Raw genomic sequence first — 72,089 nt, 5'->3', positions numbered from 1 at the left:
GATAAATATAATTCCAAAGGAAGTTTTGGTTATTCATGTCTTTTCCAAGAATAAAATTCTGCCCTTTGTTTTCAGTGTGGGGAATGTCAGGAGTATTCAGAAATGTAAATGTCTTATTGGAAGAAACGGATGAGATATTCGTTATTCAACCGATAAAGATTTCACATTTTTAGAGTTTTATGAGTTTCTGAAAGAAAAGTTCCATAATTATGTTTTTACTAATTTTTTTTAAAAATATAAAATTGATTTTTTTTCTATTTTTCTAACGGCTAGATAAAACAGCAACGTGTGTGTCTTTTCCAGCAGTAAAAACACAGTATGAAGAATGCTTAGACGGGATTTATATTAATTTCATATTTATATGTATAAAATTTGAAGTTGAAAGATTTATTTTCAACGAAGTTTTATAAGATTAATTCTATTTATATATTTGTGTTTGTGTGTTTCCTAACACTCTGATAGATTATGTTTCAATGTTTGTGTTTTATTGAATAGATTATTGTAAGCAATGTCAAAATTCGTAAAACTCTCAAACTTCACTATTAATAAAAACTAACAGTATTTGTCTATGCGTGAAATTGCGTAGGATCCGTAGGATAATCACCTACTTCAGAAAAATTTGGCATGTGAGTACGTAGGAAGGTAAAAATGTCCATGTCGAAACTTTGCTAAATTGAGATATAAACTAAATAAAAAAATCAAGAAAAGAATACTGTCATCTCTTTAACAATATTATGCACTATACAATACATAAATTACCATACGTTAAATAAATACAGTTAATACAAATATAATATTTGACAGTTCTTAAGATTTAAAAAAAACATATATTTTCAAGGATATCAACTTCGTATTATTCTTTGTAAGTGACTATTTTCGTATTTTTGTTTGCATTTGTTGCCTCAGTTATTATATTATATTTATATATATATATATATATATATATATGGTGTTACAGCTTACAAATGGTGTTAAATATTTTTTTTTAAATATCCCATGAACTAATGTTCTTTTTTATCATTTCTAAAGTTGGAGACGATGTCTTCACTTTTCACGATAAGAAGGTAAATTGGGTCCTTGCAGCCATATAATTATACATATATTTATAAAAGATATATATTTATAAATATATTTATAAAATAACTTTTAAGCGGAAATAATTGGTTGCCATAACTTTTGGATATCAGATTAAATAATAAATTGTATTTATAATTTCATAAATTGCAAAAGCAAAAAAGAAAAAAATGTATATTAGAAATAATCTTTCAAACGAAAATTAGTTTTGAGATATAAAATCATTTTTTTATTTTCCCGGCTTTAACATATATTTTATTTTGGAAAATTTTTACTACATTCATATCAACCATTGTTTGTTCTTAAAAAGAAAGAACCATCTCATTCTCTAAATTATCCATTGTTATTTCGAGAAAACCAGCTTCGATCTCATAATGAAGATTTAATTCGATCCCCGCGGATAACAGTTGCAGAAGAATCCTAACACTTTTGCCGAGAAATGTCAATTCTTTAGTACAAAGTCTTGTGGAGCTCACACTGAGAGCAGAAAAGAATTGGCTAGGAAGAGAACTCTCGCATCCTCTCCACTCTGTCCAAATTCATCTCCGACATTTTCGCCCGAGAGGCTTCCCTAAACGCATTAAGTGGGGAATGATGCATCACCCCTGATGAAGAGAATTCATCAGAAATTCTCTTTGTTTGGCGTGGATTACGTGTCGGAAGATTTTAATAGAATCAAGGAGTAATCCACCGGGGAAGTTCCCTGCCAAAAACAAATCAGAAATAAATAAAGATTCCCGCAATGATGCCTGTGGATGCGTATTTGAAAAGAGGGGGGGGGGTGATTTTAAAGTTCGTCTTGGCCTTCAATACTGGATACAGAATTAATAAATTTGTATCGAGGCATTCTTAATCTCTGTGATTATATTTCATTTGATATATTTTGGTTATTATTTTGTCTCTAGCTCTTGAATGCATTTATAGAGTTTAATAATTGGGAAATTCATATTCGAATGCCTTCATGTTAGATCTCTATTTTTATTTAAAAATTAATAAAGGAGGTACCAAGAGAATTTTGATTACATATAACTCTGTTATATTAAATAAAAATATTTTTCCATTTTTTAATAAAAAATTTTCGATATTTAAGAATTTCGATTTTTTTTTTTTTGTTTTTTTTTTTTTTTTTCCTTTTCTCACTTTTTTTCAATTTAAAATGTTATTTTCCTACCACCAAAAAGGTGTATTTACACATGTAGTAAAATATTCAAATTGGTATCCAAAACATATACAATGGCTCAAGTTTCATCTTTTAGGCCTATTAAGAAACTACCATTATAATAAATTACCATGTAACTATGAAATGTCTGTTTAAATTTTGACATAAAACAATATTCATCTAATACGTTTTTCATAGCTATAATTATAATTAATGACGAATACTGGATTTTAAAATCTTTTCATAAGAACGAAGCTTTGTGCTTCAATAAAATATTTTCTTATGCCAATCACATTTCAAAAATAATTTTCAAAAAACGTGACTTTTTTGGAGAAATTCAATGAAAACGTTTTATTTTTATATATCTGGTCTGATAAAATGAAAAGATTTTATATTGTCCGGCATTTAAAAATTTCGAAATGCAAATAAGGATTATTTATTCAAATGAAGTACAAGAACCCTGTTATGTGAAGTTTGTAAGGGCAACGCATATTATTTTATAGGAAATAAATCAGTATTTTCTGTTTACTCCCTTTACAATCTACGAGATAGGATAAAATTTAAAATACGCTTTCCGCTAATAATTTTGCTTTTATATGCTATTCATTCGATTTTGTTTTGCACGGTTCAAACCAGAAAAAAAAAAGAAGAATGAGAGCTTCCTTTCTAAAAGATCAAAGTTCATACTGAAATGAGATTTTGCCATGCCTGGATCTTTTATAAATCTTTTTATAAGAAATAAAGATTTTAAAATACGAGCGGATTATTACTTAAAATGTTTAAAATTTATATTATCAATATTATTTTTTCCTTAATTTATAATATGATAAATTTTAACAAAAATACCCAAGGCCAAGTAAAATAAAATTTTAAATTTAAATATTAAAGTTTTAGTTTAATTATATATTGCATTTATATACTCTTAATTTATTTGATTTCTTATTTAATTGATAATAATCAAATATTCTAAAATTTTTACAGAACCTAATGCAAGAATTCTATCCTTCCGAACATTCAAGGGATCTTTTTGAACACATCCTTTCTCCTTCGGACATAAATTCTAGGAATTTATAAAAACTTGCAAAAGTTACTTTCTTTGCCTTCATTGAGAATATAGAAGAAGAAGATAATAGTGCTACAACAAAACAGTAAAGTAACTCATTTTTCAATCCAATCTGCCCACTGTTTCAAATTCATTTAACATTAGGACTATACCAACGTACAAACACGACTAACAGAGAGTTGGAGATTTCGTGTTTCGACCGGTAGTGACGATGATAGTTATATTTGCCTGATTTTGAAGAAAACTTTGAAAATTGATCATGACATGGAATAGGAACAACTAGTAGATTTTTCAAGAATTCATTAGCTTCACTTGAAAATCTAGTCGAAAGTCCATCTCATCTTGTGAAAAGGGTCGCAAACACTTATATGAAATGCATTCTCTTAAAAGATGCAAAAACTTCCCTAAAAGTCATGTTAAAAATTCATGTATTTGTAAATGTGTGTTTTGAGTATGTGATAAAAATTAAAGCCAACAATTATGAATTCTCAAATTTCAATTTTTAAAATTCTTTTCCAAGAAATTTCAAATGCCAAAAAGTAAATGGACATTTTAGAAAAGATGCGTTTATTCTAATGATAGAAAACTGAAGCATGCGTTATTTTTTTACATAACTCACTGGACTTCACGCAAGTTTTTTGATTCCGTCGGGAAAAAGTTTTTTGTTTGTATCTGTAACAAATTTTGCCCCACATCAATGGATTCTTCATCAGTTGCAAATCTTTTTCCCCTGAGCGCTTTCTGCAATGGTCCAAACATATGAAAATGGCTTTAATCCAGGTCAGGATTGTATGAAGTTTGTTCCAGCACTTCAAATCCAAACTCCTTAACCGTTTCGGCCGTCCCTTAGGCAGTTGTTCCTAAGGGAGTTGTGCCAGAGTGTTATAATGCTGCAGGATGACACCGTTCCGCAGTTTTTCGATGACGTTCAGATCTGGTTGCATTTGCAGTCGAAGATTAATTTCCGCAGGTTTAACACTTTCTAGAAACAAAAAGCGAGTTGCTGCTCTCATTTCCTCCTTGGTGTAGATTGACATCGGAGCTGCCACATTTAATGGTCTTCTGCACTGAACGCGGGAATAAGAGTGACACGTTGCATAGAAGTGTTGTCGACTACACTAATTCAACAATGGTACTGGCAGTTAGTTTTACCAAAGCCTGGAAAGAGAAATTGAAATGTTCCTTTACATTTTTATTTACCCCGTTTTTTGTGAAACATCGATTTTCTTATAAAACCTATAATTTTACGCAAAAAAAGCTACTTCTTTGAAAAATAAGTTTTTTTTTTTGCTTTTTTTTTAATAGAAAGAAATGAATCAGAAAATAAATGAAAGAAATGTGGCATGTTCAATTTTCATTTTTCTTATTAACAATTACATTTTTATATTAAATGGAACATATTTGAATGAAAAATATTCTCATTAAATGGCCATATTTTATTTTTATATAAATAAACAATAAAATAAAAAATAAGGGAATTCTGAGGAAAATGATCCAGCTCTTGCTATAATGTTCCATAAACGGGTCCGTGAGCTCAACAGATTAAAAACTTGTAACGCAAATCAGATAATAACAAAATAAAATAAAAGTAGCAAATATGGCATAAAACATGAATTAAAGTAAAGTAATGTCTAAGTTAAATGAATTCCAAATTAAAAGAAAGTCAAACACATATTCTCCACTTTGGACGAGCAGAAACCATAGAAGATCTTAATAATCTGCTTAATGAACTACTGAATTATGTACTTTCATTGAAATATTCTATCATCACAGAGAAAACTTCTAAAAAATACGGTACTGCTTTTGCTAGCGGCTCCAAACTTGAAATCATGTTCATTCAAGCGTTGACATTTAAAGGAAACTAAACAACAATTACTAATTTTTACTTCGAAAATCTCTGTAATTTATACAGCTGAAAAATGCAATTTTAAATACATGAAGACACATACATCCTTTAGTTTTTAGAGAATAAAATTATATCTTAAACTCTGGATTGTTATTTTGGCATTTTATTCTGTTGGATTGCTGGATAATTTGGTTTTCCTGAAATGACCAAACTGACACTAGAGCAGCAACAGCTACATGTATCATCGAAACATTTGTTCCTTTTCGAGACATAGACAGTGTTCTATGACTCAAATTGACCCCTTATATAGCTCTGTGCATGGGATTCACAATTAAACAATAAACTGAACTTCCAACCGCCGGTTACTGAATTTAAAGCTCACTCGTTCAACCGTCAGTTGAGCATCATACGTATTTTACCCAAAAACATCAATTTCATTCGAAAACAACTCCAAGATGTTCAAAATTTGATGCAATCCTTTCAACCCGACACAGTTTCTGTGAATGCCCTAAACACCCATTCTTAAGAAAGATTAATTTCCGAATGGCTTATACTAAATTAAGAGGAGCTCTAGGCACTGTAAAGAAATTTCTTCATTTGCCCGTGATATTGGTTTCATCCATCGCATTTGATTTCTCATTACATACTTTGTTGTATTGTTCTGTTATATCAATATGTTTAAAGTTTTTAAAAAGATTTGTACTTTAATACGCATTTTGTACAGCTTGGCCAATGCTATACATGTTCCATAAAATATCAATCCTTATATCAGAACTGTGACATGAATTTTGTTAAATGCATTGAAAGAAAAATTCTTTGTTTGTGGAGTAAAAACATAATCCTTCACAAAAATTATATTCCATTCCCTATATGATTCCAGTACTGTTTTCCCTGTTTCAATGAATAAATTTGCCATTAAGAGCAATCAATGAAGAAATTATTGACTCAAATAATGCACAATTCACATTTATTGCAGTTGTCTGTAAATGTAGCATAAATATTTTGTAGTTCCATATAACTTTTGGATTGTTTCTAATTCAGCTTTTATATTAGGTTTCTGCAGGTCTTCAGCTTCTTTATCTAGCTCGAAAGTTTGCATATATTGTACTGAAAGAATTTACGTAATAGTAGTCTTATGTAGATATTTTTAATTATAAATTCATCCAATATATTTAAATTTGCAAGTCTGAAATGGAAGCATTTCTATGATAAATAACATAAAAGCAGAGAATTAAGAATAATTCAACAAAATTTAATATTGAATTCACTCTACCCTTTCACATTCTTTAGGCATATCAGGAAGGGAGATCTTACATCTGGTTCGTTTTTGGCTGCCAATTTCTTCCCAAATTCCATTTAAATCTTCCAGCAAGAAATCTGCGTCAAACAAAAAGAAAGGCTGAGGAATTATCAAATCCTGCTGACCAAGTGTGCTGCATCATTCTCCGATAAATCATTTAGAGAAATTCCATGTCGGAGGTTGTGTGTGAGGCAAGACTTTAACCCTTTATTTACCGAATTATTTTACCATCAATTTTTCAAATTAATTTATTGACCATTAGTTAAGTTTTGGTACAGAATAAACTTAGGAAAAAACACTTTTTTAATTAGTTAAAATAATTCAATTAATAAAATTAATAATGAAAGATTTTAAATTGATATCTACTACTTTCTATTGAAAATACGTTCTATGTGTTCTTTCAAATGCAGTAAAAAAATAATCATATTTTAAAGATATCACCAATTTTTTTTTTAAGTCAACATTTTTTTTGTTTTTTTGAATTTATTATATTATAGTAATTAGCTCAAAAGAGAACAAGATTTTTGGGCGAAAGTATTTGATGAAACGTACAATCGCTATCCGTTACACATTACTGAATTGAAGTTTCATTAAATGGTCTGCAAAATTTTTCCTGAACATTAATTATTGAAGAAAATAAGGATGAGAATGGTTCCATTCCATTATGAGCTCAACAATATTGCATAAAATACTTCAATAACTTTTTGAATGTTTTTTTTTCTCCCGTAATTATGAATTCGGCTGTTCTATAAATCAATGTTTGGGTAATGTTAAATCGTGGTCCAAATATTTATGGCCATAATTTATCGTTTTAATATTTTTTTTCCTTTTTCTTTAAATTCAAATGAGAAGTTAAGCATTGTCAAATATTGATAAAATATTCTAAATATAGATTGAGATTTAGATGAAACATATTTTAAAGAAACGGATATTTTGCAGATAAAAAAATAAAATTAAAACAGGAAATGAATGATTTTTTAAAGCATTATATTTAAAACAAATTTCTAAAAAGACTTTTATCACATATTAGAGTAGTCCTTTTAGAAAAATATTCCACATGGAGTAAGCCTCAATGAGAAAATTTTCTAGTAAATGATCCGTTTTAATTTTTTTTTTTAATTTCAATACCAGACTTGTACTTAAAAGGGAATTAAGATATTGAAATTCGTAACATAAAACTAATTACCATACACAAGTTTGAATGCATCTGGTTAAGACTAGCGTTTAAATATAATTATTTTTAACTTTTATATAAAAGCAACTTTGGGAATTACATGTCAATATATGCTTGGAATTAAAAGCGAATTTTCAGTTTTTGTTATATGTATATATTTTTAGTACTTCTGGTTCTCAATTCATTTTTTGTGCACGAGTTGGTACAAATGTTGAACCAGAAAAGCTCCCTATTCTTGTGGAAACTCATCTGCTTACTCTCTCGTGTCATTCTGTGGAGAGTTTTTTTTTTTTCATGATATCGGATTGCATCATTCTAAGTGCAATCGTAATGCATTTGACAGGTAAGGAAAGGGAATATTAAGCATGTATGTGGGTGGTGAAAGATAACAGAATAAAAATGATTTAAGAAAGGGCAAAAAAAATACTAGCTGTAAAATGTAAATTTAATATTTCAATTCTTCTTTGTCTAAAAATGAAACGTTCATTTCTTCAACTGAACTCTGACAACTGTTTCCTCTTTTATTAAGATTTCAAAAATTAAGTTCATTTAGATGCATATGCTATTAAAATGCCAATGCCCTAAAGGTCATTTGCAATTTTATGATAAGATGAGATTGATATTATATTATTAATGCATAGTATATTTTTAATAATAAGGATGGAGTTATTTCAGCCCTGTCAAACAGTCTGAAGTGTTCTGAATGATTGACCCGAATGGCGGGAACTAAGTTTGAAACATTAAGGGCAACAAATGTAACCCAGCAATTTTATTTGACCACACCTTTCCAGTAGGAGATACGCCCTTTGATTGGAAGTCATTCGCCTCTTCAACATCGTTACATCCACCAGGGAAACTGGAACCAGCTCAGTGTTTCGGTGATGCCTCATTCACGCAGTCGTCGTCTCAAGCTTTCGCTCTTTTTATAACAATCACGAAAAAATAAATTTTAAGTAAGACGATTAAGATATTATTATGATAGATAACATCATTCTCGGTAAAAAGTATTTATATTGTTCGGATCTAAACAAATAGGGGGATAAGAAAATATTTCCAATAAAAATGATACATTCATTAATAGAACTTATTAACATGTATACCACATCTTTATTATATGTATTTTAAAACTGTGTTCGTTTTATTGGAAATGCGTTTCAACTTTGCAGTGAAATGATAAATGGTGTCTTCCACTACAAAAATATCTTTCATTGCAAAATCTTGTCTTGGAATCTCTTTCGTATAAGCAAGGAAACGGACCGAAGAAAGTAAAAGTGCGAATATTTTCATAAATCGGGACACGAATATATTTTATCCCATTGAAATAGAAAAATATGTCATAGCATTTACATTGATAAAAATGTTTATATATGAAAATAATAAATTTTGAAATATTAAATTTAAAAAGGGTAAATATTAAATGGTTTTTTTATTAAAAATTTAAAAATCATTCGTTATGCAACTTCGGGAAAACAACAATATTTTAAAATTGGAATTTGTGTTAGGACAAAAATAATACACTTTTAAATGATTACAAATGTCTAGTACTCAACTCCTTTCATAAAGTTTTAAAAGGGGCAATGAATGTTGAAAATGTATTAATATTTTATTTTATTTATTTATTTATTTTAGAATGGCAACGTTATTTAAGAAATATTTTTTGCTGTCTCATTTCGTAGATGGTAACTTGTAGATTAATCCCAAGATGGAATAAAGCAAGTTTGAATTTTTTACCGGTGGGATATCGTTTTTCTATTTTAATATAAAAAGCGAAAGAAAACGGTGTTTTTCTTAGGCAGCTTTAACCCTCCAAGCGGCAACCCCGGAAAAAGACGGAATCTTTTCTGCCTTCAAAACGGCGGACCCGTCTATAGACGGAAACAAAAACTCCCTTAAAACTGTCACTGCCCGTATTTTTACGGGTTCCAGTTTTTCCCTACCCCCAATCTCAAGCTGTGAGATAATGAGAAGGGAATGTGAGATAAGGAAAAGTGAATCGTTATCAGTGGACGATATGATTGATGTCTTCCTGCTCGCGCCGTTTTAAGCATTTTAAAACCTCGCTTACGTTCTGAGGCATTACTTTTGAGATTTTGATAATAATTACGTATCCAAAATGAAATTTAAATAACGAGAATAAAATTGAACGTATGAAAATATATACCTGGAATGAATACATACATAAACGTATTATTATTAATAATTTGAAACATAAGATTTTAAAGCTTTCTAGCATAAGAAAATAGTTAATGTAAAAAATAAATAAAAAATATAAAATTAAAATTTGACAAGTTTCTTTTTTATAACGTGCTTTCATTTAAGGATTTTAGAATTGACATTGCTTATGCAACTTATTTTTGAAAATAAGACACTAAACTTATTTACAGAATTTACTTAACGAACGAAACTTTTTAACTTTTAATGAATTATTTTTTTTTAGTATTCATTAATAAGTGTATTTCAAAACGGGGATATATATAGAACCAATATATTAAAGTGCGATTTTTCGGAAAAATTAGTATTTGTTACATTAAATCCTTTTTTTTATAACGTAATAAACTATATATGAAAATTGAATATTTGTTTCATTCTTTAAACCTTATAGAATTTCACACTCTTTGACGAATTCGAACAAAAATGTAAGCATTGTAGAGATATAAGTTTCATTGTTTTTATATTTTTCCTCTGGTTTTTAATAATATTTTCAAAGTTAATATAAGCTCAGTTTTTAAAGGTTCTATTTTTTGTATCGAAATATTAATCTTATTTCACTGTACAATCTTATATATACATCGCACGATTCTGTTTATATGAAACTGGTTTATATTGATATTTTTACTCTTAATGCTGAGTAATTTAATCCACGAATTTTAATTCACTTGAAAGTGAGTGAATGTGTGAGTTAAATGTGAGAATTAATAATTTTAAAATTGTTGCCATTATTTTAACTCCTTGATCTAATTTTATCTCATATGTTAGCATTTAAAAATTTTTTAATGCGTACAACTGGCATTTAGACTATTTTCTTCTCCTGTTTGGTCAGTTCGAGTTCACTGGATGTGATTTTTAACAAACAAGACGGGATATGATCTTTGTTTTATTTTATTTTTGATCACGAGAGTAAAAAAAATTCGGAAACTCCCACTTCCATGTAATTTGAAATTCTTTATTCTTAATAACCTTTAGCCTCACATTTTCATTTTTTAAAAACAGAACTAGTTTGAACAAGGGTGTCAGACATGAAGGTCGCTTGCGAATATTTCTATTAAAGTAGCGAATATCTCTAATAATGAATATGAATGTTCGTATTGGCGATCTCCAGATCAAACTGTTTGACTTAGAGAGAACACACTTCGCCATTAAATAATTAGAAAACTGTTAATGTTCACTTCGAGAGGAAATTTTCAAAATTTTAATTAAAACTTCTGTTAATTAAAAATTATTTAAAAGTTTACCATTTATCAGCAATAAAATACGAAATTATTCTAATATAATTTATACAATGTGTCATTTATACATTTGAATGTATCACCAAGAAAATTCATTCTTTGAGGTAAAATTAAGATCTTGAACTTTTAGTGTCTTATTTATCGAGATGCTAATTAAGGAGCATTCTCTTCATCCACATGGTTTATTTGTATTTCAGTAAAGAAATTTTTACCCCTTTGCTTTTAGCTAGGATCTTTTTAACATTTTAACTAAATCATCATCAATGGGTAAAAAGCCGGAATGAAATATAAGGATAACAATGAAAACGGTAAGTTTCAATTCAAAAATAAAATATATTTTTAAAATATGCTAAAATATTTTTAATTAAATTAAAAGTGGAAAAAAAATTTGAATTCACAATTAATGTACAAATTATTTTTCTACTGTGATATTTTCGAATGAACTTTAAAATTTTAATAATTTTTATTAACCCTTTAAAGGGCCTTTTTTTCCTAGTCATGTTGGAGTAAAATGTTTTTAAAATTAAGATTGGCCTAGGAAAAGTAATTCATTCAACTTATTAGATTAATTTAATCTGATTTATTAATTAATTTTTCCAATTAATAACTAAGAAATAAATCAAGACACTTCATTTTATTTGAGATAAACAATTGAAACCTCTAACCTACAATTGAAACCTTATTGAAAAATTCGTAAGAATTTATGCCAACTTACATAACTTTATTCAAAAATTGTTGAATTTGGTGAAGAGCATACTTCCCTTGTCCCTTGAAAGGGTTAATTAAAATTTTAAAGAAATGATTCCCACTGTCCAAAGGTGCATGTAGGTGCAGATTTTGGTAATTCTATTTCAAATTGTCTGGTCTGAAAAGTACCAATACAACCAGACAAATAATGACACACACACTTGTCCATCTTTATTATTAACTTAGACGAATGTTTGTGCGTGGCGTCTATTAGAGCTTCCATATATATCTTAGTGGAATATGCATCTTAGAAAATGAAAATGTGTAAAATGTGTTTTTTTTTCTGAAAATTTTTAAAAATTATGAATTAAAAATAAAATGAGATTTTGAAGTGTATTCCATCATAACTTTCAAAATTATTACAGAATAAGAAGGAATTTTTGGAAATTTTTATTGAATAAGAGATATGAGAAATCATCTGAGTCATTTCAAAAATTAAAAAGAAATATTCAGTATATACATAAAACTTTATTGCTGAATGATTCTATTCCCTGTATTTAGAAATTTAATAAGCCTGATTGGTTTCAACAAAACAGGTTTTGCATTAATTGAAGTTTATTCACTCCCGTTTTAAATTAAGGAATTACTGTCAAGGAGCTGACAGAAAATTCAAAAAATCTGCAATACAGAATGGTACAATGAGTCTGCAATAGTATGAATTATATGACTATCAAAATTTGAAATTTCAAGATGTTTTGCTCAAGAAAACATTTAATTAAAAATTTTATATTGTCTAGTAACCTCGATGTAACGCATGTGCTGATCACCGAAAGCAATAAATAATGTAAAAGTAATAAGTGAAAAAGATCAATGTAATTGTATTTGCAAAGCTTTTAAATTCAAATTTTTCTTTTTAATGATTCGTTTACCCCACGGTTTGTCGTTATCCGATTGCAAAATAGTAAGAGCTTTGATTCTAACCCGAAAAACTTAAAACTGAGATTTTTCAAAAATTGTAATTTATTTTAAAACAGTACTTAATATTCTGTAGGAACTTGATTTGAAGGTATTCAAAAAATTCCATTTGCAAATGGTTAATTATGAGTCTAAATAATCTGTATTATTTGAGTCATTTTTCCAGGCCAAATTTGTATCATGAATATTACAAAGAAATATTTTGACAATTATTTTTATTTGTTACAGTCATAAGGCGCATCGACCAGTTATTTAGCATTACTGAATAACTGGCCAATTAGCTTTGCCAATTAAATATTGTAAAGTATATTTAATTATAAAATTTTAATAATGCAGATAAATACTGAAAATCGATATAAGTTATAACGTAGTGTTACTTATCGCAATTAATGTTTTAAACATGCATTTTAAAATATTAAAATAAATTGGCAATGCGCTGAAAGGGTTTTTTTTTTGAAATTAAATCACTTGCAGGTAATGTCGAGAAATAATTTCACAGTACTACAGAATAAAATAATTTTCGAAACATATTGCAATGAAAAAAATATTAGACGAGGACTTTAAATTTATAAAAACTAGACTAGTATCAAAATAAACATGATAATAACTTATTCCTAACATAAATTTTATGTATTGTTTTATAAAATAATCTAAAAACCTCTAAAAAAACCAATCACATTTTTGCATTTTCAATCGATGTTATTGTCAATCTCTTCCTAAGCACTGAAAGAAAAATGCTACGATAAGAAACACCTGCTACTCACAGCATGAAATTTGCTAATCACTTCCCACCTGCAGCGCTGAACTGACCGCAAAAGGGGAAAGCAATCCTTTTGACCAAACCGCGACATTTTTAAGGTTGAACCTGTTATTCCGGCGTGCCGCTTTCAGTAAGGATAGCAATCTGAAAGCCGCCGCCAGGAGGGTTAACATTTTTTGTCGTCTGCGACAGGATTTTCTCGAAACAAAATAAATCAAGATGTTTCAAGCGATAAAAGGTTTTTAAATAGAAGATCTGAAATACGTTGCGTCTGAAATTGGAGAAGACGTATCAGAAAATATTACGATAGTTGGATTAAAAGATCTTATTTTAAATAGTTGTGAATACAAGAATGATCCAGAATTCGTCCAAGAACTTTTAAGGAATGTTATTTCGGAAAGGAAATTAAAAGAAGAAACCGAAAAGGAAGATAGAAGATTGCAGCTTGAAGTTGAAAAAGAAATAGAATTGGCAAGAATACAATCTCAAAATAGAGGTGAGTCATTTTCTGCTAATTCTACTGCTGATTTAATAATTCTAAGAGAAAGTTTACACTGCCTAGATTAGAATTTAGACAATTTGGCGACGATATTAAAGATTGGCTCCCATTTTGGAGTGAATTTGAGCAAATACATAAAGATGAGGATATCGCACCAGAAGACAAATTTCAGTACCTAGTTCAAGCAACAATTTCTGGTTCTCGTGCTAGAGAGGTTGTTGAAAGTTTTCCGCCAACTGGCGCCAACTATCAAAAGGCTATTGAGGATTTAAAATCGCCTTTTGGTAGAGAAGATATTTTAGTGGAAGTATTTGTGGGAGAATTATTAAAATTAATTATTTCTGTGCAAACAAAAGAAACATTTTCATTAACTTCTTTGTATGATAAGCTTGAATCATATTTACGTGCATTAGAAACATTAGGTGTAACCACAGATAAATGTGCATCCATTTTGTATCCTATGGTTGAATCTTGTTTCCCAGCTGATTTTTTAAAGGCTTGGAATCGTAGTAATATTTCCAGTATTAACTCTGACGCGAAAGGAAGATTGGATAATTTGATGCAATTTTTGAAAACGGAAGTTGAAGGAGAAGAAAGAATATTTTTGGCTGTAGCCGGTTTCGGTTTAGGAAAGGGCCAAGAATATAAACCTTTGAAAAAGAAACAATATAGCTCGGAAAATTTGAAAAATAAAGTACCTACAGCTATAGGTTTGTTAACGACTGCTGCAAATAAAGATGTTTTGAATTTCAAAACATTATGGGTTACTCCAACCATGATTGGAATGAAGAAGAGATTAGAAAGGAAAATTCTAAGACGACTTATATATTATCAAATAATGAAGCCTGTGGTGTTGCAAACTGGTACTACAGATATTTTTTGAACTATGATAGAATAGTTCGTCTTATTGCATGGATCCTCCGCTTCAAGAGCAACTGAGAAGAAGCATGGTGAATTAACAGCTACAGAATTTCAGGAAGCAGAAATGAAGGTTTTATTTATGATGCAGAATGAATCATTTCTCCCAGAAGAGGAAAAGAGATTAAAAACCCTACAAGTATTTAAAGACGATCTTGGCATCATCCGTTTGAAAACTAAAATTATTTATCGCAAGCACAGTGAAGATTTTCTTAAACCTATTGTTTTTCCTCCGAAGCATGAAGTGGTAAAGCGGTTAATCTATAATGCTGACGTTAAGAACTGTCATGCTGGAGTCCAGATACTATTGAATGCACTTAGAGAAAAGTACTGGATCCTATATGGAAGAAAAGAGGTGAAACATGTGGTGGCCAATTGCATTACGTGTAAAAGATATAGCTCAAAGAACATAGAAGTTATAAGTTCCCCCCTTCCAGAAAATAGAGTAAAGGATGCTGCGGTGTTTCAGATAACTGGCGTTGATATGGCTGGACCTTTATTCCTTAAAGAAGACAAGAAAAGCTGGGTTCTAATTTTTACTTGTGCAGTGTACAGAGCAGTTCATTTCGAGCTTGTTACTGCTGCATCGACCGATGTTTTTTTAATGGCCTTTAGGAGATTTGTTTCTTGCAGAGGAAGATGCACAACAATATACTACGACAATGGCTCCAATTTTGTTGGAGCAGCCAACTATTTAAAACAACTGGTGCTCGTGGGTAATCAAATAAAAGGTACCTGATCTGTCTTTTTTCCATTTATTATACATAAAGCAGCTACTGACGAAGACATCTAAAGCACATTAACATAACATCACAAAAACACGCGCACACACAGCAACATCCGTTACATCTCTAATTAGGTATTACAAAAATTTTGAATCACAAAGTAATAAAAAAGAAGCGTATCAAAGTTCAACAGAAACTGCGCATACGCCGGTTTCCTGATGACTACAGGTTTCCTGATGACTACAGGATCTGTGTCACCAGCGTAGTAAGCTCTTCAAAAGTCAACACTGTTGATTTAGTCACCTTCAACAAGATCCGTTTCATAGCTCCAATATTTGCCTCCCATAATCCACCGAAGTGAGGAGATGCTGGAGGTATGAAGTTCCACACTATACCTTCCTTGGCACAAAATCTTTGCACGGAATCCGATTTGCATGCTTTTAGCAGAGAATCCAAAATATTTTTTGCGCCCTTAAAATTAGTGGCATTATCACTCCATATGATTGAGGGTTTTGACCGCCTAGCTATGAATCTCCTAAGAGAAGCTAAAAAACTCTCAGTAGTCAAATCAGACACTACTTCAAAATGGGTAGCTCTTGTACTAAAACATATGAAAATTGCAATGTATGATTTTAAAGTCACCCTAGATCTTTTTAGATTAGGTTTAGTAATTATGGGGTCAGCGAAATCGAGTCCCACCTTTTCAAATGGTCGAGATGGGATGACTCGATCTCTTGGTAAATCGCCCATCATCTGTTGAATAGTTTTATTTTTTACTCTAAAACAGGTTAAGCATCTTTTGATTACACTTTTTACTTTGGCTTGACCAGCTGGTATCCAGTATTGCTGTCTAATTAAATACAGAGTAGTTTGAACACCGGAGTGGAGTGCTTTTTTATGAAAGTATTCTATAAGTATATCTGTGAAATGGTGTTTCTTTGGTAAGAGTAGAGGAAATTTTTGTGAATCTGGAAGATCAGAAAATTTTAATCTTCCGCCTACTCTTAAAAGTTCATCATTATCTAAGAATACATTTAAGTTCAGAAGGGGATTATTCTTTGGAAGAACTTTATTCCTTTTTAGACAATTTATTTCAAATTCAAACTCTCTCATTTGCATAATTTTTATTAAAGATTTTGTGGCATTTTGTAATTCTGTTACATTTAAATGATCTTTCTTTCTGTTTTGCAGAGCTGATTTACAATTATGTAAGAATCTTAAACACCATGCAGTTACTCTTATTAATTTGCTGAAAGAAGAATATCTTGTAATCAAATCATCATTTAATGGATTTACTTTTGCTGTTGTAGAACTTATTAGAACATTCTTTTTCAATTCTAAATTGTCTGTGTCTTCTTTGATATTTGTCTCATTATTTATTTTAGCTAATTTAGGCCATTTACATTCATTTTTTAACAACCAATTTGGCCCATGCCACCAGAAGTTAGAGTTTCTCAGTTCATGTACCGTTAACCCTCTTGATATTAGATCAGTCGGATTATCAGTTCCAGGAGTGTGATTCCATTCAGTGGGATTGGTTAGGTTTTGGATTTCTTTAATTCTGTTTTTTACGAACACTTTAAATCTTTCAGGGTCACCCTTCATCCAATAGTAAACAATTGAAGAGTCAGTTCAGAAGAATCGTGTAACAGGAAAGTTAATGCACTTAACTATTTTACAGCTTAGTCTTGCTGTTAAAAGAGCACCCATTAGCTCTAATCTTGGGATCGAAAGTGTCTTTAGAGGGGCTACTCTACTTTTTGAAGCGACCAAATTTGATTTGATTTCCCCGTTTTTCAATAAGACTCTAATGTACACTACAGTTCCATATGCCCTCTTAGAGGCGTCGGAGAAACAATGTAGTTGAGCTTCAACTATCTCATTTTTTTTCGCTTCGGCGAAAAAATATCTAGGTATTTTAATAAGATTCACATTTTTTATTTCTTCGCACCATTCATTTATTTTAGTGGTCAGTGTTTTCGGGAGAGGGTCATCCCAGTCTAATCAGAAGCACCAAATGTCCTGTATTAGACATTTTATCTTGATGGTAAAAGGTCCTAAAAACTCAACTGGATCAAAAATGCGTCCAGCTACTTGAAGAACATATCGTTTGGAATTTATCTTTTTAGACAGGAATTTCTCTAAGCTTCGAGTGTCAAAGTGGAATATATCTAAATCGGAATCCCAGGCCAATCCTAGAACTTTACAAGGAGTTAAAGCAGAGTTATCATTAATTGAATATTTTTCTTCATCTATTTCTAAACCCGCCTCTCTCCATTTATCACGAAGCTCAATTGAGTTAGTTTTCCATTTCCTTAATTCCATGCTCGCTTCTTTAAAGATGTTATAACATTCTAGGCTTATTTTAAAAGCTGAATCAAAGTCTCTTTGGCTACAGATTGAATCGTCGACATACAATGATTTTTCTAGCATTTGACAGGTATTAGAAAATTGTTCTACATAACTCTTTAGATGGTATTGGATTGTAGCTGCAAGGAGGAAGGGGCTTGATTTGACACCGAAAAGAACTCGAGTCATCTTGAAAATTTCTTCTTCTTCCTTTTCCGGATCTTCCGTCCAGAAGAAACTAGTATAATTCTGATCTTCTTCGGCAATCTGTATTTGCAGAAAGGCCTTCTTTATGTCGGCAGTTATGGCAACAGCCTGTTCTCTAAAACCTATTAAAATCTCAAAAAGATCCGGAATGAGATTGATACCCGTATGTAAACAATCATTTAACGACAACTGTCCTTTCGCATGAGAACTCGCGTCAAATACCACTCTCAAACGAGTGGTAGTTTTATCTTCCCTTATTACCGCCCTGTGAGGCAAATAAAATGAAGGTTTTTCTTCTTTACATGTTATAACTCTCTTAATGATACCTTCTTTTAAATGATCTTCAATAACAGCTTTATAATCTAAAAACAGCTAATTATCTTTAATAAATTTTGATTTTAAATGCGAAAACCTCCTTTTAGCCACTTCAAAGTTATTAACTAAATATTCTTTCATATTTGTTTTCCAAGGAAACTTTACAGTATATCTTTTATTCTGATAAACAATATTTTCTTCAAATTGTTTCATAATTTCTTTATCTACAGTATGTTTTTAGAAATCATCCTCTTCAACCCCTTCTACCCCTAAATTCTCAAGATCCCAAAATTGTTTAAGTTGGTCCGAAATATCCTTTTCATCTACTACAATCTTCATGGTCATTAAATCATTTGATAAACCCACGTGACCTTGCAAGCACCATTCAACAATTGTTTCAGTCGCTACCAGTTTGTTGTTTAATCTTTTTATTCTGCCTGAAACGATTTCATAATAATAATCTACACCAATTAATATTGAGATATTCTTGCCTCTATTATCAATATTATCAGCTAGCTGTAAATGCTTCAATTTATTGTTCGTTTTAGTAATATTGTTGTTAAGTACAGGAAGAGTAGTGGCTGAAATGTTTTCTGTAACCAAAGCTTCTACTTCAATACGTAAAGAGGGATCTTCACGGTTTTTTAATTCTACTCTCACTATATTGTAAGAATGTTCCTTTGCTTGTTTAGCGCCAAAAGAGTATACCGATAAAGATTCTTTTCTTATTACTTTTAACTTTAATTTTTCTGAAACTTCACGTGTTATAAATGTTCTCATACTTCCATTATCTAACATCAGTCGTACTGTTTCAAATTCGTTTGTTTCATCATTGCGTACTAGGGCTGCACATGTTTGAAGAAATATATTACCGCGAGAAAAGTTTGTTTTGTTTTTATCGTAATTTGAAATTGCGGTAATTACGTTCTTATTATCTTTATTCAAATCGGGTGTATTAGATTCTGCTTGAGAGCAAATAGATTTATTATGCTTCTTTCCACATATTTCACATGTCAAATATCTTCTCTGGCGGCATTCATTAACTCGATGTTTTGGCTTCCAGCATAAAAAACATCTGCCATCTTGTTTTAAAACACCGAGTTTCGTTTCTAAGTCGGTTTGAGAACATAACTCCGATCGATGCTCGCCTTTACAATATAAACAATTTTCGTTTAATGCTGACGCAGATAAACATTGAAGATCTTTCGGTTTTGCGCTTGACCTTGGACTTCGCAATATATCATGCGAGCTAGCTGTGTTTCGACTGAAGTTGTTGAAAGGATTCTGTTTCGCTTTCGGGAGCGAATTTTCTTTGCGTTTATCGCCTTTTGCTGTATGCATAAACGCAGAGGATTCTCTACATTCAATTTCAATTCTTAAAAAATTTAGTAATTCAGTTACATTAAATTCCAACTTCACCGAATTATCAACTTTTTTTCTATTAAATTCAAGGACAAGATCTTCGGGAATCAATTTAATTAAAATGAGATAGAGCCCATACATCTTTGAAGTAACTTTTAATGATTCTAAACTTCTTAGGTTTATCTCTACGGTATCATATAACCTTCTAAGACCATAAATATTATTTGAATCAGTTACTGGTACAAGATTTAGTAATTTTGACATGTGTGCGTTAATAACTAGTTCTTCTCTGCCAAATCTTTGTTTCAACAATTTTAAAGCCTGATCATAATTCTCGTCTGAGAGCGCAAAGCCATTAACCGCAATCGCGGCCGCACCCCTTAATAGTGACTTTAAATATGAGAATTTATCTATTTTTGATAGAGATTTGTTAATATCAATAGAATTTTGAAACCAGCAACAGGGGCCTCCATAATATTTTTCAATTGTAAGTTTAGGCAATTTTATGGTCTTAAAATTATATTCGTTTACAGGTACGATGGCTGAACTTTCCTGAGTATTGTTTATTGCATCGAAATTAGAATTTCCTGTAGCGCCTAATAAAGAAACATTTGGTGTTATTGATTGGCGCTCTGATTTATCTTGTAAACATTTTAATTGCGCTGATAATTTGGACAAACAAACAATAATTTTTTCATTGTATTCGAATGCCGACTCAATTTTGGTTTCGAATTCTCTGTCATCTTTGATTAGACTTTGTATAAGTTTATCATAGTCTTTTAACTGTGTAGACGATATATTCAAATAATTTAAGGCTTCTTGCAAATCTTTGGTGGTAAGAGAATCTATTTTCTCTTCCAAATCATTATTAATCTTGTTAATGTACTTTGTAACTGAAGATCTATGCAAACCTCTGGTTTTTCTCAATTTAGAAAGTTCATCCATCGTTCTTATATTTAATATTCAAAAACTCCAAATTAAAATTGTATTTCTAATACCTCAAATTTCAATATCAATTTTAGATTTATTCATGCATTATCAATCAATATTTCAATAGTATTCTATCAGTAACCAATACTTTTAAAGCGAATATAGTATCAAAATGTAACAAAAATTCAACTTCAAATATAAAAATCAAATTTCACTATATTGTTACATTCATTACTTTTAACTTCGGACATTTCAATCCATGAAATTAAATTATTTTAAATGCCCTAGTTTCTCTTAAATAAAGGAAAATATTCGCTCACCTTTCTGGTTACTGATTCCTTTCGATCTTCATAGCTGCTTTTCTATTAGATCAGGCCCCACGTTGGGCGCCAAAATGCTCGTGGGTAATCAAATAAAAGGTACCTGATCTGTCTTTTTTCCATTTATTATACATAAAGCAGCTACTGACGAAGACATCTAAAGCACATTAACATAACATCACAAAAGCACGCGCACACACAGCAACAGGAGACACATCCGTTACATCTCTAATTAGGTATTACAAAAATTCTGAATCACAAAGTAATAAAAAAGAAGCGTATCAAAGTTCAACAGAAACTGCGCATGCGCCGGTTTCCTGATGACTACAGCTGGAATAGGGGAAAGGCGTCTCTAAGACGGAACAACTGGATTGGAACCGTATACAAAAATATGAAGCGATAAACTCTATTGACTGGAAGTTTAATCCTCCAACTGATGCCTGGTGGGACGGATGGTGGGAGAGATTAATTAGAATTTTAAAAGATCTTTTGAAGAAAGTTTTAGGACAGGCACGTCTCAATTATGAGGAGATGATAACGGTTTTGGCAGACTGCGAGTGTGTAATCAATTCAAGACCTCTAACTTACATTTGCGAAGAGGAAGCTATAAAACCAATTTCTCCATCGATGTTCATACAGGATGTGCATGAATGCAATCTTCCTGATATAGATGCTGTAGAGCAAAATTCTGTGAGCAATAGATTCAAATACAGACAAGCAGTGCTTAAAGACTTAAGAAATCGTTTCAGATCTGAGTATTTGGGTGCTCTCATACAGCGGAGAAATAAAAAATCAAGAAAATGTATAGCTACTGTTGGTGACATTGTTATGGTGGGAGCAGGTAATAAAAAGAGACTTGTCTGGCCTTTAGGTCGCATCACTGAAATCATACCAGGTAAAGATGGACATGTACGACTTGTTCGAGTGCAAACTTCACAGCAGAATTTCCTGCGACCAATTCAAAGAATATATCCATTAGAGATAACATCCTCTGATGACTTCTCCACTTCGATGACACCAGATGATTTGAATAAGTCAAATGGCATCACCAAAACTTCCGACAGTACTTCTGGCAACGAGATGAAATTTAGTAGAGCCGGAAGAAGAATTAAATTGCCAGAGAGATTGAACTTGTGATTTATTTTGTTTTGATTGGACATTTTCACATTTTTTTTTCATTTTTATATTTAAATATTAATTGAAAATTTGTAAAACGTTGCCATTAATTGAATCTCTTAACTGTGTTTAACTAATAGTATTATATTTTGATTATTATTTATAATCAAAAGGTGGGAGGATGTTGAAAATGTATTAATATTTTATTTTATTTATTTATTTATTTTAGAATGGCAACGTTATTTAAGAAATATTTTTTGCTGTCTCATTTTGTAGATGGCAACTTGTAGATTAATCCCAAGATGGAATAAAGCAAGTTTGAATATTTTACGGGTGGGATATCGTTTTTCTATTTTAATATAAAAAGCGAAAGAAAACGGTGTTTTTCTTAGGCAGCTTTAACAATTAACAATTCTGCTGAAACCGCTAACAGTTAAGACACTTCTTAATGTTCGTTTTTTCCTCGTTTTATTTATTTTTTGTTCAGTGTTTTCTTCGAACTTCCATGCCAATTCGAAATGAATGTTTGTCTATTATGTGATACTATAACTTTGAGTATACTCTCCCAGGAGAAAGTACTTAACTGTATCTTGTCAGTTGCTTTATTACTAAAACTAGTAAATGATACACTGATCAACTAGACATAAAATGTACTTATGCCCTTTTGAACTATGTGGATACATTGAACTAATGAAATCCACACTGATCGTCAGAAACTGCAATTTAAGTCTCAACATTTTTATAACTGATACTCTATTGCTTGTCTCCATTGCTAAAATAAGTTAGCAATAACACGATTCACAAAATCACTTAATATTTGTTTTTAAACCTTTCCATAAAAATTAATATTTAATCTTCAAAGTTTTCTGGGCATAACTGCCAATGCTTGGAGGTATCGCTAAAAGTAAATAGATAGTTGTAAAGCTTTATCTACAATTTGTCTCTATCAGTTGTTTACTATTATTTTAAATATTTTATTCTTATGAAAGTAATAAACATCCTCCGCATAATTATTGTCCTTGCTCTTTAGAATGCTTCCAAGCAGTCACTCACTAGGCATAGCTCTCCTACTCTGAGCGAAATGCACAATATGATACCAAGCAGATTACAAAAAGAAAAAAAGAAAATGGATGTGTTAAAAATCTATCATAGAAAATTCTGGTCTCATACAATCTAAGACGAATTTTAGTGGACCATTTATCCTCAGGAATACGTTTTGTATTCTCCCAGAAAGAGAAGAAATTATTCCGATGCCCAAAGACCGAAATGTGCACCTCTTTCAGAAGTTGATCCCCAAAGAAGAAAAATAAAGAAATGTTCCAAGAAATCGTTATATCTGAATACTCTCCTGCTAGGAGCGAAATACACAATATGATGTCAAATGTTAAAATAGATATCATTATCAAAATAATAAAATACCAAAGAAATGTTCCTTTCACTCAAATAATTTTTGCCTTCTATCCTACTGCTGCTCCAAATTCCTTATTTCCTTTTCTTTCCATTTGTACTAGCGAATGAATTGTGACCGACGACGAAAAAAATAACTCCAGTCTTGATATTTTTAAATTACACTAGTCGCTACTGGCGACTAGTTGGTTCCCCAAGAATATTGGTTATATTTCATTTCAGTTAAATCGTACAGATATCATTGTATGCTCCTCATTCCGCAAAATTGCAAGATAATATTTCAATCGCCGTAGTTGTTTCTGTGTTTTTGCGTATTTGAATAATAATGCAGACCAGCATCTGAACACAGATCGGCTAAAATCATAAATGTTTTGTCCACAAATTTCCTAAATATTACTATATTGCAATTTTTCTTCGGTATTATTTTGTAAACTACACATATATTAAACAGATTCATACATTTTTAGCTTTCAATAAGAAGGAAAATCATGGGAATCAATATTTATGAAATAATGAAAATGGTTTGAATTTCACGGTAACAATGAAATCTATTTTTCAAAACTTTTAACTGTCAAAATTCAGGGAAAATTTTATTTCATGTCATTAAATAGGCATTTATTTAAATTTTGAAACTGTCTAAAATTCATTTTTGCTCAATAATATTTTGGAAAGTTACCGAACAAAATCTCACCATTCAGCTTCATTACAATTAATTAAATTCTAACTAGAATTTGAAAAAAAGAGTCGAACCGCGAGGATTTCCAGCACTAAAGCATTAGACAACAGTCATGATCCATCTTGACTTATACAAAGTTTAATGTTTGCCCAATAGAGAATACTATTTCAACTACAATAATACAATAATATCCCTGCTGGTTGGTAGTTTCATTGTTATATTTATTTTCCTATCAGTGTAGACAAATATTAAACATTTTTTGAATGAATAGTGTCGCTAACAAAATTATTGTCAATTTTTCGAAAAAAAATTTTTTTTTTTATTTTTTTATTTTTATGAAAAATTTTAATCACCTTTTCTTTTTAATATTCTGAGTTTTAAAGAGATTTCGAATATTTTTCCATGAAATTTGAAAAATAAATCTGTTTTAGTGAGACTGAAAAAATAAGTTTCCCATTCTAAACACTATTCAATCGAAGCCATTCACAAATAAGGAAGCAAAATTTTGTGTTTCTTTCCAAAATCGGTTTGATGGCAAAAACAGACTTTTTGCGCATATTAGGAATTGGGTTGTTAAGAAGTGAAAGCATTTAGACAACTATGAATATTCCCACCAGATTTCCGTTTGCGACATTGCACCGCATTTTTTTTTCATTCTTGTTTCATTCCATATCAATCTTTTTTTCTCAATTCTTATCCAAAACTGAAGAAAACAGCGCCTTTTCAGCAAACAGCATATATATATAGGATATGTTTTCATATATATTAGTACTTCATTCTTATCAAATACGACACATTTATACTACACATATCCAAGAGATGCAATCTGTAAGGCTCCAAATCTGCTATGTTATTCTAGATAAATATCACCCCCCCCCTCAAAAAAAAAAAAAAAAGAAACTGAATTTAAAAAATGGTAAGTAAAGTTAACTTTCAGAAATTTAGAAGTTCTAAATCAGGACAGAAAAGCTAATTATAAAAATGTGTTCTAGTCACAATAGTCTATGTTTTAATATATTGATTAAAGGACTTAAAAGGAAATGTTTCATCCTGATTTAACTATAACATTTAAAAGGACATAATTCGACCTATTTTATTCTATACTCACTGCTTTTTGTGACCAATATACTCTCTGGGGATATAATTCATATTTCATTTCAGTAAAAGCATATGAATAATAATTATAGAGCATATAATAATTATTATTCGCTTAGAAATTTTTTTTAAAGAAATAATTATTTTCATATTCTTACATTTGCCCTTTGTGTTGTGTAAACGAATCTTTCTATTAGAGTAAATTCCCATTAAATTGCTACGCAATTAAAAATGGGAATATCGTTTCTAATTTTTAAGTCTTTTCTGGTACTGTCAATTCTTTTTTTTAAAATCATGATACAATTACACATACGTTAAATAAAGACATTCTTCCATTGCCTAACCACTGGAAGAAATTGCCTAGGAAATATTAGTTGAAATAGTGAAGAAGTTTTGAGTTTCATTGCAATAATGAATTATATATTTGAAATTTCTGGAGAAAAATACATATTGAATATTTTACAAAATAAAGGGGGAAATAACCAGGCAATTTAATTGTCATTACTAAAAACGCTAGTTTTTAATATGTAAAAGATACGAAATTTTTTCATACTTATACTATTTCTTGATTTTTTTTTCCAAAAAAACTTTCAAATATTGTTTAGTTATTAATTAATAAAAATTCAAAAAGAAATCGATAAAAGCTACACATTACCACTCTCCATTCTAAGCCAAATTTAGCAGGCTCGATACAACTGTTTCTCCTGTAGTAGGCTAATATACATACAGAGAGGCACAAATAAACACGTTCCAGCTTATTAGTAATAAGATTTTTCCTTTCTCTATAGTTTGCAATAACGATCACCAAATTCATAAGATTCCTAATGTTTTCTTACCTTCCAACAGTGTCAATATTTTCCTGTGAGGGAACGTGGACTGTACAAGTATTAATATGCTTTGGAGAAACTGGAAATAATTTGAAGACTGAAGACAAATAAACAATTATTAATTTGGTATTTCTTCCGAAGTAGCTTTCCTGTGTAAAGATTTGTCATTGCATATGCAAAGATGTAAAAACATATTGCAAGTTGTTTCCTTTTGCCACATTCTACATTCCACTACCTTCGCATCAGCTGCCTTCTTCTTTGGAAGTCGATGATTACATCAGCCTGCAACAATTTCTTGTTTTAAAAGTAATAGTTGTTTTTTATGTATTTTCGCATGCTTATTTCAAAAATAATATCAGTTTTTACGTATCACGTACAGTTTTTTTGAAAAGTAAATTTTTTAAATAAGTAAAAATACACAGATTTTTAGAGATTTGGATAGGATAAATTAATAAAGTATGTATGTTTATTTGTTTAAATAAATTCCGAAAACCTCTTACTTCATTGAAATTAAATAATACATTTATATTGAATAAATACTTATAATTGTATTTAAAAAAAACCTTTTATTTTAAAATTCAAAACATAGATGCCAGTTGGATTTCACAGTGAAAAATGAAGTACCTGAAAAATTTAATAAAGTCGTATTAAATGACTTAATTCGTGATTTAGGTTTAACTAAAGAAAATGCAGAATTATTAGGCTCTCGGTTAAAAGAGAAAAATTTATTAACGACACATACGTCGTTTAGTTGGTACAGGAATCGAGAAAAGCAATTTTTATCATTTTTCAAATCTGATTTCTTGGTTTATTGTGCTGATATACCTGGTTTGTTACATGAATTATATATAATATTCCTTATAATCCGAATGATTGGTGACTATTTATAGATTCCACAAGGAGGAGTCTAAAAGCAGTTTTATTGCATAACGAATCTAAACTTGCATCAGTTCCAGTTGCACATTCCGTTTTCATGAAAGAAACATATGAAAGTATGGAGATGCTTCTCACTAAAATAAAATACACTGAACACAAGTGGGCAATATGTGGTGACTTAAAGGTTATAGGTCTGCTTCTCGGGCAACAACGTGGATTTACTAAATTTCCGTGCTTTATTTGTGAATGGGATAGCAGGGACAGAGAAAGTCATTGGATAAAAAAGATATGGCCGAGGAGACAAGAATGGATTTCTGGTAAGAAGAATATTTTAAATGAATATTTAATAGATCCACAAAATATTTTATTGCCCCCACTTCACATAAAATTGGGACTCATAAAGCAGTTTGTGAAAGCTTTGGAAAAAGGTGGAAAATGTTTTGAGTATCTTATATCGAAGTTCCCAAAATTGTCTAGCGCTAAAATTAAAGAAGGTGTATTTGATGGAACACAAATAAAGAAATTAGTTAAAGATTCCAATTTTGAACAATGTATGACAAATAGAGAGAAACAGGCTTGGGTTGCATTTAAAGATGTTGTAGAAGGTTTTTGGGGAAATGAGAGAAAAGAAAATTACAAAGAACTTGTAACTGAGATATAACGTACTTATCATCTTTTGGGGTGCAATATGAGCATTAAAATTCACTTCCTTCACTCACATTTGGAATACTTCCCAGACAATTTAGGAAAAATGAGTGACGAGCAAGGTGAAAGATTCCACCAGGATATAAAGGAGATGGAACGCAGATATCAAGGACGGTGGGATGTTAAACATGATGACCGATTACTGTTGGTCTTTAAAAAGAGACAGTGATGTGGACCATAAACGAAAAACCCGAAAAAGAAGCTTCTTGACTTCAAGAAAAACACAAAAGTTATCATAATATTGTAAATGAACAGCATTATTGTGTTTAGTTAATAGTAACTACAGTTGCAACTGTATGCATTATACTGCATTTTGTTAATTTTTTCATCGTCATTTGTAAAAAATCATTACGTTTTACATACAATTTAGTTTGCATTTTGGAATGACATCATCATTGCTGATATAAATCAATTAAAATTTTACAAACAATTTTTTTTTTGCAGGTTGGTGTTATCTTCTATTCAGCAGATTAGTTATATAAGAAAAAGGGAAATATCGTATGAGCCAAATAGAAGTCAATAAGATGAATGTGAAAATATTGGAATGTGATGTTTTAAAAAATTATTCGGTACTCAGAGTTATCTATGATCTGATGCAATATCGCGATGGAACATTTAGAACCTGGTCTTCAAAATATGGGTTGCTTGCATCTCATCAAATCAAACAGATGCATAACGCAATAAAGTATGCAATCTTGGCAACAATTTTTTCGAGATGATTTTCATAATTTTTTTGGCAATGACAATTTCTTTATTCGTCGCTCATCAAGAAGCTTTCATCGCCTTCAGCACTCTGCAATTCTTGAGATTCATTGCCACTCATTAACTCCAAAGATACTAATTATTGCTTTATCATAAACTGAATTTATAATAATAATGTTTAAAGTTCCAGCAGAAATGTTTCTATGTCCGCAAGAAATTCAGCACTCACACACTGTTCAAAGTTTGGCATCTTCTCCCCATCACGGAAGTCATGGATTCCTGTCATCAAGGGCCACATGTTTGCCCTGTGCATGTTTGAATCGAGCGTGAATAAAATTTATTATTGGACCGCTCGGTGTGTTTTGCTTATTTAAGGGGGAACGACATGTTTTAGCTCAATTTGTAGCATTTCTGAAAAGTTTGAGGATATTTCGAAAATAGCAGTGTTATAGTTGGACTTCTGAATCTTCAAAGCAATTTTGTTAATGATTTTCTTCTTCAAATTCTTTACAAACATAAAACCATATTTTCCAAGAAATTTAAAATTAAATATCAGCATTTATAGTCTAAAATCTTTCTTTTACGTAAATTACGATATATGGTTTTTTTTACAATATTTTTTCATGTGCTGACGGACATTTTTATACAAAGATTCATATGATCAATGCCTTAAAGTCGCAAAATATCATTTTACATCATACATTTGAAAATTAATACACTATTTCAAATGAAATTCAAAAACAGACGTAAAGACACTTTCTATTCTAAAGGGAATTCTGCTGCAACCAAATAGATTGCGTCATACCACAAAACTCTGCATATCGCTTCTTCATCCGTAATCGCATTAACTCCGTTGTGAAAGCAAGAAAAGGTTCGAATTAGAAAAAGCGTTCAGTCTCGACGGCTTACTTTAAAGATATGTTTATTATTACAAACCATAATTCCTTTTGTTATCGCTTTATATGGAAGATTTCTTTTTTATATAATTTGTTGGTAACACCGAGGAAATCGAAACGGATTTACCTAGACTTTTCGGAAGTTATAACTACCATTTAGGGGAGGGGGAGGAAGAGGTCGCATTTTATTTAACTGTCATCTATATTTTTGTTTTGTTGCTCCATAAGTGCAACTGCAATTCTTTCGTCGATAGATTTCGAATTTGACCTTATTGAAATTATAAAGAAAGCCTTTCCTTTTCACCTTTGTATATTCATCATCATTCTATATATTGACCGTTAAGGCCAATCTGATGTTTCCCCAGATACGGTAGGTCAACATTTCCCACCAAATTCACTTGCGTCGGCATCTTAGTACATTGTCATTGACTCAAACATTAATAAACTCTCAAACTTCAGTAACATTATAATATTTAAAAAAGCGATATCGTTTTAAAAGGAGCTTTAATCTCCTCTCTCTAGCTGCATTCCAAAGTAAAATGTTTCAAAATGACATTAATGATTCAAAACTGAGGCACGTGCTTTTATATTAAAGCAAATCATGGGATATAAAAAAAGCATGATGTAAATGCGTTTTCTTCAAATCTGATGAATTCAAAAGGAATGAATTATTATTAATCCCAGTTTCCGAATTGAAAAATACAATTACAGAAAAATTATTCAAATATAAATACTATCATTATGCAAATACGAAATGGATTCTTTGTATCATTTTATTTGAAATAAATAGGATTTATTTCCTGCTCTGTAACTATGTTTAGGATGGAACAAGTTTTGAGACATACTTTATCCCAGTAGGTCGATTTACGAGCATTTGTTTCATTTGAATTCATTCGGATCCATTTTAGTTAAATTCTATGTCCAGTTATCAATGAAATTAATTACTTAATATTTATTGATTAAAATGAATTTATTTTCTTGATTTGTATTATGAAATATTAAATAAATGTTCCCAAAACTTGTTTATGGGATTTTTTATAGTTGAGTATCCTTGAACAAACTTTGAACAGTTTAAAAGTTTAAAAAAATGCACAACACAGATTAAAGTTATTATATATCAAATCGGTTGTTGCTGCTATTTCAATCTATTTTAATGGCTCATGTGATATTAAAATCCAGCCTCAAACTTCAACCCTATTTCAAAGATTCAGGCAAAAGTTTGTTTTATAAAAATTATTAGAATAAACAAAATTTTACACTTTAGTTACATTTTTTCTTAACTAAAACGTCAACAATCTGTTACGCTAAAGAATTTTTAAATATTAAAAGTTTTTAAAAATAACAATTTATGTTCACTAAAATATGTTTTACCTTTAATACTAATAATTAATAAAAATTACTTATTAAATTTTTAACTATAGCTGAGATATGATTTTACAGCACATATGAAACTAACGATTTTAAGCAGTGAATTCAAATATTCGTAGATCAATGAAAGAGATCAGCAAAGTTATAATTTTATGTTCAGGAAAATAGTTTCCCAAAAGAAATTTCAATTTTAAAAAGATGTTTTACATTACCAAAAAGGCGAAAATCGCACCTTCTCTAAATATTTCTCTTTCCCTCATCTTCATTCATTCATTCATTTTCAATACATTTTATTAAACAGTTCTTGGTTGCAGTTATATTTACTTGAGTGTTACATCGTATGCACACTGTTTTGATTTATGCTTGTAATGCAATTTTAATTTATATACTAGTGCTTCATAACAATAGTGAAAGAATTTTGAAGAATTTCTACTGAAAAGATGAAATTTCTATCGTGAACAAAAATTTAGTCTTTTTGGTTATATTTATATAAATATATTCTCAAGTTATATTATTTAGATTAAAACTAAAGTAGAAGGATATTAAAATTCACCATGTCTAAATATTTAGAATAGCAAATCGTAAATTTAAATAAGAGCAAAACTGTTTTAGTTAAAATAAACTCCGCTGATTTTTTTACACTTATTACAGTAATTTAATATTTATTCCTGTTTCATTCAATTTAATGAATTGTCCCCAAAGTAAGTGTCGAAGTTGTTTGAACCTCCCAATAGAGGAGAAGCATTATGGGATGCATCTGCACCATAATTTTAGCTGAAATACATTTTAATGTTTTTAAAATGTTCTCGATAGCATTTTCCCTTACATAAAATATTAATTTGTTACTCTCAAAGTTGAAATTATGGAATAATTTATATATATATATATATTTGCATTTATAATTCTTAATAAATATCATTACTCATATTGCATGGAATAAGATAAATTATTATACATTTTAAATCAAGTAATTAAATGTAATGAATCATAAATAACAATAATTAACTCTTGATATTAATGCCATTTATAAAAAATGGATAACAGCCTTTATATAAATAAATATCCATTTATAAGACAATAAAATGCAATTTGGCTTCAAATAATCATATCCATCATTCTTATCAATAAAATTCATCATTCTTATCATAAAATAATATTTCCACACTCTCACACTCTTTTCATTATCTTGCAGATAAACCAATAAAGTAAGAAAAATATTTCAAACTGATTACATTTTGATTTCAAAACTTCGGAAACATGGGCATGAACAGGTTAAAAATTGTTATGAGAAAAAAAAAGCTACTGCCTTCTTAAAAGAAGTCCCCCCCCCCTGAAAAAGAAGAAATGAGATAAGTTAGATTTAGTCACCAAAATCAAATATAATTGTGTATAGGGCACTGGCCATTTATGGGTTGATTTTACTGCAGCAGCGCAAAAATAAAATATCTAACAAATCCAAGTCAAACAAAATCAAAGGAATGACAAACAATTCCCACAAAGCATTTTAATATCTTATCTAGTCTTGAATGCATGCACAATATCATCAATATAGTTTCCCTGCCTTTCTTAATATTCCTAGGACGGACAGAGGGAAATTTCTATTTCATTTTGCTCGTTTTTGAAGCGAAATGTCCTCTTCAATTTCTTCCTGATTCTATTAAATTCCTCAGACACGTAATCTGCGCCAAACAAAAGGAATTTCTGCTGGAGTAGCGAATTTCGGTTGTCGTAGATGAGGCATCTTTCTCCGCCAAATGCATTTAATGTAGCCTCATGGGCCTGAATATCAAATGCAATGTGAGAGACAGGGGTTTAAGGAACCAAATGTACTCTCTCTCTTCCCGCAACTTCTTTTCTTCTGTTAATTGTGTGGTTTCGCAGGGTTGCAAAGGAATGGAGCGTTTCAGGTGAAATTTTAGAGGAGCCCTATTGCTGATATACACTGGGCTAGAAATTTTTGTGAATGAGCCCAAGCTTCATACCCCTTATTTAAAAGTAAATAAAACGTTAGGTGAAAGAACCCATGAATTTCCAAATAAAAACTCGCAATGAAATTCAAAAAGATATCATTCGGAATATAAATACAGAAAATTTTACATTAAAGAAGCAAAAATATACTTTTTTTTTGTAATCAGGGTTTATGTTTTATCCAATGCCAAGGCGGGAGACTCATCTCCAAACCATTGCATTCCCTGCTGCGGTATTGGAGTCTGGTATTTGGGGTCTAAACAAGTGCCTTGGGGACGTCGAAGCCACTGTATCTCATCCGTTATATTTATTTTCTTCACTCCAATGGAATGTTTCGAATCTTTTTGAATCCAGATGCCATGCACCTTCCATGTGCTCCATCTTGGAGATCACAATTATCTTGAGAAGGCATCTTCCATTCAATCAAAGTGTTTGAAGCTTACACTTGATAGACATCTTATTGAGTTACGGAAATCACAAAGCGTGCGCTCAGTATCTACGACTGTCAGGTGGGGATTGACACGTAAATGACATTTGACGTTCCTGTCGAAAGGACAAAGCGCAGAACGAGGACTTTCGGACTTCGGTCACTCCTCCTTGATCAAATAGTCTTTTCAAGAACTTTGGTATTTCAAATACGAAATACTGAATTGTTTTCCAAGTTCGAGAAGAGTCGGTCTTTGAGCATGTGCATCAGCTATAATTTGATGTTGGTAAATAAATTACGTATGCCAGGGTGAAGTTCTATTAAAAATGAAGGAAGTTTGAGTGAGCAAAGCGCTTACAAAAATCTTCAAATAAAATAAGAGATTAAAAAGGCATCACTCCAAATGTGATAAAAGTTCAAAATTTGGCTAATTATTATTTAAATGTAACTATGTTTACATTATTTCCATAAACGCGGAATTGTCGTATGGAAACGCGGAATTTAAATTAGATTCAGAAGTTTATAATAGACAGTAAATTTTAATAATTTAAAATAGACTGTAAATAGACAGTAGACTTAAAATAATAATAGACTTAATAGACTGTAAATAGACTTAAAATAGACTCTGTTTCAGACAAAGTTGTCAGAAACATTCTGACAACTGTGGAATATATTATTTTCTAAAGCCTTAAACATGATCTTTTTTTTGACTAATACTGCATAAATGATCTCAATTTGAACGTGAAAGAGGAATCCGAATTTCAAAACTTGAAATTAAATTTGAATTAACGAAAATTTAATGTAATAATATTGAATACGGCTTTTAGACTTTATCAAATATCACCTCCAGAAATTAAAAACTGTAATTTGTTCTTGTGAAAGGCTGATTTTCGAATAAATACTGATTTCTTGTGATCCGAAAATCCTATGAAATTGAGAGGTCCAGGAAAAAAATTGCAAACATTCAATAAAAAAATTAAAAATTATTAAAAACAGATAGTAAATATAAATAAATTCATATTAAGAAAAAAATAATCCTCACTTAAAGATATCTGCTTATACAATGAATGAACTAAAGAGATATACATTTGTATTACCCCTAATTAAAACGTGCATAGAAAGTTTGTTAAAAGTTGAAAAACCTTTGTTATGAAGCAAATCTATAGTTGAAAACTGTTGTGAATATTTTCACTTTGACCAACGAAAGCTCGTCCTTAGCACGGAATCCTATCTGATATCATCCTGCCAATTGTTGAGTACAAAGAACAATCCTTGAATTCGAACTGGTTCAAATCAGGCGTTTAACAAAGCAGATATTTCAAATTTCCATATGAATTCAAAAAGGAATTAATTTATACAGGGTGATCGGTAATGATCTTTTAAGCCCTTTAAATTCAAAATGGCATCTCGAATAGTCAGGAAAATAATGCTTAACTATAATAAAGTGAAAATGCTGTATTTATTGAGGCAGGTTATAGCGTCCCTAGCAACAAAAAAGGAAATTTAAAAAAAAACAAAAAAAAAACGGAAAATTCCAATTAGAATAATGTGCACATGAAAACGTTTCGCAGAATTCTTCAAAATTGACAGATATATTTGAGTTTCAAAATATAAACTTTTCGTAGAATTCTTCATCCAAAGATTTGAAACTTTATCCTCGATTGCTTAAATTTAAATTCAGCATTGCTTAAATCATAAAAAACTGTATACTACTTGAATAAAAAAAATTCTATTTCAGACAAATACTTTTTCAAGTCACGAATTGCTCATAATTTTAATCGCAATTGTTTTTGCCTATTTTACTGAAAACTGCACGGAATTTTCCCTTGTCTTTTTTATTAGTAGTATTTTTTCTTTCACTTTTTTGGTCGATCACCTTTATTATTTGGGTTATTTTTTAATTTTTTTTTTATTTCGGCACTAAGTGGGCCTTAACCTATCTCAGTAAATTCTGAATGGCTCCTTTACTATGGGTAAACATTATATCCTTGGCTATATGAAATGCCGTTTTAAACATAAAGGGCTTAAATGGATTTTACCAATCATCCTGTATGTATAAATCTTTCATAAAAATAAATGAAATATTAATTTCTTAAATTTCTGCTTTTTTTTCGTATTAATCCATTCCATTTCTTTCTCATTATTAAATAAAATTGTATCTTTGTTTAAAACATAAATACGTCCCTCGGGACGAATTCGTAATTGAAAAGAAGACCAAAATAACAGATTAAAGTTTGTATTGTTAGGAAAAAAAATATTCTTCTATGCAAAGATTATATTGTTCTCTGAGATCTTATCGATTTGTAAACAGAGCAAGTATTTTTCTAAAGCTGTGATTTTAACGACACTGCATCTTAATGACGGACTGAAATTAGACCAGAAGCTCTTCTTTTACTTTAATTTAAATGGTTAGAAAACAACTACTTTTGAGAAAATGGATAAATTGAATTAATTCTATTTAGAATTTGATTTTGGAAATTTTAATCAAATGTCTTTGTAGTATCTTCTTGCATATTAATAGAATAATCTTGATACATTCGTTGTCTTGGATTTTATAAAAGCTTTTGTTAATTAAAAACTTTGTAAAATGTGTTGTAGTTGCTAATCTCCATGGCCTGGCTTAGTCAAGACAATTCCAAATATTCGTTGACAAGAAGAAAGTCAAAAACGAGGAAAGGAGCGGAATAAATTTATCCCCAAAGAAGTGCTAAACAGTCTAGAATATGTTCAGCACAAGCCCGATGTTGGCAGCATTTCGGGCAAAGAGGGTAAGATTTTTCACTCTGAGAAAAGAAAAGACATTTAAGGTGGCTACATAAAGGCGACAGGCAAGTGTTGGTTTTTCTATCACAAGGAAGATTTAAGGACTGGTCAGGTTTATTGGCCCTATACCAATCATGAGTAGGGTGTACCATCCAATTCTTATTTAGGGATTTCGCCTGAGAGAAGAATTCTAAATATGTAAGCTCAGCAGAAGATGAAGTCACTAAGCTGCTTCCTTTCTTTGCAAGTCTGTCTGCTATTTCGTTACCACGTAGATCCACATGAAATGGGATCCACTGGAATGTATATCATGTTGGAGTGAAATCAGTTTCAATAGTGTTGGATTTAGCAATGTACCCTGGGGGACACCTTGGTTAAGATGAAAAATGTTTGAAAGTGCCTTTTTCTCTGTAGATAATCTGAGATCCATGTCAAAGTATTGTCTCGGATGTTGAAGCTATTATGCATCTTAATGATTAATTTGTGTTTCTAGACTCGATTGAAGGCTTTTGTAAGATATAAAAAAGCAGCCATGGTATGATGCGTTGACTTGCGGTTATGAGCATCTCTGATTGTCTGTGCAAAATAAAGAACTTGGTCAATGGTACTGTGATCCCTTCGAAAGCCATATTGCTCACAAAGCATAAGATTGTTTTGGTTTAGGAAGAATTGTAGTCGAATTAGGATACTTTTCTTCATTACCTTTCTAGTTGTACATGTAAGTGCTGGTGGTCTAAAATCCTTATAGGAGCAAGAATGTTGAGCTTTTTAATTGGAATAATGATGGCTTTTTCCATTCCTGTGGTAAGCGTCCGTTTTTCCATGATAAGTTGAAAAAGTCAATAAGCCTTTGTTTTCCCATAATCGAAAGGTATTCAAGCAAACTGCCAGAAAGTCCATCTGGGCCATGATACTAGTTGAGATCAATGCGATAAGTAATTATCTCATAGAAAATTGTTTTGTTAGAGTAGGGTCACCCAAATTAGTGCTACGACAGCCGTGAACGATATTTCTTTTAAGGAGCGATTTTCTTTTAAGGAACGATTTTCTTTTAAGGCTTTACTTAAAAGGAGTTTGTCTTCGTTTACAAAATGAAGCTGCCAGTCAATCGATAGTGAGGCAAGGCTATTGGCCGCTGATTTGTAGGAAAGATTTGTCCATCGGTGTTCCTGACTGAAATGCATTCTTCATTTTGAATCTCTTCCTGACAGATACCCTTGATGATTTTCGAAAGTTTAGTGTTTGGAGTTCTAGGATCAATTTTACTGCACAATTCATTTCATCTGGATCTTTCAAGGTGAGCATAAGTTAGTTAGATCTCTGCATTAATTTTATTGATAGCAGTTCTTATGTTATTTTCTATAGGCCCAGAGGCCTCAAGTAGGCTTTTTCTTTTTTCCAAGAGACTCTTCCAAGAGTTCGGTGGTATTTTTGGAGTAACAAAAAACATAGCGCTTCACATTACCTCTAGAAATGTATGCCTTCTCATATTTAAGGATAATATTCTTGAAATTGTTCCAATCATTATTAAGATTCCCCGTCATGGGTACTGCTGAAATTTCCTTATCTACGGAATCGCTAAAAGCCTTGTTGAAGACCAGAAGGTTTCTTTGGAATGAAAGGTCTTTTGCTTTTTTTTTAGTTCTATAAGTATTGGTAAGTGGTCACATCCAATGTTATCTAGCACACACCAGGAACACTGGGGAACTAATTCTGCACTGGTCATGGCAATATTCAAGGCCTAAGAGGTATTATAACTGATGGAAGAATGTGTATGAGTACCATCTTTGAGGATTATAAATTCATCGTCATCCATCATTTGAATGACATCAATGCCTCTGTCGGTATCACTACTACAGCCCCAAATAGTATGTTTTGCATTAAGGTTCCCGATAATGATAGATTTCTTATCCATAAAGTTGGAAACATTTTCAGCCAAGTTTTTATGATTAGGAGGGTGATAGACGTTAAAGATGTTTAGAGGCTTACCTCACCACAAGATTTCAATACCCGGAATTTCAAGATTTAAATCAATTTTAGAGAACAATTTTATTTATTTCAAAAAGTAAATACAAAAATGAAAGATACGCTCACATTCTCTCTTGAAAGACAAAGTTCATACTGAAAAATACATAAGGATTAAAGCAAAAGCTTAAATTTTGATAAAATATATCAAATAGTTTCATAAAGCTTCTAAAACCATTTAAAACGAATTTTTTTAAAAAAAATTGCTGTACATATATTGTTTTAGTGTAAAATAAAATTAATTGCATAAAAAAAAAATAAAAAAATAGCGTAAATGCATCTACTTTCGGAATTCCTACGTATAGAACAAGAAATAAGTTCAGAAGTTTTATTTATTCCAAATGTGGCGTTTAACCGCTTTTAGAACAACCGCATCAACTGTTTAGGAATGTGCGACTATTTTTTGATTTCGGGATCGAGCGATAGGAACTTTGTGTTCAGAATCCTCCTCATCTTAAAAATTGTTGGCAGAAATCTATTCCCACAATAATCCATTTTCCCTTCCCATATTATTTATCTATTTCTTATCCTCACTGTGTCTACAGTTTCAATCCCATCTAGTTCTTTTGAAGAATTATGGAAAAACTTTATTCATATGACATTAACTACACCTCTTGTTTGACATCGAGTAACTGCTTTGTGCTCACTATCGTATGTTACAAATAATAGTTTACGAATAATTTTGTAGGGAGCAGAATTTGTTTGATATTTATTATTAGCATTCTGCTTGAAACATCTCCTGGTGCATAAAGTACTGACTCGATGTTTGCAACCCCTATTCCATTCATTTTCCCTCTATCTTTCTCTTCTTTGTCAATGATGAGAGTTGCCAAGCAATTGAGTGATTTGTTAGGCTTACCCTGCGCAAGAAAATAGATGGGCTGCGTACTTACTCAGTCTCTCATCGTGATTCAGATGAAAAAGTGTCGTATCCTGAGCTTTTTCTGTTTTGTAAACATTGGAGGAATGCAATGGCGCAGTTTCTTGTTATGCAATATTACACGCAAACATGACAAATGTTAAAATAGGGACAATAACTATTAGTTCCTATCGTCGATATATCATATTGAATATCGTCGATATATCATATTGAATATCATCGATATATCATATTGAAACAGTCTTATTTTATTGAATCTTTCAGTATAGCAATTTTTTGAAAATGATATAATTCTTTGATATACATCATACGACAATAAAAGTTGAACTGCCGGTTTCGAGAGAAATGCATATCATAACTTTTGGACGTTACTTTGGAATCATTGGTTACTTTGGATGTCATCATTTTGGAACGTTCAACAATATTTCTTCAAGAGGAAATGTTACTGCTTTAGAGGCCTTTGAGTTAGAAAGATTTTTTTTGACAGCATGTTCCAAAGACTTGGCAAACCATGAATGACCCTCTGCTGAAGCATCTCAAAAATGCTATGGAATTTCTTTCCGCAAAATTGTGGGATTAACTGTTAACAGTTGTCACCCCGCTCTGGACAACAAAATTTACAAATACTCTGTCATATTTCACAATATACAACATTCGCAAGCTGTATTATCCTACCTGACGTTATTTCTTTCATATGACTTATTGAGATATTTAACCTATTCTTATGGATAAATAATTAGAATCGATATATACCTTTCAACGTTTTGTCAACAGATGCATAGAAAGAAAATTAGTAGTCTTGTATTTGCTTCCAGATATATATTATTGTGATGACAATATGTTTTTACAGTCTCAACATCTTATGAAACTGTCAAAGCCTATCAGAATCCGTGATAAGAAACCGTATTACAGACAGATTACTTATATGCATCTTTAGACCGTATAACCAAAATGAAGAATGGTGATCGTCAACAAATATGGAGCTTGAACGGTAATGTAGAAAATTTATTAAGTGGTAAAACCAAAGGCAGATATCCTTGCTCTGCGGTCTATTATGCCCTTTCTGCCTTGTTGAACGTCCAAGAAACATATGCAATTGTAATATTTTTACTATATGAATTTTAATTACTATATGAATTAATTTACTATATGAATTTACGAAGAGTAAATTCATATAGCATACAAACAAATTCTGTAGTTCTTTGGCAGCATTCTCATAAAAAAGAAACACAAAATGTCTCATTAGATGAAGCAGTTTCTACAGCTTCGAAACGTTGATGTTGTTCACCAATCCATTGAATTTTGCAGCTTTTTTTAGTAGTTTTAGTAAAGAACATGCGTTGGTGCAAAATTCTTTGGTAGTTAATTGTAAATGTGAACATATTCCGAGAAAACATTTTATGCAGGCAGACATAATTCCAAAAATGTGTAGCTTTAGCTCAGAGAATTCTGAAACATTTAGATCAGTCAAAATCTCAAAGAAGAAATGTTTCGCAGTTGCAGTATTGTTTCTTTGTATACTTCTTAGATGCAAAAGTAAGAATGAAAAATAATTGGTAAAAGGACGATACAAGTTTTCTAACACGTCATAGAAATGTGAAACTGTTTCGGCTGAGAAGAAATGAAGAATTAAATTTGCACCCTATTTAAAAAAAAAAAAAGAAAAAAAAACGGATTTTCTAAGGACATATTAAATTGTCCTTGATAATGAAATTGGACTAATCTAAAAAACTAATTGAATTAAAACAAATCGAAGAACATATTCTCTCATCTAGCCATAAAAGTGTTTAAGAATTTTAAGAGAAATGTCAGAATATATTTTTACATGGTTATGATTACCACATATTCTCTTCTTTTCTCCATTAAGAATTTGAAATTTCCAATTACAGTTAAGAGACTTCACTGAAGAACATCTTTTACTACTTCAAAGTGAGATTTTAAACGAACAACATTGATTTTCACAATACACATGCAAAGAAGTATAGAGTATATTCCCTGCTCATCTATTCACTTCAGTCTTTTTAATTTCTACTTACTTTAGCATCGTTACGAAAGCAGATTTTGAAGAGTAGAGGAGGGAAAAAAGTTTAACCTCGAGGGCATATCTTTAAGACTGTTCCCTATATTAGGTCTTTTTTTTTTTTCTCAATATCTGGGAAGAAATTTTCAGAGTCCTTCAGGTAGCTCTAGTGGAAAACCAATTTACTGAGTCTTTTCCAAAGTTTCAACTTATACTTCAGATTGTTTCCACATTTTTATTTTTCATAATCTATCTTTATTTGCTTTTAAATTTAGTTCCATAAGTAACAGTATGCTTTGCACTTCGGTGCGTATAAGGAGTTTTGAATTGCTCAGAATGAAGTCTTTTTACCCTTGTTTTCACTGGAAAAAAAAGAAATTCAGAAATACATTGATTCTATTTACCTGAGTATTGAAGTGTTACTGAGGTATTTAGATGGGAAAATAATCCGGTATTGAAATCTTTTATCTTAAATTTAGAAAACACACTTTATATGAGCTTCATACCATATTTTTGCAACTTTTTATCTCTTATTAATTTTATCTGGATAAATAGATAATTTTTATATATATTTGTTAATTTTAACTTATTTTACATCTCCCCCATTTTTTTTGTGATTTCAAATGAAGGAATCTGAAGTAATATGATTTTAAAGTCACATTAAAAAATTGCATAGTAAAAGATATCTACCACAAGCTTACTTTTTATCAAACATAGTTTGAACAGAGGCAGACAGAATCATATTCCAAGCAAAAAATTTTCACATACTTGTATGGTTTCATTGGCTTAGTCTTTTCGCTGGAATACAAATATATCGATTAAATCTATAGACTGAGCTGACCATCACTCTTGTCTTTTTCTCCTATCGTCCTCCGCCCTTTTGGAAAAAAATGATTTCAAATTTTGTAATAATTTTTGCTGTTTTTCAATAAAATAAAGGTTACCAGTTTTTAAAATAATCTTTTGGAAGTAAAAATCATTACTTTCTTTCATTTCCAAAATGTTTCGTTTCCGTTTTTAATGCCGAAAATCAAAAGGCGATCATATTCTCCACAAAGGAATGAATAGCATGTTGTTTCTTCCAACAAGATATTAATCAAAATATATCCGAAAAATAATCCGATGGCTGTTTCCACCCTGAAGTAAAATTATTTTCATTTCATATTTTGCTGGTTGTAATAATCTTATTATTTTTCTATTTTACGAGAGAACCACACTGTAAGCGATAAAAACTCGAGTTTGAAATTCCTTAATAATATCTACAGCTGTGATCTTTAATAAGGCATTACATTGTGCCTTTAACTTTCTGAAATTGATACAGGTGGGTTTTTTTCCTTTATCGAGGAAAACCAGAACTATTAAAAGGTACAGGATAAATTCCAATTCCAATAAAAGGTGTATTTATCTTATACTTTCTTCTCAAGTTTGATATCACCAGGAAGAGAAAAATGTTACATTTCTTTAGATAAATTTGTTACAAAAATAGGCCAGAAATTTTGGAGGTTATTAATACTTTTCCAGAGATTCTATTTGCGCCTGCAGAATTCCAACGAATTTTTCCCAGAATTCTTATCGATCACCTTAAAGTCCATTGCTTCAAGGTCTAATGGTCGTATTGAAAATTTGGCACATAATTTTTAGTTGCTTATAATTTTGAAGAGAATTTCTCAGTTGATTGAAATCTTTTCCAAGATTTTGTCCGCCAATATTATTGTTTAACTATTGTCATACATTTAAATGTTATGGTATACAAAAAATTTTTGGCCGCCTGATATTTTTAAAAAGGAGGCTATTTTATGAGAACCATATAAACTTCTTTTCAAATTTCTAGTTATGAAAAGCATTTTTCTTCTTACATCAAAGGTTGTTCATGTGTATCAAAATAAATTTTATTAAAAATCTTCAAATCTTTCGGATTTTCTTTGGATCTTTCCAGTTAAAAAGCAAAATTAGCAAAATTCTGGGAACGATTATCCAAAGGGGTGAAGTCGGAAAGCTTAAAATTGTTATTAAAGACTGAAAAATGGGTATTAGGATCCCTAAAATCTGAAAATGAAATGGTGATTCAATGAAATATTTTACCGGAAGTAAAAACACAAATTTAAAACCTCACTGTCTTAAAACTCATTATCTTTTTGAATTTAGAAGCTCGGATATTAAGGGCGTTTTCTCCATAATTTGCAATACTTGAAAAAATAGAAGCAAATATTAAATATATGGAAAAAAAATAATGTGGGATTTTTTTTTCTTTAGATCACAATATTGGGAATGTATAAGATATGTCTATGATTGCATTCATATTCCATTGGATTGAAAATTGTATTAAAATTAGTTTTTAGATATTATTCGAGAAACTCGTATAAATGTTGCTTCTTGATGAATTTGTAAATGAAAGGTTTCATAACAGAGTTTAGAAAGTAGCAGCTCAGGTTGTCCTGTAAGCATCAGCGATAGAGAGAAAGAATAATATTTGAATGAACTCCAACCTTCATTAGAGTTGGAGTTCTTTATTATATCTCCAAACACCTTCTTCGTGACTTAAAGTTCCTTGAATAATGTTTTGTTGAGTAATCTTCTGATATTTTTATTGGTACCACATGTTTATCCTGCTATTCTACTACATTGTTGATAATGTTCCAGTGTTTTTGTAGCCTGCTATTCTAGAGCATTGTTGTTATTTAGACAATGTTATTTTCCCTTGCTCTAAAACATGTGTAGCCAACTTAGTTTATTATCTGTTATAACTCATAAATACTTCAATTGATATTTTCCAACTGATGATTGGTAGCCCTATTTAATAGTTGGTCCTCACTTCAATATATCGAGGATAACACAGGTTAAATTTAATTTCTATTACATTTCAGTTTTTGCTTACATAGTATGAGAAAATTTAAAAGATTGCACAGTTACTTTTCTACTCAGCTGAACCAGTGGGTATTAAGAGTTAGAGAATGAGTTGCAAATAAGGCCGTGCTGCCCGCAAAGTATATGTTTACTTCGACATGCATGTTAATTTGCTTATCTCTGTCTCCGAATTCATTGTTACTTTTTACAGCAATTTAATTAATATATTACAGCAATCTTTTGAGGGTAGTATAAAAGATGAGGAACAACAGAAAATGAGAGAATGAGGTTCGAAAAAACTTGAAACGAAAGAAGATTTACTCATTAAAGAGGAATGTTAAAGCTAGGATATGAAATAGTACAACAAAATCAAGTTATAAAACAAGAAAAATAGGAAATACTAATAAGAAGTGCTCACGATGGAAATGCTAAACATGTCATTATATGCGATGTTTCTTAAACCTAAAAACAGCAGTATCAAATAGCAATGTAGTGGTTTTATATAAATAACAGGAAGGTTCTGAACAGTGGTTGTTATGAAGAGAATGTGAAATTCAGTCGTAAATTACTAGACAGAGTGTCATAATTTTGAAATAGTTATATTTCATCTTAATTGATTCATAACCACTAATACACGAGGTTCTGTTTACTTACCATTATTATAAATATTGTTGATAAATGTCCTTTCAAAGAATAAGGTAAATTGCCCAAATAATGTCCATATTTAATCTATTGGGAATAAGGTAGATCCGCCTCATGATTTTCAATCCTCAATTGTAATCCAGCTAAAATACACTATTTTCAAACAATGAACTTGCTGAACTTTTTTCCATAAAGTGTAATAAGTAGCTATAATTAATTTGCTCATTAATTTATCTCGAAAAATTGTTTAAAAGTTTTATAAATATCTTTATACTTCGTTTATATGTTTTATTTAGAGAAGTTTAATTAATATATGTAACCATTTATATACAATAGGTTTTATGAATATAATCTTGCTATTTTAATTTCAGTCTAAGATAAAATATTTGTGATGGTTATATTCACTACTGTTCCATGTATACACGCATGATGATGTATGTGAAAGGATAATTATAACTGGACAAAGTATTATAAAATTTAAGTATTCTCTCAATTCATATGAGATTTACTCAGTTTAGAGCTGAGGTGGAAATCAATGACCATTTCACCCTCAAGGGAAAAAAGTGTTAATAATTTTTTTTTTCTCAGAACCTAAAATTAAACAATAATTGAGATTTATAAATTATTTTTTTTGGTTAAATTTAGACATAATATACTTATTTGCCTCAAACGATCGGAAAAGGGCCATCTGTTCCAATATATTTATAAATTAATGCTTACCCTGAAACAAGTAATGGATTTAATTATGATTTGTATCAAGATTTGAAGAAACAAACGTTTTGATTCTTTACATCTCTAAAGAAAAACAAAAAAAGTGTAGCTAAAAATAATATTTAAACTCGGAAGAAATGAGATGATAACGATATTCATTTGCTTATTGACCGTAAAGTAATGAGACTGTTAAAAAGGACTTATTAATCCAACCTGCAGATATTAGAATTTTTCAAAATAGTTTCCTTGGAATTCGATACACCGTTGCCAATGTGATTCTGATTTTTCAAAGACTCTCTGGAAGTCAACTGCCGTAATATTTCTCAGAAACTCTCAGGTGTCAAAACGGTAAACTTTCAGGCTTCTCTTGATCCTTGGGAATAGATAAAAATATTTTTGGCTTACATGGAGCTACACGGTACAAATATTAATGATAGTGTTCGACCCCCCAATTAAATGTTATCAATTCTTCTTAAGCCCTTAAATTTAATAAACTCAACCGAAATCTCCACAAATTTCTCTAAAAACGCATTATCAAACTACATACCCACGAACTGCGCACCCATGTAACAGCCAACCAAATCGCGCCAATCCACATACCCACACACCTCCCACACAGTTATATTCAATAGCATCGAGTCCTGACACTCTCCTCCTTACCCTCCATCTGCCTCATGGACAAGACGAAATAATCCTTCCTACGTCTCATTACAGCCTCAGATCTCTACGAAGACGACTATGTAAATGTGCAGACCACCAAGTTCTCTGAAGTTTGTTTTGATCGGGAATAAGCCCCTTCTGGGGCTAGGTGCCCCAACAAACCAACTCTCATGGGGTTGTACGGTGACAAAGATGAGGTATCACCACCTATTCAGGTTAGATAAGTGGCCACAGCAAAGATTCAGCGTTTCGTGTTTTTATTTTTCTTTTTGCACATCTTGATATTGCTGAAATTTATCACAAGAACTAGACATATTTCTAAAAATGTAAATAAACGAGAAATATTAGTGTTATTTCATATGAAACTTATCATATATATTTGTCACCCCATATAACTGATAACCTAAATATACTGATACACCTAAAGGTCAAATTAATTATTATTTTTTTTTATTTTTCTCAACTCTTGAAAATCAATTTCTATGTGCTAAAAAGCATAAACGATCATTTAAACTTGCATAATGCAATAAAAATATCTCCTTTCTAAATAATTCAAAAATCTTAACGAGGAAAATATATAATATAGAAATTTAGTATAACTTGTAAATAGCTACTTCCGAAATCTTTCAACGAACGTGTAATGGTGTACCATATCAAAGCAGCTTAGATGAAAAATAACGGGTATCAATTATTTAATCAATTTATTAGTTTCAAAATAAATATTTTTTTATTTTTTTATATTTAAAAAATAAGTGAATGTCAAGAACTAAAAATATACTTTAGATTTTATAATTTGAAAATTATTAGTCGTTGTTTTCTAGAATTGTTTGATTATTTTTTTTTAATTATTCTTTAAAAGTTATAAATATATAAAGATATTTTTAAAAAAATACCTCAGTTTGTGAAAATTTGTAACTCAGGATGAAAGATTTTGAGATCTATTTAGTAGATGGGAGATATCTGGGAAAGAGAGAAAAAGTTTTTATACTCGCTGAAAAAATTTTATGATTTTTGACCTTTAAAATAATAAAAAAATTCTAAGAATTATACTTTAAAAAATTAAAAATTAAAGAAACAAAAGTTCATTGATATAGTTTTTAATACTTTAACCGAAATGAAAATAAAAAGAATATCATTTATCTTTACAGTTTCGTGAGAAGATTTTTAATAATTGATTTGAAACTGCGCAAAACTAATTGTTTTGTTAAACACATTATCTTATACAACTGTTCACATTTTTTGTCATCACAATTAAACTTCAACTTCACTATGCGAAAGATTTGTATTCTGGTTAAGTCCTTTCATTTTCCTATAAATACATCATTTATATCTTCTTGCTTTAGCTAATAACAATCGGTCAATGATTTGTGATAATTCTTTGCAATGTTTTTGCGTTAATTTGTCATATTCCTCAAATACTAATTATGCAAAATTTAAAAGGTTTTCTTCATAATTATCCCCAAAAACAAAGCGTTCTAGTTCACAAATATTTCCAACATGAAAGAACAGTTAATACTTTTCAAAATGAATTTATTTTAATGAAATGAATTTATTTTCAGATGAATAATTAAAATATTAAATGTAGAAAATCAGTTTATTTCGATTGGAAAAATTAATCAAAAGTCATTTACAAGTTGCTAAAATTGTTTAACTGAGCAAGAAAGATTTATGTTCCACTCTTTATATCTAATATTTAATTTTTTTCTGTCTGTCCAGCGGGAATGAATAATTATTCAAATCATGGAAGGGAAATAATTTAGAAAATATCGATGCCTTCTGGATTCATTATCTTCCTTTATTATTTTTATGAACTGAGGGAAGGAATTTTTATAAAAAAAAAAGTTACAACGAATTTCGGTTTATTGGAATTTAGCATTTTGAAGAAGTCTCCTCACATATTATTTCGATCCTACCGTGTGAGGGTTTCGTGAGAAAGTTTTGAAGAAAACATTATTTTAATCCGACATCCTTTGAAGTAAATCTTTACAATAATTATAAACATTGTTAAGAATAAATATCAAATGAATTGATGCAATTTATTAGATAAGAAAACATAATTTTAATTGTAAAATCTCTACAATCGGAGTAAAATCTATGATTGCAGAAAAATTCGCTCAAACTAGCTGAATATGCGATTAATATTTAATTAGAATGGGCTCGGCACTTTAATATAAGAAACTCAAATAAAATTATATGGTCCAATTTATTTGTATATTTGACTGAAATATCATCTTATTTGTGGGTGGAATACAGATCATCTGAAAGCTTCTAAAAATTATAATCTCTATTTCATGAAAAAAAAATATTATTAAATCTAAGAGAAAAGTGAATTAATCGTAAGTGAATGAAAAAAATCATAAGTGATATTTCTATGCATACGGTCGTTTGTGACTTATGCAAGAAAGGACTGATCCATTTTGAATATTTCAGAGGGAAAAAAATCAAGATGTTTCCAGTTTTGAAAAGAATGAAAAAGAAAAATTGGCAGATAAAGAATCCCAATTGAATAGTATTGAACGATATTCATGAATGAAAAATGCATTTTCTAAATGATGCCAACTTTGTTTATTAATCTCTGAAACTTTTACACAAATAACGGGGTTTAAAAATACTCGAAGGCGATAATTGGACTGTATTATATTATTTGACGCGTATTAAAGTACAAAATGATACTTAACTTTAATTAATTGTAATTTAGTGATTATAAATTCTAGTATTGATTGTCTCCGAATAGAGTGCCGTGGATTTCGTAACATGGATATTCTAATCTTTTCTCGATGTTTGGAATACAAAATCTTACATAAATTATTATACGATACAGTTTCAGTATTGAATCCCTTAAATGAAAATCAACACTATGTAGGATTGGTTGGGGGGGGGGGGTCCAATCAGTTTAGGAGATTTTAAATCTACTCTAAACCCACGAAACGCGATAAGCAATTTCCCCCTCCTCTCAAAACTATTGTAAGAAAAAAAAATTCTCTTCTGAGCCATCTCACCCTCGGCTGCATGAAGCCGATTGACCGAATGCTTTAAGCAATGAAACGGAACTCTCACATCAAATTGCCACCTTTCCTTCTTCCTAAGTATAAATACACGAAGGATGGAACTAAAATTTCATTTTTAGAATGTCGTTTCTTAGAAGAGCTCAAACGTTTCCCCTTTGCATGTGGATTAATAAAAAAATAGTGAAAAAAACACATACTAAATCTTTAACTCGTAAAAAGGTATAGATTTTGGGAAAAAACGACTCAAAACATTCTTTTTAATCTAAAATGATGCTGACTGTAGTCTTTACTTTCAAATATCTGTTTTGCATTTTATTTTGATTGCCTCTGAAAAATTATGTGTAAAGAAACGCACTACGTTTGAGTTTACACATAGGACTTAAAGTTTTAGAATTTATGTGAAAAATTGAGGTTTTACGGTTACAAAAATATGCACAGTATTTTATTAAATAGAAGATAATAGGATTAAATGCGAACCAGCAAGCATCAATAAAAAGCATACTTTCATCGCAGAAAAAATAATACCATCTTTCAGAAAAATGAAGAACTAAAATGTATCAAAGAATAAAAAAGCTGGAAGATAATACTCTTGATATTCATCTGAAAATGATAGGTAATAATGGTGTAGTAAAAATTTGATGAGTAGAAAAATACTTTTTTTCCACTCATGCTAATAGCTGGATAGAGAAATGGTGTTAGAAACCTTTTAAAAATTAACAGGAGAGCAGAAATCAATCATCGGAAATAAAACTGAAGCAAATTAAATGTTAGTCACATATAACCTTTCTTATTGCGAGTAAATAAGACTCAATTTAACATGCAAACGTGGTAAAGAATTTTTTTTTTTTTTTATTTCAACATACATGGTCGATTCCAATAGAAACTTCAACAAGAATGTCTTCTCTGAAAAAATGAAATTTCAGCCTATCAAAAGTCCTATCATAGATGTTGCATACTTTCTCACCTTTGTCACAAGTGCTAGAAATGGTTGCTTCTAGTAGATACTGAAATTCATTTTATGAGATGATTCCATTATCTTTTCAAATATGTTTAAAATGATTCCAATTAACAACCATTCGTTGATGTTCCCGCCAAAACATCCGCATTCTAATCTAGGCAATGAAAATTTTTCATGTTTTATTTATTTATGTCAATAAATTAGGTGAGGCTGATTTAAGTTTGCTTTGGGGCTTGAAACCTTGATAAATCTAATCAATACTAATGAACTTTTGATATTGGCATGGCAGCTCCAAATTCAATTTTTAAAGATCGTTTTTAAGATGTTCTTGGAAATTATGCTCAATGATAACAGTCGTGGACAGTTCTTGAACGAAACTGTTTCTTCCCCAATAAAATTCCCGTGTACGAACATCAAAGATGTTAAAGAACACATTGAGGAATCTACTCAGTTCAAATGAATGCGGGCACAAGCTGATGTATGTCACACATTTTTTAATTGAAATAATTCGAAAAAGATGCGCCATTATAATAGCAGATTTAAATCACACACACACACACACACACACACACACACACACACACACACACACACACACACACACACACACACACACACACACACACACACATATATATATATATATAAACAGATGATAACTACAATAAATAATAGTTTCAAGAAAATTTTATTTAAAAATCACCAAGGAAAAATCTTTCTAACAAGCATAGCTTTATTGATTCATACTATCGCTCAATTTTGTTCATTCTGAAGTTTTCAATAAGCTAGATTGATACAGATTCCGATGCTGCATAAAACTAATATTAATATAAAAATAATTGTAATGAAAAATAATTAAATCGATGTTCCATCCTTAACAAATATTATTAAAATTAAAATAAATGTTTTTGCTTTGGTAAGTATATCAGCTGTTCAGTTATGCAGTTCCATATATTACACATGAAAAGGTGAGTCACTACTGATACAGCAACCCTTTTGCCGAGTGGACAACATCATTGTGGGCGACACATAGGAAAGCTGTGTACTCGCAATCCGTTAATTAGGGCAATTTCGTTTTTTCAAATGAAAAACCCCCTAATGAAATTTGTAAAAAAAAAAAAAAAATTATTTCAGTCTTTCGACTTTACAATTTTTGGCCGAAATCACAGAACCCTAATGGATAGCTTAGAAATGCTCCAAAGCTTCAGAAAACTAATGAATTGTGCTGCCTCTTTCTACAGCGAATCTCATCTGTGAATGTGCGGGTATATGAATGGATGAGTATCTGATTGCATAAAGAGTTGGTTATTGATCGAAGCAATTTATTCTAAACAAATGAGCTCATTTTTGTATAATATCACAACATGCTTTATGAGTTTAAGATCTACACGCTTCTTATATTATATTTGAAACCCTTCCATACCTTGAAACACTAATCCTTATTTAATTACATCGTTTCCTCAAAGCTGATTCTATTTATGTCAACCATGTATTCAAATTATTTTCTAGAATTATCAACAGGAGCAAGAAGTGATTCTTGAGGAATTGCAATAACATAACGCATTATTCTCGATTCCAATTCCGGCGAAACCCACATGATTTCTGCTTAGACATTTTTTTCTTCAGGAATCCGCACGTTTAAAAGTCTCAGAAAGTCAAGTCCACAGAACGTGAAATCTAGGCAGTCAAAAGCTCTCTATGAAATGGGCACTATGCTATCTTCTACGCTTGTCGGGAAATAGGAGGTGTTGCATTATCTTGTACGAAGACAGTAGTTTCTAAAGAACCGCGTTCTTGTGAAACAGGAATGACTTACTATTGTAGTATTTTCCTGTAACCCTTGAGATAGCAATTTCTAATCCCTTGAGGAGTGTTCTTCTCATAAAATGGAGGGAAATATGAAAATAATTATTTAAAATTTCATTCAAGAACTGAAAAGTGCCAAATAAAGAGCAAAACAATTTGAAATTCATTAACGTTATTTAATCACATCATCTGTCCAATGCACAATTCAATTGCGTCAATCACGTGTTCAAAGCCTGTTACAGCGAGTTCAATAAAAACTTGAAAGGATTCTTTAGAAACTGCAGCAGCAAGGTGAGTGTTTTTTTTTCTTTTCAAACAAATTCCATTCCAATCTTTTAGGAACACCTACCATCAGAAATGTCAGTTGTTTAAGTCTAAAAAGCAAAAATCCGAAGCAAACAGAAAAATCTCGAAATAACCAGATCATCTCCAAATGGACGCAAAGCAGCTCCTTGATTTATCAGGCAATATGGGGAATTAAGATATTTGCATGGAGATAGTAGTTGATAAATATTAGCATTCCTTTACGATAGGAATGATTTGTTGCCGTAAAAACTCACAATAATGACTACTCGCTACGGAAAACCTTCCAAGTTCTTGAGAAGTGATCTTCTCAGAGTATAAAGGAGACCAAAAATAAAATTAGTAATAAACCCAAATCATATAGTAAAATAGCCAGAATGCAGGGGCTGATCGTGAACAGCGTGAATAAATGCAGCGCCCTGTTCGGTTAAAAGTAAAATGTCCTCATTTGACCACAAAATACTTCCTCATGCACTGCCAACGGAAGTTGCGGCAGGAAAACAATAAGCAAAATGAATGCGCTGCTCCGGGTTTAAGAGTGTAGCTTTTGATAAGTGGACATTGTCCAGATATCACTTTAAAATGTATCACTGAATCTTTCGAATAGAACATAAGCCAGGCGAGCCAAATATCATGACAATGTTCGTACATTCGTCAAAGAATATTCGGAACCAGACTCTCTTTCAACTACAGCAGTATCTCCACACTTTCATTTATGCTTCCGTCCTCTTCTTGGTAGTACACCCAACTTCCTTGTATCTTCAAATTTATTAATAATCGTTTTTCAATATTTCGCAAGCTATCCAAGCTACGATATTCTTGTAGTGCTGCGAAACCATTGCTGCGGTTTTGATTAAAAAAAAAAAAGTTGACCAGTAAGCCTCGGCCTTTTTTTCTCAAAAGACATGGTAAAGAGCGATTTTACGGCAATAGGTGCGGACAGTTTTAAAATGCCTAATTTATATAACGACTTTACTATACTTTACGAAATCACCTATCTAGTAGCCAAGATTTGAATTGTTATTTGTTGCAGTTTTCTTTTCCTTATGGCCTACACAATGCATAATCTAATTTTGAATGAAATGCATCTGTCAGACAGGTCTCTATCTAAAACTCTGAATAGGGTTACATTAACTATAACCACTCTGCGTACTCTTGTGTAAATAGTTTATCCAAAATCGTAACACTCTCTGTATAAATAACGTCCTTATTACTCTGCCGATAAATTTGCACTTAATTTTCATCGTATTATAGCAATGGACTGCTACGTTTATAGCGAATAAAGAAAATCAAATTTTACAGTTATCGATAGCTACCATGAATATTACTTTAAGTTGGTATGAAATGGCAGGAAGTACATTCTTCAATCTTCATCTAAAATAGTATGTTCTATGAGTATTTTGATAATGATTCCTTTGTTAAAGTGATTATTATTTTCTTTTACAGTTTTTAGATAAAATTATTAACATGCATTTATTATTTCAATGAGAAATACAAACCTTTATATTCATTAAGGTAATTCATTTCTTTTTAAAAGATTTTCATGATAATGCATGTTATACACTTATGAATTAAAGGACAAAAATATTAAACCAATGACCTTATGGCCATACTAAATAGCTTTTGGTTTGTTTTATAGAAATACATATAATTCATAATGCTTGATCATGTATATAGAAACTCACAATAAACAGGGAAGCAATATAAATAGGACACTAAACAGGAAAGCAATATATCCCCAAGTTTATGCCTATTTTCTACAAGAACACACAAAAAAATTATAGTTGCAAGTTAACAGAAAATTTATTCTATTAATTTTTAAAACATTAAAATGGAAACTCTTACTTCTCCAGCCTTTTCTGTATAAAATCTGTTGAGATGAGTGTTTTTGAAAAATTATCTGCGGTTTCAAAAATTTTAATTTAAGTACTCAGGGTCTCCATCGAAATATAGATTCATTCATTTTTTCTTTTATATATTCTGAAAAAATATTTTTATTGGTTCAGTATCGGATATTTCATTCGTTTCCGGAAGAATAGTTGTTTCCGTCTTCTGAGTACTTCCGTAGCTCCTTTCACAAAAAATAAAGGCGGAAGGTTCAATTTCCATGAAACGGATGAATGACAAAAGTTTCATTCTTTTACTATAAATGTTTCCAATACATATTTCTGACTCACCTTGATACAAATTGACGTCTACTTTTGGATGTATATTGAAAATATACAATTGGGATGAGAAATGTTTTACTTTCTCGCATATGTAATATAGAGAAAGTATAGCAATCGCCAAAAAACTCGAATTGATAATTCTCCATTTATAAGACCACCTTGAGTTAGAAAAAAGAATATTTTGGAAAATGCCTATCTGTCTATCTGCGACAAAGATAAAATAGCTTTGATCTAGACGATTTAAATTTCTATACGGTCTTTATACCAAATTTCTATCAAATTTTGAGTAAACTCTATTCTGAGGAAGTCCGTCTGTCCAGCAGTTCGAATATAAGTTAACAAGGTAACTACAAAACGAAGAAAGATAAATAGATAAGATTCGGTATACAAATTTAACAGCTATAGCGTAGATACCTGCGAAAGTTTGAAAAAAAAATCAACGAAGGGGAACTATATGTCGGTCTGTACTTTCAGAAACAAGTTAATTCAAAAATGCGATGACTTAAATAAATCGAATTAGGTCTGGGATTTTGTGACAAATCTTTGTTTCAAACGACTGAGAAATATGTATCTAAAGTACAAATTTGATTTTCGTATACTATTCATTACATGCCAGAGATGAATCGCTAAAAGACTCGCCGAGGATGACAGGATAAATTCAGTAAAAATGTTAAATTCTAGTCGAAAGTTAATATTTCGCAACTATTGTAAGCCAATGTCCTTCAAAGCGATCTCTTGCATGAACAGGATTATAAGAGAGGATTTCGAGGAGATCACTCCCTCAGGTTTAATGAAATGGTGAAACATGTGCTGAAGTGAAATCCTCAAGCATCAGAAAGTATCTCACAATATATTAAAGTATATACCAATTGTTTGCAATATCGAATAATATTATATAATGCATATAATAGTACATGACTTCATTCAATATTGATCGATATTCTGAACAGTTTAAAGTATCAAAATTTCATATTTACTCCAGACTTGGAAAAGTCGCTTTTAGATTTCAGAAGAATCATCCACATATTTTTTTGCAGTGGTAGCCAAACGTATAAGAATTTGTTGCTTCGAATAACATTCACGACTAATTTTACATCTATTGTTTGTTTTTTAGTCTACTTAATATATGTTTTAAAGCTTTAAATAAACTACTAAAAATTATTTTAATTTCTCTTATATTGGCATTTGTTTTAAAATTTTAGTTTATCGTCCATTAGACCTTTTGGTAATGAACTTCTTCACCGGTATTATCGATGACGTAAACTTTCAATTGAATCTTTGTTAAATAGCTTATTTTTAATGCTACGATTGTCACACTCTAAAAATCCCATAAATGTTCGTATTGGATTTGTCGAATCCAATCCGACCAATAAGATCGTCGATCAAATTTTATTAATACAAATTTAATATATGAGCCGTTTATTTTGAAAATGGGGCAAGTCCATTTTTAGTAATTGCGAAATATTTAAAGGTTTGCGTTTCAATAAATTTGAAAACATTGGTAAGTATTAATAGACATATTTTTTTGTATTTTGTGGTAACAGATAATGTAGGTTTATAATTCAATAGTGTTTACAGTGCTGACTAAAATGAATAAGAGTTCCATTATAACTAAATTGACTTGCCTCACTTTCAAAATTAAAAAATTATTGCAATCATTCATTTAATTGGGAAATAATATTTCTGGTGCATCAGCCTTTTTTTTTTTAAGAATAAAATCAAAATACTATTCAAATTTTTATAAATATTTATTCATTTGATAAAAAGTGAAACAAAACCAAGAATATTCTAGTAGAAAATATAACATAACAACAAACAATTAAGTTTTATTAAGAATTTCAATGAAATTATATATTTCAGTTTATACGTAGGTGTAATCAATTTGAATTTTATTCAAGATTTAACATTTTAAAAAATTCATGATGAACGGGAGGTATATATGGTAATAAATCCATCATATCCTTGTATTTTTCAGATGTAATAAATCTCCTTTTTTTCTTACATAAAAGATAATTTTATATTTTTGAAATTATTTGGAATTATTTACCTTCCTCGTTGTGTTGACAAATCGATAACTTTAAATTCAAAATTTCATTCTATCGAAGTTTTGTTAAACATTTTGTATGGTGCATCCCTTGTAAATCTGATCCAGCATATAATTAATCAATTCACGATTTCTCCATCAGTATTTTTCTTTCTTTTTAAATCCTCTTTTTCCAGAGGTTGGGTTGAAAATAAATTTCCATGTTTCATTTCATGTACTAAAAATTTATTATGTTTTCGACAATTTTGTATTACTTTATAGTAATCCTAGGGAATATTCAAGGAACTGGTTTCCGGATTGAATAGTTACTGGATAGTTCCACTCCAAAATCACGATTGTTCGGTAGAAATGAATGTCCTGACAATAAAAATTTGTGATGAATGATATTTTTTTCGAAATCATAATAATATTTTTGTTCTCTTTTTTTTCTTATCGTGTGGAATGTATGAGCCATAGTTACTTCTTTTGAAAAGGCAAGCATGTTACTAAAAGCTAGTCGTGTTTTTATTCCCTTGAAAATGTTAGGAATTTATTATTCCTTTTTGAGTGCACTAACATATGACGGATTATATTTATGTCCCAAGATTTTCAAAAAAGTGACATGGATGCAATGTTTTCTTTTTATATTTTTGAAACAATAGAGAATAAAAATAAAAATTGGGAATCTAAATAAATAATTTACAAATAACTTTAGTAAACATAAAACATACTCTTGCGCGCACGAGGGAAAAAAAAAGTATTTTTTTCATTTACTGCATCCTAGACTAACAGTTGGCGGTTTAACAGTAGTTTGCTAAATACTTGAGCTCAGATTCAATTCTTTACATAATAATTCTTCGCAAACGCAAGAAAGTAGTTCTGACTCAAGCAAGGAATCTGTGATCCATGCATCACCATTGGTACAAAATAATACAAGTACTTCAACGCTTGCTCCATTCCCATTGAAATAGGTCTTCAATTATGCTTCGTCTATTTTTTTTATGTCCTTTTTAGATGTAATTAAAGTTTTTCCTCTCCACCCATCAAAGTACAAAGCAGTCATTTGTGCGATTTTCTCTTATTCCATGCCTCATTTTCGTACTACCTTTCGTTTACGGCGAAACTTATATTGATCAAAAATTCCCTGAATAAAAGTATGAAGAACTGCTGGCTCTAAAGCTGTCCCAGCCCTACTTGATTATATATATCACATATTCTTCAAACTAAAGTACATTCTATTGTGATGTTTGAAGAGACAGGCTTATTGACAGGAACAATTGGCGTCGATGATTTAGACTGAGGCTAGTATAATAATCGTTAGTACCTGAATAAACGTCCGATTGACTAGATTCAGGTGAAATGAACAGCGATATAGTTAACTGTTGTGTGCCTTCGTTTTCGGACAAAAACTATGATGTTTCCCATCACCTTACTCTTTACAAAATATTTGTAATTTGACTCATCATAACAGTATCCATGGAACCGATTAACATTCTTCTTAGATTCGTTAGTCAATAAAGAAACTCTTTTTTGTTTTAATCTATAAGATATTTTTGCACTCATTTATGTTTTTACAAAGTGGAAAGTGGTTAAACAAATAGGTGTGGATTTAGGCACCAGGGGAAAAGTTCATTCTCCTTCAAGTTTACTGATGATTCTTTCCTTTCCATGATTATGATTTAATTCACTAAAGGAAATTTATTTTTTGAATAAATTAATTTTAATGAAATTAATTGCTTAGTTAATTTTAATAAAATATTAATTAATTAATTAATTTTAGTTAATTAATTTTTATCTGTGAAATGTGACCTCTTAGAAAATTTTAAATAAGGATTCAATTTCCAGTTTAATAAGCACCATAAGTGAAAGAATTTCTGAGGAAATTTTAATGAATTACTTTTTTATTTTTCCTTAATACTAATCTGATTAAGATTTTTAATTGTCGCTTATTAATTTTGAAAGTAATGATGTCTATGAAATTCAATACTTCATTGGATTTAGCACACTTTCTTTCAAATTTAATTGCTTTTAAGGCATTTAAAATAACTATATTCCTGCATCTTTCCTCGCTTGTATATGTTTTGAAAGGCATAAATATTTACTTTTAAGTCTTTTCAATTATTTATATAATAGAAATATTAAATTGGACAGAATATAAGTCATCTATAAAAGTCTAATGTTACAGTTCCTGCAAAGCACTATATTAAGATTAAACAGCTACTCTACATCACATTTTTTAGCAAAGAATCAAAAACAAACAATTAAATATATGTAAAGACGATGAAACCGGTTTTATATAAGTCTAAAAAGTAAATATACTAATGAGAAATATATCTTTTATTTTTGAGTTATCAAAATAAGGGAAATTTTTCACAAGATCATTATTTACTCCGAAATCGAGAATACGATATTATCTTTCCTATGTTTGCAGTAAATACTTAAAATTTATTTATTGTTACTAATCAAGAATATGAGACAAGGATTCAAAAAGGCGATACATACAGCCTATTTACGGACTCTTATCTTCCTAGAAACTGACAACTTCCGTTTGTGCTTAATTGTATTTCACGGACAGGAATTGGCAATTAGCTCATTGCATCTGCAAATAAAATTTTTACATATAGACTGTTAACAATGTTTTTTCTGTATGTGCTTTACCTGAAAATAACGCATTCCATTTTTTTTTTCTTTTTGGAAAACAGGGAAACAATGTTCATTCTCACATTAATTTTTCATATTCTTGTTCTTTATTACCCATGGCATTATTGTTACATGAACTTCAAACTGGAAATTTAAACTGTTTCATAATGCCTCTGATTGCATTTCAGTTTAACGCTTCAATTCTTCATGAAAACTGTGTATTATTGAATAATAAAAGTGCAAAATGTTTATTCTGCTGATTTTAACAAAGCATCATGACTTCAACATTTCAGATTTCGTTGAAACGGTGTAATGCAAAAGTAGATAAATGCAATAGATTTTTTTTAAATAACATATTCCATATAAAGTATCTAACATTATCTTTAGCCAAATGTTATAGATCAATGTATTTTCTTAGAAAAAAAATGAATGATATTCATAACAAGATGCAAATATGTTCAACTAACGGAAAGGGACAAAGAATTTTTTTAATAGGAAGGCATTAGTATGTTCTACTGTAGAATTATAAGAAATATTTTATAGAAAAAAATAATAACACATATTATTACATAATAATAATAATGGAAAATAAAAATACATATTTCATTACTTCTAGCTCTTATTCTAACAGCGCTTATGGTATATATCAAACCACCGATGTAGGCCTCACAAAATTCTCAAGGAATAAATTAATGTGAAAGAAAATGAATACAATCCTATTTTTAAATTGAAAACGCAGTGTAACTTGACTAGTATTTTAACGAAGTGAACAAAAAACAAACTTTCAGAAACTGTTTTCAGAGAAGTGCAACGGAGGGAAAAAAAGTACTATTTTTATTTAGAAAATTTCGGTTTCTATCATTTACAAAAGAAAAAAGTTATTTATGTTACAAATATTCTCTGATTTCATTAAATGAATGTCTTGTTGCAAAATTTCAACATACTGTTTCATGAAGTCATGAAGTCTTAAAAATTTCGTTGGCATCCATAAACAAAAGAGAAATTCGGTGCATCTATCAAATTCTGTATATATATATATATATATATATATAAGCAAAAAAGAAAATATAAAAGCAATTCTAAAGCAAAAATCTGCATATTGTCTGAAAAGGGATAAAGTACCAATATTCCGTGGCAGAAGTCTCAGACAAGTCCACATTTTCATTCGAGGAAAGGATGTTATAAAGAACAGAAGAATTCACTTGTGAGAGGAAGAATTAACAAAAGAAAGTTTAATATCCTCATGAACTCTCGTGAACTTCTCCAGATGCATACAGATGTCGCTCCCCCCCCCTTCTCTTCTTTACTTTCATCATTCATAATCGCATTAGCTTCGTTATGGCAGGAAAGCGGGAAAAGAAAGCTCGAGCAAGAACAAAGGGCTTAATCTCTTCGGCGTGCTTTGAAGCCTCGTTCGTTATTACAGGCCGGACTTCTTTTTGTTGGCGCTATATCTGTGAAGAATTTTTTCGAGTCTTTCAGGTAGTTCTGAAGAAACTCTAACGGAAAACCAATTTAAGGAGTCTTTCCCGAAGTTATAACTACCACTTGAGAAGGTTATCACTTTTTTTTGTGCTTTCCGTCTCTTTATTATTTGCTTTTGATTCGTGCTCCATAAGTGTTCTTGTGATTGGCACTTGGGTAGGCGCGGACTTTTGACTTAAAAAGGTTGAGGAATGGGTGTTGTTTTATTATTTTTATTTTCTTTTGGGGAGGGTTAGAAGACAGCTGAAGTTAGATATGTGGTCCTGAGTCGAAAGACCTTATACTTCAGTTCTAATACGCTATTACAATATTAGAATGTGTTATGGAGATGTTGCTAGAATATTGAATATGTTTATATATTGACTTTTTAAGAAAATATATTTTATCACCCAATAGAAACTATTAGTGAAATAAAATAATTCTTCCAATATTTCTCATGAATCATTATTTGATATACTACAAAAAGATAAGATATCATTTTATCTCATCATTTCTTTTAATATACAAATGCATTGAAAGTGTACATGGGAACGGAACTCAATAAATCACATAGAAGACCTGTAAAATATTCACATTTGTATATAGGTTTAATGTTCAAAACCATAATAAATTTTTAGAATATTGCTCTTACATTATGAATTGAGTTGCCTTTGGCGACCAGCTGGTTCACCAGGAATAATGCTCTCTAAAATGCTCATTTAAATATTAATATACCTTAGTCTCTTAATAGCTTCTTCAGCAAAATATTTTAAAGCTTCAAATTTTGATAATGATATCTCATACTGTTATAGTAGTCTTAAGATATTCAATACATTGTACTATATGTTACTCTTATCTTCTGTCAGATTCCGTAAGATTTAAATTTTAGTTTGAAATGGCTTTGAATGTCATTATTTTAGACAATCACTCTCGGAGAAAGTTCACACGCTCCTTGGCGTATTTTCTCCAAGACGGTCGGAGGAAAAATAAAATCACGAGGTTTTATTGAATAGAGAGATTCGAAATTTCATAACTTAATCAATTTTAATTGCGAATTAGCGGAACTTTTATTATTTGAAATATTAGTGTCTCAAGAATATTTTATTAAACATGACTCGTAGAACAGAGGATCTATATAAAAATTTAAAATTCGTAATTCATCAGAATATTTATTGAATGCCGCCTTTGGTGACCAGTAGGTCCTCCAGTATTAATACTTTCAATAATGTTCAGTTGATATTTTATATAACCGGGTCTCATAATAAATTTTTCAGTTAAATATTTTTGGACTTCAAATTTTGACAGTCATATAATTCACTTATAATATTATGTAGGCCTTAGGCCATTCTCTTCATTGCACTCACATCTCTCTCTAATTTTCTATCAGCGTCAGTAAATTTAACTTTAATTTAAAGTGGAAATGATAAATCTATAGTTAATATGAAACATTTTTTTTTTTGTTGAAACCAAGCATGTAAAATATGAGAGCTGAATGCAGCGTCCCTCGGGATTGCAGTCTTATGAGCACTTAAAGAATAATTTTCATAATTTATAATATCTCAAAGAATTATTCAACAAAAATTTCATGGATTCATCGTAAAATTCAGTTTTTAGTTTTATTTTCAAAAGGACTTTAATTATGTCACTAATAATGTTTTTTTTTTCAGTTTATAAATATATTTCGAAAATTATGAAGTTTAAATTTTAGGCAGTCCTTTGGCCCTAACGAATCACATTCTGCAAAATATTCTTGACCCTCTAACTTTTAAATAAATAAATAAACGTATCTGTGATCAAAGCTGACCAATTTATTATGATTTGAATATTAGAATTTTAGAACAATCAACATTTTTATAATCTAGGCCAATCACTCATAAAGAACCTAGGAAGATTATTGCCTTCTTTGAGACGGTCGACAAAGTAATCTGAAATCGCCCGTTTTTTATAAAATCTTGATATTCAAATTTTTATAAATCGGTCATATTTAGTGATTTATTGAGTTGATTAGAGTCGAATCTTTTTATTTAAGATATTAGTGTCTCAAGAATATTTGGTTAAATATGATTCACAGGGCAGAGGATCTATGTAAAAATTTAAAATTCGCAATTCATCAGCATTTATTTACATAATTTACTTAAAATATAATTTCTTATTTCATTTGGACCAATTTGTTTGCAGATATATGTCTATTACTAAAGGTTTACAAACCTGTACCTGTTGGGTACAGGTTTGTTTTACCTGTTGGGCTCCGATTAGAGTAGAAATCTTGCAAATTTTACCCCACCTTTGGCTTAAACAAAACTGTTGCATTGGATTAGTAATATAGGTATTGTAAACGATCATAGAAAATGTTTCCTTGTATTTATTTTTTGGAAAATATCATATTTCATTTCATATAGACACGTGCTGAAAATGACACTTTTATATATTTAATTATCAATGTTATTTAACCTTTTTATTTTTTATTTGAGCTGTTGCCAATGTGATGACAACACGTTAATAAAAGCTAATTTTTTCCCATTGACGTGTAACATGCCCGTGCATCTTAAATATTATTTTTTTTGTAAAATAAATTGTTGTAAAACAGGATTATTTAAAAAAAGCCCATTAAAAATAGAAATTTAATTAATAGATAAAAATATTAGCATCATTGAAAGGATTATTTTTTTAACTTGAATGTGGTGTAAAAATTAATTTTGTACTGTAATATTTTCCGAAATATAGTGAGAAAACGCCGAAATTTCGCTTAATTTTTAATTAATTAAAATTCTAATTAAAAATTCAAAAAAATTGTTCCAAGGTATCCATTCTCGACCTCGAAGGTATACATATACCAAATTTGGTAACTATAGGTCAAACAATCTCGCCTGTGGAATTTCAACACACACGCACACATTCAGCTTTATTATAAGTATAGAAAATACAGATATAGATATACGAAAATTAATAAGTTTTAGAAATTAGCTGTTTGGCTTTGATTAAAGTGGATATATATTAAAATTTATATGTCTTAAAAAACTAAATTATTGAATTAATAATATAGCTATTTTAAACATCACTGATAACTTTTTCTCGCATTCATTTTTTAAGAAAATATCACATTTCATATATATTATATTAATTACACTTTTCAGATTTAATTTGCTGTATCAAAATATCAAATTTTTTAATTTGATATTTTGTCAATATAATGCAACACACTGATAAAAGCTCATTTCCTTTTCCTTGTACTCGTAATGTGCTCGTGCAGGTTAATTTATTTTTTCTTGTTCGAAATAAATTGTTCAAAAATATGATTGAATGTATTTTTAAATTCATAAAAATAGAAACTTAACTTATAAATTAAAGCAAGTGTATCATTAAAATGATAATTTTTTGAACTTTAACATGATGCAAAAATCAAGTTTATGCGATAATATTTTTGTGAAATATCGCGAATAAACGCCGAAATTCCACTAAATTTTTTATTAATTGAATTCTAATTAAAAATTAAAACAAATCGCTCCAGGGTGTACTTTTCAAACTTTCAAGGTATACATGTGTCAAAATTGTTATCACTAAGTGAAACGGTCTGGTCTGTAGAGCTGCAAACAAGTTCATTTTTATTAAAGTATAGATACAGATATAGATATAGACAGAAATAGGTGTAGAAATTAATATAAATAATATGAATGTGTATTCAAAATGATAAAGATCTTGGAATTCGTTCCTTAAACTGGTTTTGAAAACTTATTTTTTTCCTAAAAAATTAGAATGTTTCTGAAAGTAATCAAGTAAAAATATGTTCCATTTATTAAAAGAACGTAACTTCTACTTTTGTAAATAATAGTTTCGTCAAAACTTAAATTCCTTCTTTTTATTTTGCTTCGTATTTCATAAAATATATCTTTTCTACTGTGGAAGCAGAAAAATATGTTTTTTCTAAAAAGAGATAATAATTATACACGCTTTCTTATAAAGAAAATATTTCTATTAAATAACAAAGTGATTATTTAAGACTTGAAACAACATAACACTTCATATATATATATATATATATATATATATATATATATATATATATATATATATATATATATATATATATATATATATATACATACATATATATATATATATATATATATATATATATATATATATATATATATATATATATATATATATATATATATATATATATATATATATATATATATATATATATATATATATATATATATATATATATATCAAAGCTTCAAACAATTTGATACTTGGTATATTTTCTATGCAGTAACATTTAAAAACAGAAAAGTCATTTAAAATTTTCTTGAAAAGCCGTATCTTCTTATAAATTGTTTCGTTACTTCAGTGAAACCCTGGAATGACTTACATCATTCAGAGAAGAGAACGATTTCGAAAGACCTCCAATAAAAATGAGCTTCCTTTTAATCTTATAAAATGTAAAAGGAGTGAATTATTATTGCTTCACTTTTAGCAGGCTTTAGATTCTAATGTATATAAGAAAAATGTATTCATAAGAATTGTGTAAACTGCTGTTATGAAAATTCTGTAATTTTATAATTTAATTGTAAAAGAATCAAAAATTTTTTCTTATTTATAAAATTGTGCTTAGGATCGGGACAAAGGAACTTATTATGTATGTTTTCAACTGAAAGTTGAATTAATATATAAACCCTTAATAATTACCCTTGATAATTTATTTAAATATTTGAATCAGTTTCAAATTAGACAGAAATGCAACTCAGAAAAAAAAAATATTTTCTAAGGATCAACTCTGAAAGGAAATCTAATAATATTAAAAAGTTATACATGTTCCTATCTCAATTATGACACTTTTGAAGACAAATATTTAATACTCAATTCTATTTACGAAAGTAATACTGTTTATTTAAATTAATAATGTTTTGTAAGTATAATATTGTTTAAGTAAAAGAATTGTCCCCATTAATGAAACTTTGTTAAATGTTTGCATGAAATCATTAGTGAGCCATAAAAATAAATTTATTTTGCATTCAGTAAAAGAATTCTTTCGACCAATAATTTAAACTGGCATGCGTTAACTTGAAGTTCATACTGTGTTTCACTCGACGTGTACAATAATAATGTATGATATTAATTTAAAATTTTGATAGCGAGGTATGGATTTCTACGTTTTACATCTTCTTTAGTAAAATAAACATCTTATAAGAATAGTTTTCCACGTCTGTAATTCTACGCATTGTGAATATGATAACTAGAAAATGTACTGAACTAGATGTAAATTTTTTTTACATTATAATGATACCAACATGGAAGATATAGGTTCTGTATTAGCATCTCTCAACGACCAAAAAATTTATATGTATAAATCTATGCCCATATTGGATGAAGCTATAGAACTGCACAAATCTCCAGTAATAATTTACTTAAATATGTTGTTTTAAAGTAAAATAAAAATATGATATATATTTTAAATTCTTGTGTTTATTTACATATCGAATATCATTCTACTGAGTTAAATCTTTAAATCTATTTATTGAAATTAAATTTTTAATCTATAAATATAAAATAAAAAAAAAGATTATGTCAAAGCTACTTTTGGTAAAAAAAAGTATCAATAAAAAAAATCAATGGAAAGAAATATGTCTACAAATATATAATACAAATATATCGGATATTATATCTTACACATCATTTCTAACAAAATATTTTTGACTGCACATCAATGGAGGTTTCCTTTTATTTAAAACATAAAGACATTTAAATTTAAAAAAAATACTTGATTCTAAAATTAGAAATTGGACTTTAAATATTAAAATCAATTGTTTCCTCATCATCATTTGAAAAATTTTTTATTGGATGCGGAAAAATATGCCCTTTGGAAAAATTAGATATACTATATTAAACAATCATGATTTTATTATAGAAATACACAAAATTCTGACTAAATAATAAAGATAAAAACACAAGCTATTCAAGTCTGAGGACATAAAAAGGATATAATTTCTAATATAAAATGGATTTACACATAAAGAAATTAGAATCTTGACAATAAACACGTAGGTAGTAGGAATTAAAGTTACGCAATCCAGACGATCGTAAAAAACATCTCTGATCCTTGAAATTAGGTTAAAATAAGCAACAACCGATTCCTACTCAACATGGAATATATTAGCCAGAGAAGGCATTACGTGACGAAAGAAATACCGAGTATAAAACAGATTGATTAATAGTACAGCACACACAAAATGTTGAGGTATTACATGTATATGCTATAATATATTTGATATATATTTTGTCATCTAAATTCGCATATATTGAAAATATCTTTCAGATAATAATTTTTTAGATAGCGATTGATAACAAATTCATTAAAAAATAATCTTAAATTCTATGATATGTAACGATTATTTTACAATGGATTATTAACAACGGTTATTATCTTTTAATAAGTAATATAAAATAATATAAAATATTCTCATATATTTTAATACAACCATCTCCTAATTTTATAATGAATAATGTTTTAAAATTTCTTTTGTAATATTGAAACTTGAAAGTAATGTGTGATATTGCAACAACTTAACGACAGTTTGTACTGTTGCGTATTCTTTACAATGACGAACTATATTATATTTCGGAACTGATCCATAAAAAAAGCTACAAACTGACAGCCATTATTTCGTAATGTTATTTCTACACTTAGTTATAGTTTGTTAAGTTTATACAATGTTATTCCCAATTCTTTAAGAAAGCTTAGTATATCCTAAAAATGTAAGAAGCCTTGTCACTTCCACAGCGCTATAAAAATTCACTTTCTCTATCTCGAAATATCCAAGCTTGGATGCATTTTCAAGCAATTTTACTCATTTAATCTTAATGTTAGGAGTTTAGAAATATTTTCTGATTCAATACGATTACACAAATCTTGATATTAAAATAATTTAAGAATGATGCATCTGTAAATACAAAATCGGCATCCCTAATTTCATACTCTTCATCACTATAATATTCGCTTTAGTTTCGACCAATATCTCTCTTCTCTGTCGATGTCAATCGCGTGCATGTAAAAAATTAAGTGCAGAGAGTCCTGACAAAATAGAATATCGTAGTTTCGAAACTATCAAAACAAACAAAGTTCAAAAGCAATACACATTAGGGTCAAATTTTTAATCAATGATATTAAGCCGAATCTTCGCTTGAACATGAATTAATGTGACAGCAATATTAGTCTATTATAAATCTGTAGATGTTTGACAATGCGTAGAAAAATATTTTTAATTAATTCATACTGTTATAAGTTAAGATTTCAAATATTAAACAAATAAATATTTCATTTTACTTTAAATTTACAGCTAATTTTCAATTATCTTATAATACTAAAACTATACTTTGAATAAAAATTTACTTTAATAACATGCATAAAATAAAAAAACATCAAAAAGGAAGATATGGCATTGTTTTATCAAATGAAATAAACCAGGAAATAAAAGCTTTGATTTAAAGATCATGTTCCTTTGTGTTCAATTGCTTTAATCTAATTGTTGTAAGATTTCAATAATCTAGTTTCAATGCAAAAAAGGTTGGATTTTGTATAATTGAAAAAAAAACAGTTAATCTGTGCCAAATTAAAAATTTAATAATAATATATTTAATATCAAAACGTTTAAGAAAAAAATTATTGAATAAATTAATCCTAAAGGATTGGAAAGTTTTTTTTTCTTCTTGACAATTCATTTAAGCTGAAAAGATTTATTCTTCGCTATTTTCTTCATGAACACGCAATTTTCCACAATGTAAAACAATAATGAATAAATAGGCAAATAATTCAAAGGAGCATTTCGGAAACTATTCAGGTTTTCATAACTCATTATTCCCCTTTTGTGTAAGTGAGGGGTGGAAGTTCTGTGAGAAAGAACAAGTGGAGCATGTTTCGATCATTTAGCGTTCTTTACTTGGAAGCAATCCGCTCGCATATTGATGAACAACATTCAGGAAAAGGAACGAGGTTCGCGTGTGAGGGGAGAAGTTTGTGTGGGAAATTATTTCCACAGCACATTCTTTGACGGGACTCTTTGTCTGGTAGTTAAGGGTTTTGTTAAGCGAGAATTTCACAGGGGTTCATTATGAAGTGGAGGCAATTTTAGCCTGAAGAATTTCCGTTCGTCCAGAATAAAAACTATTAAAATGGAAGTAGTGAAAATGATTTTTCTCAAAGACCTTTGTTTAAATGTTTCTGGAAATATTTTGGAATATCTGATAAATATTGCTATGATGTGATTCTTGTTCCAAAGTAGAATTTCGGCATATTACTTGTGAAAGATAAAATGATTTAAATTTCTAAAGACTTTATATGAAAAGTTTTAATTCACTTAGAAGTAATTGCGTAGCAATCGGAAAATAGCGCTTTTAATTACCAGATACAAGAAGAATAACCGCGCACTATTCATATTCATAAGAGGGGAAACTCATTTAACCATTTAGATATCTCATTAAGTATTAGTTAATATTAATATGATAGCAGGTACTATTTGCTTAATCTTTACTTATGACTGGCAGTATTTATAAATCAGCTGATGCACCGGGAATCTTTCTTTTATGCAGCTTGGTATTTAGGACTTCTCCAGGAAAAAATATTTTACAGCACATCCAATAATCGTATCAGGGCAGAAAATAAAATCGTTCAACCTTTAAGTACACTCATGTCCAAAATGAAGGTCACAAAAATGTTTTTCAAAGTAATTCTAAATGGCTACCATTAAAATTTAAACAAATTATATTTTATATATTGTGAAGGACCGGTAACACGATATTAACCTTTGTTGTGGGAAAAAATGTTGTTTAGCTTTAGTTTTTGAGGAACTACTGAAATTAGACCGTTTAGGCATCTGGGAGTTTTGCCTGCAATTTTGTGAATATTTCATTAAAACGAAAAAATTAACCTGTTTCCAGTGTGAATGAGTTCTCATAATCATTTTGACGATTCCTTGAGATAGAGAGAAATTGGCAGGCTTGAATCTGGGCAGTCTGATGGTTCGTTGGTTGCAAGGGACACCGAAAGGGGTATCCAGGTTGTAGAATCAATTCCAAACAAGTGGCACTTCTACCAGGAAGGCCGGCCAAGGCGTCGCGAAGCAACGACGCCTGCACATGATCGCTATTTGGCATTAAGCGCACGACGGCTAAGGCTGACAACGGTTTTTCAACTTGCTCGTGACCTTGCTGCTGCGTCTGGAATGAGAATTTCCAGACGCACGGTATACAGACGTCTAACAGAGAGGTCCCTTTATGCCCGGCGACCAGTTGAGTGCGTCCCTTTGACTGCATCCAGCAGAAAAGCCCGGTTGTTGTGGTACCGAACACATCAGTCTTGGGCACAGCAAGAATGGGGGCGTGTTCTTTTCAGTGATGAGTCGAGATTACCACACAGAGTGACACTCTTCGAATCTTCATCTGGAGAGAGAGAGGAGCTCGATATCATCCCTCTTACGTAAAAGAAAATGACAGATTTTGTGGCAGAGGAATCCTTGTCTAGGATGGCATAATGTTGGGCAGTCGTACACCACTGCACGTCTTCGATGCGGGTACTGTCAATGCACATTGCTATAGCAATGAGATCCTTTAGGCCTATGTGAGGTAGTTCCGGGGTGCTTTTGGTCCAGATTTCATGTTTATGGACGATAAACGCGAGTCCACATAGATCCCAGATCATTGATGATTTTCCTGAGGAAGAGGATATTCGGCGTATGGACTGTCCCTCGATATCTCCGGATCTCAATCTTATTGAACATGTTTGGGATGGTCTCAGAAGAGCCATTGCACAGAGTTACCCCCTTCCTAATACCCTCCAAGAGTTCCAAGCCCCACTTTTGGAAGGGGCTTTGTTGTCCAAGTATTTATTGGCACCCTCATAAACAGTATGAAAGCTCATTGTAAAGCCTTTATAGCAGTGCCCGGTGGTCAAACTCCATATTAGGTAGGCGTTCCCTGAGATAAATGATTTATCTCTGATTCATAATGTAATACTTTTTGATATATCCTGTTTTTTAATTCCCAATTAAAATATTTTCCATATGTTGTTATGTGTCTATGTTCTTTATTCCATTATAGTGTTCCTCTGTGCCAAATTTCGTGGCAACACAGTGAATAATTTTTCATTTTTTGCAGATTTTATGTTTGTGACCTTAATTTTGAACATGAGTGTATTATATGCACTACAGAATATACTTTTTAATGTACGCAATTTCTCAAAGGCATACTGATTTCTGTAAGATAAGTCTTAAATTTCTCTGGATCCTCGTATAATTAAAATTTCAGTTTCACTTTGAAAAGGATTTAAATTAACGTAAATAAAAAGAATTTATTTGGTTTCAGTCAATAAACATACGTCTGAAAAAAATATGGAAATTATATTTCATACATTCTGAGAATCATGTTCAGGGAAATACTTTTGATACTCTAACTTTTAAGTTTAAAAAAAAACTTTTTCAATTTTCAGTCACGAAATCTGACCCAGTTGAGGAATCTCAGGAATATTATTATTTTAACACAAGCAGCCTCCATTACTTTGGGCCAATCAGGCTGGAGAAATCCGGGCGCTGATTGACGCATTTTATACAAGAAGGCCGAAGGTAAGATCTAAAATCAAGCATTTTTATAAAATAGTGAGATTCAGATTTTCATAATTCATGTTATCTTTTGGTTTTAAAGATATAAACTTTTTTATAAAATGCTAAAGAATATTTTATTAAATATGACTCATTGGGCAGAGAGTCTGTATAGAAAATCGGAATTTTGAAATTTATCAGAACATTTATTGATGCAAATTACATATAATTATTTTCTTCATTTGAATCATTTTTAATAAATATGTATCCCAATTACGAACGGTATAGAAATCAGCTGCTGAACTCTAATTAATACAAATATGCTGTATATATTAAACGATGTTTGCTTTAAATAGCATTGAAATATAATGCAGATTTTTTTTTTAACATCACAGAAACATTTTCTTGCATTTATTTTTCTAGAAAAGATCTTATTTATTTTATTTCACACAAACCCGCACTAAAAATTAAAATTTCTTGGCTTAATTTGCAGTGAAAATCAACTTCTTGGCCTTTTAATTTCATCTTTTGTCAGCGTGATGGTAACACCTTGATAAAAGGCATTTTGTTCATACAGCATAATGAGCTTGCACAAGTTGAATTGCATATTTATATTTTATATCTGTTGCTGATAATTATGTTTAAAGTATTTTTAAAAACTTAATATATATATATATATATATATATATATATATATATATATATATATATATATATATATATATATATATATATATATATAATTATTTTGCAAAATCATAGAAATCAGTGAAAATATGTATATTTTTAAAAATTTAAGATGATCTAAAAATCACATTTATGCTGTAATATTTTTGATACCATGTAAAAACGGAAATTTTGTTTAATTTATAGTTAAACTTCTGATCACAATTTTAAATATTGCCCCTAGGTTCACATTTCCACCTTCCACTCAAATTTCCTTTTACTGTTCATCATGTGTTAATTGAATGTCCTGTTTTTAATTCTTATCGTGCTCGTTTTTTTACCACGACATCTTTAACATTACAAGACCTGGTGATTGAAAAATACCACATAAATATTTTTAATTTTTTAAAAGCTATTGGTTTTTCCACTTGCATTTAACATCTTTTTTCTCCTTTTGTGTTATAAAAGATTAAATGAATTATTTATTTATATTGTATTCTTATGAATGATAGTTTGAAATTTTAAGACTCTAATCCTATTTGTCTGATTATTTTTCATGTATTTTTATCTTCATACCCCTGATCTTGTTTTTTAATAAAAGATTGTTTTATAAACCTTTTTATAATTTTACCATTTGATTGGCGCAGCATAGCCAGGCATGGCTCTTGCGCCAGAAACCAACACAAACCCACCAACCACCTTCCAAAATATACATGCACCAAGTTTGGCAGTTGTAGATCGAAA

The sequence above is a fragment of the Argiope bruennichi genome, chromosome 1 (assembly GCF_947563725.1).
Source record: "Argiope bruennichi chromosome 1, qqArgBrue1.1, whole genome shotgun sequence".
In the NCBI taxonomy this organism is placed as follows: Eukaryota; Metazoa; Arthropoda; class Arachnida; order Araneae; family Araneidae; genus Argiope; species Argiope bruennichi.
This window is presented reverse-complemented; position numbering follows the sequence as displayed.